A 72,089-nucleotide genomic window follows, 5' to 3' on the forward strand; every position below is an offset into this window, starting at 1 on the left:
GAGTGAATTCTTTTTTCAAGATTTAAAATCCAAGAGATGTATTTAGGTTATGCCTTTTCACTATAAGAAACCTAGTAATGAATATGTGCTTTGGAGAGTCACTATTGGCCATGGTGAGTCATCTATTGGTGAAAAGACACATTGTAGAGTCACCATTGACTCTATATAAACCCATCTCTTAGTGTTGTTTTGTATGGTCTTTACAAGTTTTGAACAACATTTGTAAGAGTCATTTAAGAGCACGGTAATTATCAACATTCGCCGGACGTGTAATATAGTAGTGCTACTTGTTACAGGGCGTGATCGTTGTGTCTTGTGAGACGACATCATAGAACTGTGAGCACCGTATACAGAGATGAATTGTCTTTAAGGAAAGAAGATTACCTCGCCTCCGATAAGTTTCCTAACTCTCTATTGTTAGTATTTTATTTGTCGTGTGAACATGATTTCTGAGAAACTGAAGCCGCATATATTTGCCAACAAGCACTATGTACAATTAAAAGTTGTATAATGTTCATGATCCAATGTTCAGTGACAAACAAAAATAAAAATAGGAACAAGCCCGAACATATGAGATAAAGTAAATATATGTATTTCTCGAATATAGTTTCGATTTTCTTAGTAATATTGGTAGACCAAGACATTTTTAAGGGGATTCGTTTGATAAAACAACAACCGGGGGAAAGCTGAAAAAAATATTTATCAGTTGGTAGAATCAGTGGCGAATCCAGAGCAAAAGTTATATGGGGAATAACTTATTTTCGAAGATCTATATAACTAAAAATGTAATCGAAAAAAATCTCTAACGCAACGTTATGGTCTAATCTTATGAACTATTCAAACTTTTATGCCTCTTCTGTATCTGTAAATGTATTCTGAAAACAGAGAAAAATTACGAAATAATTTAAGTATGCCACATGTACATCTCAATGTATATAACATTGGTCCCGTACTGTATTGTAGATTGTGGCTTAAATTATAACAATTAGGCATTGCAGTGCTAAGGAATATTTTCAAAATACAAACACTTATTCAACATGAAAGGCCATATCACTTGCCTCATACAACCACATAAACACTTATGTATGAAATTTTACCAAAGTATAATTAGTTTTGCTTTACTACACGTCAACAGTTATGTGTTGTAGTTACGGTTGGTTGCCCACATCTATTTTTTGATCTGTGGTTGGTTGTTTATATCTAAACTTTAAAACTAAAAATAGGAAATCAATTTGTTTGAGTAAAATAAGGATTGTATTTGTAAGAAATCTTTAATTTTAGGGAAGTTTTGGGGTTCGTGGAGTAGATATAGGAAAGCGCTGAAGTTAGTTTCAGAAAACTATGGGGTCACAAAGCGACTTTCAACGGAAATTATACGGCAATTTTTGTTTTTCATAAAACTAATGGGGCCAGTGACCCCACTGGCCTCAGTGTGAATTCGCCACTGGGTAGAACTACGTGCATGATAACTAAAAAAATATCCATCAATTGGTAGAATTATGTGCATGATAACGTGTTGTGAATAAAGAAACCTGCACAAAATAGAGGAGATGAAGAGAGAGCTTTCTTATTCATGTGTAAGACAACACATTGAAGCATGTATTTACAGGGCTAGACACAAGGACATCCCAACAATAAACGAGATTTAACGTTAGACACTATGTCATCCCAATAGTAATAAAAACGAAATTTACCCCATATATCCTAACATAATTACATGTTTATAACATTCATGTTTTTTTTTTGTTTTTCGATACTAATAGAAAATTTCATTAAGAGTTTAATGAAAGAGTTACATTTGTTTTATCTTTCATTAATTTTGCCAATAGAATAGCTTGAGGATTAGAGTTCCAAATATATATTTTTTCTTGTTTTTATTTTCTTTTTCGAAGTAATATTTCTTCGTGTTTATTTGACTTGTATACTTGTATGATTTCTTTACTTTCTTTCTTTTTTGTCTTTTGGTAAGATGTATGTATTGAGCAAAAACTAAACAAACCTACGATCTTGGGGAAGCCTTTCCCATTATATCACTGAACAAAACATGTACCAAAAAATCTAGTGGAGTTTTAATCCACATATTAGTAACCTCGCTAAATTGGGGCTTATGCCTATTAATTTGGGCCTACACTACAGGACAATTTTTTTTATTAAGAGATGAAACTACCAAATTACCCTTTATCAAATACTAATACTACAAATGTGTCCCCATTAAATCCTAATCTTAAAATTAAAAATTAAAATTAAAATCATAAAACTAAAAACCAAAATCAAAATCATAAACATAAAATCACAAAATTAAAAACTAAAATCAAAATCAAAATCAAATTTATTTTCATCTCCACTTCAACTGATTCGTCTTCTCAATCTAAACTAGGTTTTAGTAACATGCAATCGCTCAAAAATTGAAAATTTTGAAATAGAAAAATTTCGGGTTTACCATAATCGGTTAATGTTAATGTGCGTACATGTGATCCAATTGCAAATAGAAACGGTTTATGTTCATGCCCACAAAGACCGATTGTCATGGATATGTTTTGTGGTTCGAGAAATTTGAACCAGAATCGGTTTATGTTAATGTCCATATAACCTGATTATCTACCATTTGAATTCATAACTGCTTAGCCCATAATCAGATTACATTAGCACTTATAAAAACCGGTTATTGATGTATAATGCTAGAATCGGATTTTATACGTGAGTCGAGTAAACGGATTGTTGTAAGAAAAAATTCACAATCTTTCTGTATCTTTTTTTTTTGTTAGAATCGGATTATATGAACACTTTTATAAACTGATTCCTGTTGTGCAATGTCAATAATCGGTTTTATGTGTGTATCGTGTAAACCGATTCTGGTTATACCCAAATTGAAAATGAGTATGACTATGATTTTACACAATTTCAAAACGAGGATTTCATACTCGATCTCAAAATGAGTATATGAATTTATACGCGAACTGAAATCGAGTATGAAATCATACTCATTTTCAGATCGAGTATGATTTAAATTATGTTTGATTTTTTTTCTTTCCCATAATTGGGTTTTTGTGTATATTTGTAAAAACCGATTCTGGTTTTTCTTTTTGTGAGTTGAAAAAATCAATCCAGAATCGGTTTATGAGAGCAGGAAGATATACCGATTCTGATTTGGTGTTTTTCAGAAAAAGGAAAAAAAAATCATTTTTCGATGAAGAACCAAGATTAGTTAATTTTTAGTTTAATTTAATTAAACATCAATTAATCACCCGAACGCTAGTTAATCAAAAGGTAAATTAGCCATTTTCTCACGTTTATCAGGAACTTGTATATTATATTCTTTAATTAGAGTCTGGTGATATTCCTCACGTTTTTCCGCTTGCCATCTTTCTGCCGCTTCATAATCACTACATGATTCTGAGCTGCTGCAATCAGATTCACCAGGATATCTATGTTCCTCTGGATGACTGTCGCTGAGAGAAGACAACGAGAAGGTATCTTCTTCTTCTTCGACAAAGAACTTCTGTTTATTGACATCTTACACAATTTTCTTTGTTCTTTTTATTTTGTTTTCTTGGGTTGTATTGTAGAGCATATATAATATAATTAAGACGGGTGAACCCTGAAAGCTACTACTATTTATAATAAATATTGAAATAGAGTTTTACATGGACTTGGAAAACAAATTAGTACCAAAAAAAAGGAAGGAGTTCTCCGAATAAAACCTGTCGCTGTAGTACAGTTGGGAAAGTCACGGGGTGATGATATCAATTGACCTGAGTTTACCAACACTAAATTCTTTACCCATCAGAAAAATAAATAAATCCCGATCGGTGGGTGAGCTTTGGCTAAACACGCTTCTGTGATGTCGGTTTATACATACAATCTTTTAATTCTGAAGGAAGGTTCCTATGGCACAAGCAGTCTAGAAAAGCCAAAAAGGAATTTGGCTGGATTATCATTACCATTACAAACTCAAATCAAATCTTGAAACGAAAATAATACATGATCTAAAGATTGGATTTCAACTCTTTTTCCACCAAATAAATCCAACAATTAATAAGTAAAATACAAATACAGATGAAGCCTAAACATCAGGTGCATCATCCCCAGTTTCAACAGTATCAATGTGTCCAAAACGAGGGAAGTAGATTTTGGACGAGCTGCAGCTTCCCTTTGGTAGCACCGGACACTTGATGAACTTCTTGGCAAACTTGTCAACACAAACGTAGACTTTGGAGAGCTGACTGTTCCCAGATGCATCATCATTGCAAATAATGAACGGCGTAACCTCGATTTCATCTTCGATAGCTTTCATAATTTGGTATGAACTGTAAAATCCACCATCTGGTTTGATTCCTTCTTTATGAAGAATGTGCAGGAGTTTGATTTTCTTCTTCAGCTTTAAGGCCTTTTCGAAATATTCTTCTTGGTCTAGAATGGATTCTGAACATGTCCCGTGTTTATCCCATTCGTGCCCCCAGAATTTTAGCCCGTCGTTGTTTGGGCAGTCGAGTACTGGCCAATTCTTTTGCAACTTCTTTTCAATGTCTGAGATCTACACAAACACATATATAAAGAACTGAAGTTAGATCACCGGTTTGCGAAGCGTTGACTTCGTAATTTTATAAGAATTATTACTGGGCGTCTTCTACATTTGTGATGCGCAAAATTTACTTAGTTTCAGGGAATGATGAAGTACTTACAGAAGTTGGGTTGAAAGGATTTTCGGAATCACAGTAGGTAGGGTAAGTGCCATCTACGTAGTTTGGCCACAGTCCATGGATACCAAAATCTGATTTTTCCTGGTTTTGACGAACAACCTTGAACGGTATCTTGATGAGATCCTGGCCACTACAACAAAAGATCACGAAGAAAAAAAGATAAACGGTCGTTAAACTGCAGTAATCGATCAAGGGAGCTCAGCAGCAAATGGGTGATTTTAGAATTCCCGTAAGGACTGTGTGATGTCTTTGATGCTAGAGCAGATATGACATCACCAAGGGCACAGGGAAAATGAGTAATGAACTGCAACTCCTTCACCGTTTTACCCTCAACTTCGGTTCATCCATCACGCACGCTACCTGACAACTCTACAAGCTAGAGGTGACTCCTAGGCCTCTGTCCATCCACCCAAAAAAGAAAAAACTTATTCTTCAACAAAACCTCTCAACTTACTGTCCAAACTGACGGGGTCCACTTGAACAAAACTTTCACCAGGATGAGTACTGACAAGATAATCAGCTCCCTGTTTGTCTCCTATCATATAACCTTAAATGAACTATCCTTCTCCAGACACTCATCACACCCGAGCAGGAATAAACTGACGAGTGCAACTTGTACACAATCATAGAATCCTCATAAATGTGCAGTCTCTTAAATCTCTTGAACTTAGCCAATTTTAGCTCTAACTCCACACTGTGCAACCCATGAGCCACCACAAGCAGCTTCAAGAGGAGTACCAAGGTGATCTCTTATAATAGCTTCACCGCCCCCAGAATCATTCTTTCAAGACCCATCAATATTAATCATTACTTCATCCTCTTTAGGAAATAACCAGGTACAATCCCACCACACAATCAATACTTTAATGTGTAAAAATATCCCCCCTGAAAACAAGCTTCCAGAACTGCCACCCTAAAATGAAATATAAGGATAACACCCTTTTGGGGTTTTATAGACATTTATACCCTTATTTAGAAAAGGTCTGGACCCTCTTGATTGAGTCATCTACCACCTCAGGAAAAAATTTGGCTGAGTCAGCTACCACCTCAGCATAGATTTCACGGAGACGAATCTCTCGTTAATTCCGTCCTCTTGTTATTTCCGTCACTTCCATCTCCTTCCCTGTCAACTCTTCCCTCATTCTTCCTCTTCAGTTCTCTCTCAGAAAATAAAATTCTATGCAAGATTGAATTTCATTGATTTCATCCTTAACCCTAGCTCTCCAACCGTTCCCTCACTTTATCTTACTTTTCTCTCAGTTTCATCTCAGATTTAATCCGCTGCAAGATTGAATGTTTCATTGATATGCAGGACAAACAATGAACGATTCACAACAAAACACCAATACCCTATAACAGAAAAAACCCTATATTTTTACATACACAATTCGCCATCTATGAAGAACTAATAAATACGGATTAAAAGTAGGTATTTGAAAGAAGAGATTAGGGAAGAAGATTTGGATAAATGGAGAGCAAAGAGAGTGCAGGATAGAAAGATATAACCCCAACTTCAAAACCAGCAGAAGAAGAAAAAAAGGTATGATTTAGGGTTTAAAATTATTTGTCATCAATCTGATATTAGGATTAAATTTTGTTGGATATCAAATGAAAGTCAGCAATGTTTAGTTAGGTGTTTAAGATTTGGAATGATATGTGGTTTTCTGAAATTTTATTTGGTTAATTGAAGATGAGATTTTGTCTTTATATTTTTGGGGTTTGTGAAACTGAATCTTAGTTCGTTTATTTTTATGTTAGTTTCTGGTATTACCATAGATTATCATTTTGGTATTCTGTGGCTACAACATTCTTACAATTATCATTTTCGGGTTTTGTGATAAGATGTGTAAATGATGCTTCAGTTGTGCTTATTGTAGGATGTTTGTGTTATTTATGAGTTTGTCTAATTCGCACTTTGCACTTTGTAAATATTCACTTGTTGTTTATTATTTGGGCAAAGTCATAGAATGGATGTTTTTATAGTTATGAACAATCAGACGGACTTTATGACATTTCGCTGCAGATATGAGTGGAATTTACTATATTGCAGAGAAATGGAAATGAAATAGTTTTTTTTTTTTGTATCTGGATTTGGTACTTGCGATTTTGGTTCTTGTAAGTCTGAGAATAAACTAGTAAACCATCATCTAATGAGAAAAATGATCCATAAAATTCATGTCTGTGAAATGGATCTTCTGTTGTTGCTTAGAGTGAGGTTGCGGGAAAATCCGACTAGATAGTGTAAGTACTTATGCTGGATAGCTTGCACAGGAATCTGACTAGATCATACTTGCATATCAACAACATTTTTCCCATGTTAAACTATTTTAGTAGAAACTTCAACATAAAGAATCAGAAAAATGAGACAACGAATGTATACTGAATGTATACATATATCTGTCAGATGTGATGCAAAGAATTTGTAATTTATGAATATATGGTATGCAAGTCTTCCTACATATATGACTTTAATGTGTAAAAATACCCCCCTGGAAACAAGCTTCCAAAACTACCACCCTTAGTTGAAATATACAAATAACACCCTTTTGGGGTTTTATAGACATTTATACCCTTATTTAGAAGAGGTCCAGACCCTCTGGACTGAGTCAACTTCCACCTCAGCAAAAAAAATCCGACAGAGTCAGCTACCAACTCAGCAGATTTTCGTTATCTCCGTCCTCTTGTTAATTCCGTCAAAAAAAAATTGACTTTGTTATCTCCGACCGCTTATTCTCGTAGTTCCTCTTTTCATTTTTTCTTCGTCAAAAAATTTTCTTCTTTCTCAGCAGTATCTCCGTCCAGAATACAAATTAGTTGAAGAAAAGATTAGGGAAGAAGAGATCAGGGAATAAGATTTTGATAAAGGGAGATCCTAGAGAGTGCAGGATGCAAACATATCAACCCAACTTCAAAACGCGAACGAGCAGCAGAAAAAAAGAAGAAAAAAAAGAGGTATGATTTAAGGTTTAGAATTATTTGTTATCAATTTGAATTGAGGATTCAATTTTGGGTATGTATGAAATGAAAGTTTAATCGATTTCGTTATTTTAGGTAGATAAGAACTTAGTGCGGTTTGTAGAAGAGAAAAGAAGAGCAGAGTAATGGATTGAGAAATTTTAATGTTTACTAGATTATGAAACAGGTATTTTCATCAACTTCACTTACGATTTAGGGTAACTGAGCACAAAAAAAAGTATGATTTAGGTTTTAAAATCTCATTTTTTCTGTTCGTCGTTAGAGTATTTAGAACTAAGACAAATGAAAAATTTGCGATTTATTCCATGGAAAATAGTATTTAGCTTCAGTTTTGATTTCTTAGGTTTTTCAGAATAGATTTTTTTTTTGTTAAATTAGGGTTCATACTTTCATCACTGTAGCTTGTGAATGAGAAATTTTTATTTATTTATTTTAAAATTGGGTGTATTATGTTGGGTTTCTCTCTAATTCTTGTTTATTGGATACTAAAGATTTTGTAATACTTGTGGATCCTGTGCTCAGAGATTGTTGGAGTTGTTACTTGAATCCTAGTTCAGAGCATTGACATGGTCCACCTAAGTTGAAGTGCAGGTAAAACTCGTCATTCATTACATAATTAGTACTCTTCTTTGTTTTCCTATGCTTTGTCATGGCCACCAGCTTCATTGTTTTAGATTCAACAATAGCTCTAAATCATAAATTTGTGGATAGTTGTAACATGTTGTATGAGTAACTATTTAACCACTGCTAGCTCTAAATATGGACATTTCTCGGCTTAAATTACAAAATATATTAACCCAATCAACATATAATTAAGATAGAACCAAAATCCCAATTAAGTTACACTAGACTACTGAGTAGTGTATTCCTTTTACCTGCATATTCTCATCCCAACCTGCTAACAAGAGATCGACTTTGTTCCCATTGTTTTGTAAATTAGATTTGATGTATGATTCCAACTTCATCGAATCGATTGGTTTTCTTAGTATAATTGGTGGCCTTTTTCTTTCACTTGTTATTACCTTTTTCTTTGATAAATTTATCATCTACGTCAACCTAAAAACATTGGAGATATATATATATATATCATGTACTTTTCTGAAAATTCTTATTGAGTCAAGAATTTATCAGACAATAAGAATCATATATAGTTAAAATTAAATGTATACCAGCTCAGATAAGTAATCCACTGTAAATTTTCATTGGTGCTGTAATTGCTTTTCCTGCAATCTGTGGTATCAATAAGTAAGGGAACTTCCAGTAAGGCTTTCCCCGGTTACATGATAGTGGTAAAATTTACACGGATGGTATGATGGTGTTTGTTTGATACAACTTCATTCATGGGTGTACCATTTTAGGTTTTGCTATCAAATGGTACTTGATATATTGTTTCAAAAAAACTCTCATACGTATTATTGTACACTGCCAATGGATGATATTCATTCAATGTATGATGGCAGTTTTGGAAGCTTTTTTTTGCACAAGTTGTAGTTTCAAACTAATCTAATAACCTCACTTGCGAATTGTTTATAATGTCATAATAATGTCATGATGAGCATGTAGTTTTAGGTAGATAAAACTTAGTTTTCTTAATCACTATAACTTTGTGTGCGGAGTGTACTTTGAGTAACTAAAGAATATGAATTACTACTATTATTACTAATCCTGACTATATTATTTTTGTAGGTTCCAAGTTATGGGTGTAGGAGGGAAGAAAAGAAGAAGTGTTCTCGAAAAGTGAAATCTGCGATTCATGTGGATGAAACAGTGTTGGATGCCACTGTTGAGGACAAAAGAGTGGTATCTACAGATGGTGTTGAAAGGTAGATAGGTGACATTTAGCCTGTTAAGGCTAACCATTCATTTTATGTTGTGTCTGGTCACTTCTTTTTTATTGCTGGAGATTCACATAAGATATTTCCTGAGTAATAATCAGTAAAGATCGAAGAGATGAATACTTACTTTTAGATATAGTTTTGAATCTACTTCTTCTAATAGATGATTGTATGGTATAGTGTAATCGTGCCACCGTTGAGCATTCCCTGTCAAATGCTGAAATTATGCATTAATAGCCTAAAACCCAAGCTACTGCCTATCTGCTCACTATTTTAAGAAGTTAAATTTGAACATAACAATAGTTTATTTATTATTATAAAAGAAAGTTAGATGCCTCTATGCGAATCCTATTTTTTCCATGTTGCTGCATTGTTCTTTCTAGGTGTATTTGGTATAAGCCACTTGTAAACGGAAACTAGACCGGTCATTCGTTGAGTCACTTTTACAACTTGAATACAGGTGGTTATTGGATTAGTTGGAATGTACGACTATTTATATTTTTTCAATGTTGCTGCTTTCCGCTCTCAAATACTTAATTCTAAGAACTTGTATGTTGTAATTGGTGTAACTATTTATTTCTATGTTATAGGATGTTTGTTCACCCTGCCAGGTACCGGGCTTATACGTGCAAGGTAACAACATACTCGAGCCCGAAGGTTTTGAAGTGGGGTGCGTAACCTGCTGTCTCCTGCCGAGCAAGAGAAATTTATGTCAACTACAATTGGTCCCTTACTGCACCTGCCAATGAAAACGTGGTCTAGTGCCTTGTTTCATTTTTTATTGGCTAGTCAGATCTCCACGGGTGATGAAGGTGATAAGGGTAACCGTTAAGAAATGCGCGTAATGGTTTGTGGAAAGGAACTCTCCTTCGGAAAGAAAGAGTTCGCATTGATTTCGGGGCTTAGTTTTAGGAAGTCGGACCATAATTTTTCTCGTCCCGCCACGAAGCCCTGCCTTAAGATAAAGCATTTCCCCGACGAAGGAAAACCAGTAACTGGAAAACGTTTGAAATTATTACTTTTTGGCAAAGTGGAGGAGGAGGAGGACGACGACGAAAAAAAATCGAAGAAATGTAGCAAAAAGGAGGACAAAAAAAATCGAGGAAATGTCACCGATCAAGCAAAAAGGAGGAGGAGGAAAAAATATCGCGTGAATGTCACCAATAAAGCAACTCTAATGCTGAATGTGAAATTGTCAAAGTCCCACTGGAATCTGATGACAAGGTGAAATTGTCGTTAATATATGTTGTCCACAGGTATGTCCTGGGAAAGGGAGATGAAAAAGTAGTTGAGCATGATCACTGGTACCTGGTGGATAACCTCGTCGACGTCAACTCTTATCCTTGGGCTGAAATAGCGTTCAGCAGAACTATTGATAATAGCAATTCTACCTTAGATTCTCAGATTAACGCTAACAAGCCTGTTGGAAGTGAGGTGACTTACAAGAGTCAAGGAATGGCCCATGTCTTGGTGGTAAGAATTAGTTGGGTTGATATTTTCTAGTTGTATAATTTTTTGTGATTGTTGTTTTAAAGGCTTTCCTTTTTTCACCAAGGTTTGGGGTCTGGAAGTGTTGCCGAAAGTGCTTGATAAGTTTGGAAGCAAGACTATTTTTGCAAATTGGCGCCCCCATATGCATAGTGTTACATGCGATTTAGTAATACACCATGAGCCTCTACTTACGATTTTGGAGGAGTCAAAGGTATGAAGTAATAACTACCTTAGTTACTTTATTTTTTTGTTTGCTACATTGTTAATTTGGTCGAGTGACTTTATAAAATTACAGGGTGAAGTGTGTGATGACATTATGTGGCATAAAGAAGATGCAAAGCGTTTGGTAATGTTGGGGTTATGTGAAGGTCCCTTGGTAGATGACGAAGAAGAAGTTTCGTTAAAGAATGAAAATGTGGTGGAGAACGAAGATATGTTTGAGAACGGTGAGGAAGAAAATATGTTAGAGTCTGAAAATGTTTTTGTGGATGAACAGGTTCCAGAGGAGAGCAGCATGGATGATGAAGAGGACGAAGAAGATCTGTTAGGGAATGAAAATGTGGTGGAGGAAAAAGATCTGTTTGAGAAGGATGAGGAAGAAGCACGTGTGGCACATCCTCGCTCCCAACTTGATGTTCTTTGTTCTAGGACATCAACTTCAGTCATTGCTTCTTTCGAGTATTTTGTGAAAAATGCAATGATTGGTCATACGGAGGATTTGAAAATGACAGTGATTGGTGAAATGGAGGTATTTAAAAGTGCAGTGAAGGGTCAGTTGGAGGAGTTAAGTGTCCAGGTAAGTAATAGCCATAAAACAATGTTGAATCATGTAGAGTGTTTAACTGCCGAGATCAAATCAATAAAGGATAAGATTGGTGGAACCAAGACGTACAATGCATTCTCAAAGACAAAAACGGTGAGTTAATTGGAAATTCATTGTATTAAGATAGATAGAATGTCACATCTATTCTGATATTGAAGTTTTATTGAACTGATATTTATATTGTTTGAACAGGGGACTCCACCTGGAGGACATAACGAAGAAGGAGATTTTGATGGTGCGGCAATACAGAAGCCAGATGTGATTCCTGGCAATGGATCCAACAGTATTGAATTAAATCCACCATATCCGTACAATCCTCCAAATAAGGAAGTTGATGTGAGTCGAGCTGTTGTAAGTATTTGTTGCATCTCTAGTTTTGTTGCTACATTAGCACGTATATATTTTGTACTTTTTTCACAAACCTATCGTGGTATGACTTTTTGACCGTGTCGGATATGTAGGTAAAAAATATTTGTAACAGCTCAACGGGGAAAAAAAGAAAGCATCAGAAAAATAAACCCTGCACTGGCCCTTCTGCACCCATTATTGTTCTTTCTGATGATGTTACAAAAGGTCAGGGAAGGGCTAGGAGGAAAATAAACCCTGCACCTTCCCTGTTGCCCCCGTATACTCCTTCAAGGAAAGTGGCGAAAAATAACGCAAAAAAGGTTCCGACAAGCGAAGAGCCTGTTATCATGAATTATTTTGAAGAAGACACATTGGATCAACAAATAACGAAGCAGGATATAGATGATGTGAACAGATTCATAAACCTCGGGTTAGCCTCATCCCTAGTATACCCTTTTGTTTCTGTATCTTGTTGTTTCTCCTCCCTAGTATACCTTTTTGTTTCTCTGTGTTGTTGTATATGTGAAAACTAACAATCATGGTGTTGCCTTATAATGGATCTTAATTTACCACAGTATCAAGGAACATGGCGATAACTATAATGGTGATGGTACATCATTATTGTCTTGCTCTGAGTATAAACTACTACTACGTTCAACTGGTTGGTTATGCGGTAATGTGAGTCATATTGCATCATTTGATATTGACGATTAAATATAATAATGAGAACATCATTTGGGTTGTGAGAAGTTTTATGTTTATTGGTCTTCCTGCAGATTATTGACAGTCATTGGTGCTTTTGCACAAGTCTTATCCTTCTAACAAATCCACTGGTACCTGGTCATACTTTGAAAGTCACTTACCGGTAAGTTTTTGTGCATAATAGATTGGATATTTTCTACTTATTTATATTATTGCATGAATACATTGTGACTGAGCTGCCTTGCTCGTGAAACAACAACATTTTGCGAATGGTGATTTTTCCCAAGTTGACAGATTCAGACTAGGGTTAGCAGGACGCCGTGGTTCACCACCTAGTGAGCATTTACCCTCTTGGGATAAGGTTGATGTCGTATATGGTGTAGTTTGTATTGAAAATATTCACTGGGTCACAGTATCCATTCAAGTAAAGGAGAAGATGATTATAATTTATGATTCTCTTAGACCGAATCGTAATAATCGCTCAAGCAAAATTCACCCGGGAGTCGGTCAAATTCGTGATTATTTGGAGAAAGCATACAACCGCGTTCCATGGTGGTGTAGATATGACTTAGAAACCCCTAAGAAAAATGATATGTGAGTCTTACTTGAAATCTATTTTTAACCTTGAATTTTTAACCTTATATTTGGAGAATTGATCCATATACTATCTATGCAGTAACTCTTGTGCGGTGTTTGCTTTCAAGTTTATCGAGCATATGGTCAGGAAGATTCCTGTTTGTGAAGTCGAACCTGCTTTCGCTACTCGTTATCGATGCGAACTTGCTGTGCAGCTATTCAAGAAACAATTTATATAGGTGAATGGCACAAGTGGTGAATAGTAACCTGTAATCATATGATCTTGTAGTATAATTCCTGGCTAGCATGTTGGTCCCTGTTTTTTGGATGTGTATAGTTGAAAAAGATGTCAGATGTAGTTCTAAATCTAAGTTAGTGGCGATGGACTCTTATACCCTGGATATATCTGTTTATATTTTGTTGATCATGTTATGCTCCTTCAGTTATGTATGTATAGCGGCTTGTCTCTGCTTCTAAAAATTGATGCTTAGATATTTTATCTACTCCATGTTCTTTGAAGGGAGTTAGCAGCTTAGTTTCAGCTAAAGATCACTGGTTTAGGTGACTTGAAATTTAAAAACTAAGAATACACAGGTAGCAAAAATGTGTATAAAAAATCCACTAAAGTTTAAAAACAATATAGAATACATAGGTAGTAAAAATATACAACATAACCTAGTTAGTAATTCTGCGAATCATTCCCGAATAGTAAATCATATTTTCATCATGCATATCCTATAATCTCTTTTTCTTTTCAACATGCTTAGTTCGTCTCTATCTCTATCCTGAGAGAGATCATCTCAAGATCCTATAATCTTTTTTTGCTGATTTGTCTCCTTCTTTTGCTGTCTGAGTTTCCTCTACCTCTTCTTAGTCTCTCAGTCTTAATTAACCTAGGACGTGCGGAAGAATGATATGTTTTGCATGCAACCTAGTTCTGTCTTGATTTGTCAAAATTAATTGTGGCTTTCTATCCCTTCCCTGGTGGTCTTTTCAAAAAAAAAAAAAACACAAAACCAAGCTTATGTGGTTCCCATGACTACTGTTGAAGTCGGATCCGGGTCGGACTCTCCAGACCCGGTACCAAATACTGATTCCCCATCTTTATCTGATAATAATATCTCTATTGCAAGAAGACTATCTTTCTCTTCGCATTTTTGGGGGGATTCTCTTGAATCCCTAATTTCACCTTCTGTTCTAGTGAGCCCTGAAAGATTCTTATCGAGGAACACCTCTATTTATACATAAAACAAAAATAAAATTGTTTGAAAGAATAGTAGAAAAAATGGAACACAAAGAAACTCTGCTTTTAGAGATAAAATCCCTTCCTCTAGCTCTTGGATGTGGAAATGTATCTACAAAGGAATAATTTTAGTTGAACAAAACAGTATTTAGGAAATGGGTGATGGAATGAAAGTCAATATATGGGAGGATAAATGGATTTCTGTTTGTGTATTTTCAAGAATATAAGAACCCGCGATGATAAGAACTCGTATAATCCATCCTCAGTTCATCCGAGTGAGAGACTGATGCAGAACAAGGATAGTCACACCTGACAGTTACAACTTTCAGAAAATATTTTATAGTTATTTTCAGTTTCTAGTTTCAGTTTCTTATCTTGTGTGTCTAATGTGTGTGTTAACTTCCTATAACTACCTACTAGTATTTAATCTTAGGATCCTGATTTGTAAAACGTTATTGATGATTCAAAACACAAATCTCTTGAGATTATACCTTGTGTGCAGGATTCAGAACAGTGTTTTGTGGATTCAAAACACACCTTGTGGATTCAAGGCTATTTCTTATCATTACCGCTGCGTCAATTGGATTCAGAGAAAGGTTTGATCCTTGTTTCATGGCTTCTAACAATGATGGAGATGGTGGCAACCGCTCGACTGGAGATGTTCGGGAGAGTGCTGCGACGTTAGGGCAGATTGCTAACACTCAAGCAAAAATGATAAGGTCCGTAGATTTCATATTCAGTTCATCGAAATGAGAACCTATGTTTTAACTCTAGTAAACTTTGAACCCGAGATGTTGAAATATGATATATTTCATCTCTATTAATTCGAAATCTGACAATATGAAATATGATCCATATCTAGACGTGGTCTAAAATATACACGACATTTATTAATATACTTGGTCATAATGAAGGTTGTTAATACCCCGAAAACACGAATTGAGTTTAGCAAAGAAACACAATTTAGCAAAGAAACACAAACTTCATGATCTGTATGAACAAAATAGGTTTATGTGAACCATTGGATTCTTAATCCGTATGAGACACAATAGATGGTTATTGGCCATCGATTTAGGGAGAAACCCTAAATGTCGCGAATTTTCCCTAAAGATTCACAGTAATTACAACCGTTTCCACCAATATAAGCAAACCATAACCCTAATTATCACTTTTACCTGATGTATCCCCTCTCTCTTCATCAGTTCATTTGCAAACGAGAACCAGACCAGCCAAAATATCTCCTCCTCTCTTTGAACTCCACCATTACCAACCATTTAAGCCCTATATGACAAAACCTCATTATGATTATTAACCTTCAACATCTCTCAATTGTGCAGCAGTTATGTTTGATTTTACAAATTCAGCAGGTACAGTTAGGGTTTTTATCAAAAAAAAATTTTCTCTTCTTGATTTCTTACTGATCGATTTTCTTAATGGGGGTTTAACAATTATTTTTTCTGGTTGGTTTCCGGTAGATCGAACAGCTTAAGTTGCAGTTCAGATCTTCTACATGTAGATCTCAACATCTTTAGTCGCAGTTCATATCGGGTATACTTGATTTTATTCGATTTAGGTGATTTTTACCTTTTGTATAATACTGATGTTAGGTTTGGCTTGTTGATTTTAACCAATTTTTTTTGTTTTTGGTATTTTTATGCAGATGCATGGAGTTAGGTTTTAATATGGGATTTATCTGTTTGTTTTTAGGTTAGTTACTTAAATTGAATGACTTGAACTTTAATTTGATATGAAAGTTATGTTTTGGTGTGATTTTTTTTTTTGTTGATTTTGCAGGTTGAGAACCTAAAGAAAGAAAATGAAAAAGAAAATGAATTTGAAGATGAATAGAGAACTAAGTTAGGAACATGGAAACACGCCCAACTGAAGCTGAGAAGAAATTGAAGGACTCCAATTTGAAGCTAGTGAATGTAAGGACTTCAACTGAAGCTGAGAAATTGATATGGAAGTTGTGGATTGGTGTTGATGATATATAGTTTTTTGTTTGTTTGTTGTTTTTGCAGGTTGAGAATGTAAGGAAAGAAGTCGAAATCCTGAAGAGTTCTTTATGTGACTCTTTATAATAGCGATTTAATGCCTGGTGATCCTGAACTCCACTTAAGGGTTAAATGACCCCATCAGTGTCTCAACCCGCTGAGTATGTAGATGCTTACGTAGAAAAAAGTGGCAGTTGCTAGGACTGTGTAATCCTCTTGTTACCTTATTGGAAGGAACTTTGTAACTACTAACTAGTGGCCAGTTTCCTGTTAGACCTGCATATGTATATACTTCCTTATTGGAAGTATATATACCTTATTGCTATATATACTTATTGTGTGATGATTGTTGAGTGCCCAGCATATAGTTACGCGTTGACCAATATATGAATTATAGAAAAGATACTATGGTTTTTCTGCTAACAAAGGGATATCTAAATATAATTTTGATGGGTGTTTGACCCCCTTTGAGATGGTAACATTTTGAAAATTATGTATGCATTAGTTTTCTTAGAAAACTATGTTGAAGAAGTTGAATTATGGTAGATAAATACCTTTCTATATTTTATGAAAATGTATGTTCGTCTGATTCGGGATGTATTTTGATAGTTTAGTTCTGGATCAAACCTAAGCTGATGGTTTTGTTTGTCGCAGTTTTGCAGTATGAAGCTCGCTGAATACAAAGGGAGAGCAACAAAGTAGCAATGGATATTAAAGTTTGTTAATGGTGTTAGATATTAAACTGATAACTATCGTCGTAATCTAATGGGTTGTTTGGAGAACTGCGATATTGTTCGTAAATTTATACTCTGAAGTACTATCCTGCTGCATTGCACTTGCCCAACAACTTCAGTTACTACCAAGTAAACTGAACAGAAAATAAAAGGTATACTAAATTACCACTCATACACATTGCTCTAAATAAACTTTTTTTTACCATAATACTGCAAGAGAAAATGATTGATTTTACTACCACTCCAATTACATATTAGTCCCATGTAGAGCAGAATACTTCTTCCGATTAATCAATCTCCTATTAAGTGTGTTATTCTCAGCTCTTATAGAATTAACACATTTGACCAGACCATTGTATGTATGGTGTAATAGATCTCCAAGAGGTGGCAACGGCGTAACTGGAAGACCCAACTCAGCTGTTTCCTTTCTTAATTTACGACCTTCTTCAATCGCGTCATACCATTCCTCACAGGACATAACTCCATTGGCAGAAGTATCCAGATTTGTTAAAGACATACTTGAAGAACCCTCATCCGCTGGTTTTGGTAGGTTGTTGGTTTGTTGGTTGCTTTGACGTCTTCTTTTTGAAGGAATTTTAGAAGAAAAAAAATCCAAACATGATTTGCTCTCTGATCTTGAACCCATGTGATCGAAGTGGGTAGTTTAAATTGTAAGGAATCACTCCTAAGGGTTGGATGTCATATATATATATATATATATATATATATATGTATGTATAGAATTGTAGACTGAGAAAGCATCTTCCTACCTCACTCATATCTAAGTTGTTTGATTTTCCTTTTGTTTATAATTTTTTTTTCTTTGTTATGTTAAATGACTCACCCATTTGCTTTGAAATTTGAATAAGCATTTACTTCCCAACTCCCACACCCCCACCTGCTTTGAATTAAAATAAAATAAAGGCCGCCACAATAATTTGTCCCTTATTGGACCATTTTTATGCACAATTTTTAATAGTGGTAGAGGTAACGGTTTGTCCCCTTATGGCATGGAGGTGTTGTGGCTAATGTGATGAAAAGAAATTGGTTTTCACTTTTCAGGTACAGATGAGAGGATTTGAAGGGAATGTTGTCAATGTGTGTAAACATTACCCAAGAATGGGACAAGCTTTAAATTTGCTTTTTTTTTCTTCCTTATCTCTTTTGTTTTTGAAAGGTAACACAACCCATAAGCTGCCAGCAGAAGACTAATTGGGAAACGTGAAAAAAAGAAACAAAAAAAAAATTTGACTAATTATAATTAGTCAAAAACAGCTTGCTTTTTTCTTTTCAGTTACACAAGAGAGGCGCCAGCTATATTTAGTTGGCATTAAATTCTACATGTTTGCCAACATAAGTATAAATGGACATCATTCAGATTCGTTTGTGCTTAATAATCTCTAGGGTAAATAAAATCACTGTTATTTGGTACATTTGTTTACAAGTTTTTATCTCAAATCATCTGAAAACAATGGCAGGATCCTCTCAACAGTCTGACGTAACCTCACTTAATTCAACTGCCCGAACAAGAAATCAATATACTACCATATATGGGAGGAATGGTGTTGCGTCGGATGGTGATGAGTTTGTTGACTCTAAAAAACCTATTGCTAAGCGTGTAGTAACTAATTTCTACACAACAAAAAACGGTAGCCAATTATGTAAGGAGTGGTTTGAGTTAGTAAAGGAGGATCGCCAGTTACGTGAAGAATGCAACAGGTTAAGGATCTCAGTCCCGGAGTCATGTATCATTCGTTATCATGGAAGCGGCGTATGGATCAAGGAAGAGAATTTTGGACAGAGTTTGTTTCAAGATCTTGCGCTTGTTGAGCTGATGAATGGTGCAATGAAGAGCGATATCCGAAGGCACAAGAACGCAGAACTTGAAAAGAAAAGTGATGAAGAATGGTTTAAGATAATGTCTGATAAGTTTATTTTATATTTGAAGTCCTTTTTATTAGGTACGATGGAACTCTTTTTACTTCTAGGTTGTCCTAGTTATGGCTATATAATTTTCGTTGTTTCAATAAGAAAAGTAAATGAAAATTAGCACGTTTAAAAGAGTGCATCACCTAGCTACCAATCACTAAAACAACATGGTAGTAAATGATTTTTGATTCTTGTAATCAGTTCACATGAAACATGCCAGTAGAACTTACAATTAATAAACATAAGATAACTAAGGAATTCCTTTTCAAAGGGTAATTCCCAAATTCAATTACAAAAGACCTACTTTCCGAAATTTAAGGTTTAATATCAAGTCTGAGAAAAACTAATTTACCCTGAGGATGAAAATATGACTAAATCCACTCTACTAATGATGTCGCCTAAACTATTTCAAACAAACATAACAAGGTAAACAATGTCAGCAACCAAAACCACTCCAGTTCTAAGCCTTGGGACAACGTTTGTTTTTAGCATAATTCCCTTTCTGGTGACACCTTGAACAAGCTCTTTTCTTTCTAGGTTTTTCAATGGCAGACCTTTTCCTCTTGATGCTCCGACGACCAACTTCCGGTGTAGTTTTTGGAGGAAGCACCACCCGTTCTGCCACCTCCGCTGGGACATCCCAAGTTTCTGTGCTCAGCACACCATATATTTTAGGTTCATACATAGATCTCCAAACTGATGTTTTATAATATTCCCCACAAAGGCCTTCTTCTTTTATCTTATATGTCTCACACACTGCAAGTACGTGGGGACACGGAAGATGTTGATAGTCAAACACTTTGCACGTGGAAGACCTTCGGTCAAGATAGACGGTGTGCTGCTCTTCATAGTCACCCTCGTCCACTTCATATTCGTCCCCATCGACATGGCAAGCCACAAACCTTTTTGCCACAGCCCACCGTTCTTTGATTATATCCCGTGCATGTTGACTCAAAGGATCTTGCCGATCACGAGCTAGTTGTCTACGTTCGCAGAACCATTCCATAAGGAACCTGCGAATGTAATCGACTAAATAAAAGATTGGAAGACCTTTAACATCAGTTATTCTTGAATTGAAAGTTTCACAGGCGTTTGTAGTCATGAGAGTAAAACGACCTGTTCTAGCCTTCACCCTGGCCCAAATTTCCGGTCCAAGATCCACTACAGATTTTAAAGAAGCGGGGCTCACTAAACCTAGGTCTCTCATAGCAAGTTCATAATCATCATTGCTAAACGCTTTTGCAGCTCTTGTAAATGCCACCGAAGCCCTGGCGTTGTGGTAGGTCTGTTTGATATTTTCTGCAAGGTCAAACATTACAGGATTGACCTATAAGTACAACATGAAGCATGCATATATATATATATATATGTCTGAAATGTATCATACAACAGGGTGGACAACAAAACTTGTTTGGACTGTACATATATGCAATATGATGTTATTGATGCTACAAAACTTGTTCTCCCACCTCCGCTGGGACGTTATATGCAATATGATGCTATTGTCATTGACTTCATAACTCTATCTAGATACGCACACATAAAGACCTACAGTCTGATAAGTTATACTAAACACAAATCAAGGTTAACGTTGTATCCATTCAGATAACTAACATAAAATCTATTTAAACACAAAACTCGTGTGTTTATAGTATATAAAGTCTTGTTAAATACCTGAAAGATGGTGGATGCAGTATACTTGATTAGCACAAGGAAATGCCAACCTTATGGCTCTACCGATCGAAGGGTGCCTGTCTGTTGCCATAACAACATCTTCATTCACAGCATACTTATCGCCAAGTACTCCGACTAACCTTCTCATAAACCATTCCCAAGATTCATTATTCTCTGAATCAACAACAACAAAAGCAATAGGATAGATCGACTCGTCGGGATCCATTCCAACGGCTGACAGTAGAACTCCTTGGCGTGGCCCTGTAAGATGTGTACCATCAACCAAAAATGCGGGTCTGAAACAGTTTTTGAATCCTTCAATACATACTCCAAAAGCAAAGAAATAATATAGAAAAGAATCATCTGAATCAGTTACAATCTCGGTAACAGTACCCTTGTTACGAGCACCAAGCATGTGACTATAACCAACGAGGTGTTGGTACGATTCATCAGGGCTACATTTGATCATCTCAGTACCATGCTTGCAAGCGATGTATCCCTGTCGGTAATTGATAACCACTCCATAATCCCTTTTTATGTCCATAACCAGTTGTTTGGGCGTAAATGCCGCATCTAGTTCTTTGAATTTGTGCTTGAAAAGCTCTGCAATTCCAGTAGCGGCCGCTTTGGTTCTTAATTCAGGGTCAATCCTTTTGTTGCTTTCACAAGTCTGCACATCATTTGCAACTGTGAGTTTCCACAATCCACAAGAATCTAAGGGAACTCCTCGCAGACGCCACTCGCATGTCTTGTCTTTGCATTTGGCAATAAACCTCTGGCTGTCGGATTTAAAAGCTTTGTACTCAAAATTTCTTTCTACTTTGGCTATTGCAAGTATAAGTTTCAGCTCCCCCTTGCTTTTGAAAGTGTTACCCGCACATAGATCATTGTACTTCATATCCTTCGGGGTTTAGGAATATCCAGAACCGGCGCTGGAGTTGTTGTCGCATCATGAAGACATCGGAGTTTCTTGGCTGATGGAGTCATTACTGGTTCAAGACATGTCCTAGCCTTTGGACCACTAGTACTCGCTGAAAAAATAAAACATTCAACATTAGTGTGACTATTTGGTCAGGAAAAACATAATAAAAGAGTACAATAATAAGAGGGACAAATAAACGTACCTTTAACACCACCATCTCCCTTGATGGTTTCATTCTTGGACTGATAATCCTCACTGGAACACGACGTGAGATTGTTAAGAGGGGTCAAGGGAGTGTGGGGAAGCATCTTGGATCCGCTGTAATCTTCAGTAGTTGTTTTGGGAGTCACGGGAGGAATATCTACTTTTACTTCTTCTCCATATTTGATTGTGTAAAATCTTGGGACTCCATATGTATGGCCAACATAAAAAATCAACATTTCTTCACTAACAATCTTAATCCTTTGCTTAAATGAGGTTCCCGGGACATCTATGAGGCCATACACATCAAAACAAGGTTTGTGCACGAAACCTAAAACATCCATTGCTCTCTTCTTCACATCCTCAAAAGTGTACTTATCAGGTACCCCCTCAAGATGTGTCATACCTTTGTAGTCATCATTACCTTTTTTGTGCACCCATTCACCATTGCAGTGGATGAGAACAACTTTGCTCATCATTATGGCGACGACAATTTAGGGTTCTAAAAGCAACTGCATTTCACAAAACATACTATCAGGTATATACAATATAAGCTTCTTAAGCAAAAAGTGAATTACCAATCAATTCCTAACAATCTTAATCCTTTGCTTAAATGCGGTTTCTGGGACATCTATGAGGCCGTACACATCAAAACAAGGTTGGTGCAAGAAACCTAGAACATCCATTGCTGCCTTCTTCACATCCTCAAAAGTGTACTTATCAGGTACCCCTGCAAGATGTGTCATACCTTTGTAGTTATCATTACCTTCTTTGAGCACCTATTCTCCATCGTAGTGGATGAGAACAGCTTTGCTTATCATTATGGCGACGACAAATTAACAACTGCATTTCACAAAACATAACATACTATCAGTTATAAGATCATCCTGTATCATGAACCCTACATAAATTAAGTAACCAAACCACAAAATTGAAGATAACCCATACCTCATTTCACTGTAAACTATATAAATAAACATGGATTCGAATCCCCAATACATATTTAAGAACCCTAACTTTGAATTTAAAAGTGAAATTAACCCAAATTTAATATCGAATTTGAAAAAGCTAAAAGTTAAGCTCACCTATAGATCATTCCTTCTCTATCTCAGTTGGATGATTTGCTTTCATCGTGTAGCAGCTGCCATGAAAAAGAAAAAAAAAAGATGAAAGAAGGAATAAGAAGAAGATGAACCGCTAAAAAAAAAGAATGAACTTGGGTGGGTTATGTAAGGAAAAGAGGGGTGTAACGGGGGTGTAAGAAAGGTGAAGCGTTAGGGTCCCGTCAAACAGTAGGGTCCCGGATTAGATGGTCTTGACCCTAGTAAAAATGTTATCACTTCGTTCATCCCCGTTGTCACCTACATGGCACCTACGTGGTCGAGTTGAGAAAGGTCTTTAGCGTAGGGTCCCGACTTATAATTATAAGGTCCTGACCCTGGTGGAAAAGGTCCTCACCTCGTTCGTTCTACTTGTCATCTACATGGCGCCTACATGGCGCCTAGGTGGTCAAGTTAAAAGGTCCTTAAACTAAGGTCCTGACCTACTTCCAAGAGTCCAGAACTTTCAAATCTTATTTAATTCCATTAACAAGATTATTTTATTAATAATCCAAGAATCCAGTATAGGGTCCAGTTAAAGGATCCTGGAACTTGACAACAAAATATTAACAAAAATTATCTTATTTTAATATTTTTCTCTATTAGAAAACTAGGGTGGGTCCAAAAATGTCATGTACGGAGTCCATACCCTGTCTAGGGACCCTAAACACTTAAATACCATTAAAAAAATGTGATTTCCAAATTTTCATTTCAAAAAATAAGATTTTTTAAAAATATGTTAGGGTCCAGTAGAGTGTCCAGACCTTTTCATCAGGACCTTTGCCCTGAAAACCACACAGAAAAACACTTACTTTAAGTTTTGAAAGTTGGAAATAATATTAAACAATTAAGGGTCCTCTAATATCAGGGGCAGAAATATCATATAGTGACACTTTTGATAGATTTGGGGTTAGGGTGGCACTTTTGGAAAAACATTTCCAAGAGTGGCATTTTTAAGAATTGAGCCATTATTACTGGGCGTCTTCTACATTTGTGATGCACAAACTTTACTTAGTTTCAGGGAATGATGAAGTACTTACAGAAGTTGGGTTGAAAGGATTTTCGGAATCACAGTAGGTAGGGTAAGTGCCATCTACGTAGTTTGGCCACAGTCCATGGATACCAAAATCTGATTTGATTTTTCCTGGTTTTGACGAACAACCTTGAACGGTATCTTGATGAGATCCTGGCCACTACAACAAAAGATCACGAAGAAAAACAGATAAACGGTCGTTAAACTGCAGTAATCGATCAAGGGAGCTCAACAGCAAATGGGTGATTTTGGAATTCCCGTAAGGACTGTGTGATGTCTTTGATGCTAGAGCAGATATGACATCACCAAGGGCACAGGGAAAATGAGTAATGAACTGCAACTCCTTCACCGTTTTTACCCTCAACTTCGGTTCATCCATCACGCACGCTACCTGACAACTCTACAACCTAGAGGTGACTTCTAGGCCTCTGTCCATCCATCCAAAAAAGAAAAAACTTATTCTTCAACAAAACCTCTCAACTTACTGTCCAAACTGACGGGGTCCACTTCAACAAAACTTTCACCAGGATGAGTACTGACAAGATAATCAGCTTCCTGTTTGTCTCCTATCATATAACCTTAAATGAACTATCCTTCTCCAGACACGCATCACACCCGAGCAGGAATAAACTGACGAGTGCAACTTGTACACAATCATAGAATCCTCATAAATGTGCAGTCTCTTAAATCTCTTGAACTTAGCCAATTTTAGCTCTAACTCCACACTGTGCAACCCATGAGCCACCACAAGCAGCTTCAAGAGGAGTACCAAGGTGATCTCTTATAATAGCTTCACCGCCCCCAGAATCATTCTTTCAAGACCCATCAATATTAATCATTACTTCATCCTCTTTAGGAAATAACCAGGTACAATCCCACCACACAATCAATCCCCTGCCATCGAGGAGCCTTCTAATATAAGGCTTGCCCACATCAGAGAGCTTCGTTGCAGCACATTTCAACCTGACATCATTCACAAAAATATAACTTACCCCATCAGCACTCATAATCTGAGAAGAAGAAAACACTCTCGTATTCCTCTTCTTCCAAAGTATCCCATTTTATTAAGACACGTAACATTGAGTCCGATATGGAAGGTACGTGTATAGTCACCAACGAAGTTGGTAGGAAATCTGAGATCGATATGGAAGGTACCACATATAGGAAAGTCTTACTTGGTCTCTATTCTTGAGTCCCGTATGGTAGGTCTCAGAGTTGTATTACGAAATAAGATATTTGAGTCTGGAGTCCAAAGTATTTGAGTCTTGTATAAATACTTAATTAATCAATGAGAAAGGGACCAAAAGATTGAGCAATTCTTGACATGGCATCAAGAGCCAGTTACGATACCTAAACCCTAAAAAAAAAAAAAAAAAAAAAAAAACGAAATTGTTCAAACCCTAAAGATGGTTGAAGAAGTAGAATCATCAAAACAAAAGATGAGATGTATTATCCAATGTACTAACAGTTTATGTCTTATACAGGACCGGTTGACGAGGGGGATGATTGGAGTGGCTGAGAGACAAGGTGGACTATATATTTTCTATGGTGTGCCTCAAGTGGAAGTTATGGCTGTAACTGAAGATACATATGAGCTGTGGCATCGACGTATGGGACATCCTTCAGAGAAAGTATTACAAAAGTTACAAGGAGTGAGTAGGTTAATAAAGAATAATAATGATGCTTGTGATATTTGTCCACGAGCAAAGCATCGTCGAAGTAGTTTTTCTAGTAGTTTGAGTAAATCCAATTGTATTTTTGAGTTAGTTCATATTGATTTATGGGGTCCTTATAAGATACATTCATCAAGTGGAGCTCAATATTTTCTGACAATAGTAGATGATTTTTCAAGAGGTGTGTGGATTTATTTACTTAAATACAAAACTGAGGTTGAATCAAAATTTCGTGATTTTGTTGCTTTAGTAAACCGGCAGTTTAACAAAGAAGTCAAAATTGTTAGAAGTGATAATGGAACTGAATTTAATGCATTACGTGGTTATTTTAAGACTAATGGGATAGTCTTTGAGACTTCGTGTGTAGGTACTCCTCAACAGAATGGAAGAGTTGAAAGAAAACACCAGCATATAATGAATGTGGCAAGGGCTTTGATATTTCAAGCAAGTTTACCAATACGATTTTGGGGAGAATGTGCACTGACTGCGGCATACTTAATTAATCGTACATCTACACCTATTCTAAACAATAAAACTCCTTATGAAATTTTGTTTGGAAAGCAACCACCATATAATCAGTTGAAGGTGTTTGGATGCTTGTGCTATGTGCATGATCAAAGCAGTAAAGGAGATAAATTTGCGAGTAGAGGAAGGAGATGTGTATTTCTTGGCTATCCTTTTGGTAAGAAGGCGTGGCAAGTTTACGATTTAGACACAAGACAATTTCTGGTGTCGAGAGATGTGAAGTTTCATGAAAATCAGTTTCCATATGAGCCGAACTTGAAACGTGGGTTGAATAAGGATGATACGACTGTGATGAATCAGTCTAATTTTAATAATTCCACTGAGACCGATAGTCTGGTGGTTTGATTAAAAACTCTGCTGAGAACGATACTTCTGGTCAGTCCAGTCCAATGGAGGTTGCTGTTGAAGTGTACAGCGACGATGAGGGAAGCACAGTCCCAGAAGAAGGTGTAACTGTGGAAGTACAAAGGGACATGCAGAAACAACCAGCTGAGGATGTTGTTGTAGAAGTGGATGTTGGTAATCACGATAATGTCATGGCTGAAGAAGAGATGGGTAAAGGGCAAGCGTCAGAAGATCCCTTCTAGTAGGCTAAAAGGATTTGTGACGCACACCATTCGAGAACATATTCCATCTCAGCTCGATTCCACACAATCATCATCCTCAGGTACACCTTATCCTTTGACATATTATGTTAGTTGTGATAGGTTTTCTGCGGTACATAAAACGTATCTTGCAGCACTAACTGCAAAGTCTGAGCCTAAAATTTTCAGAGAAGCAATGAAGCATCCAGGATGGAGGAAAGCTATGGCGGAAGAAATAAGAGCCTTGGAAGAACAAGGAACGTGGGATCTAACAAAATTACCACCCGGTAAGAAGGCACTGGGAAGCAAATGGATATATACAGAGAAGTATGATGAAAACGGGAAGTTGGTGCGATTAAAAGCGAGACTTGTAATCTTTGGAAATCATCAAGTTGAAGGATTAGATTACAATGAGACGTTTGCACAAGTGGCGAAGATGACAACTGTTCGCATGTTTTTAGCTGTTGCAGCGGCTAAGGAGTGGGATGTGCATCAGATGGATGTACATAATGCATTTCTTCATGGAGATTTGGAAGAGGAAGTGTATATGAAGATACCACCAGGATTTGCCAAGAGTAATCCTAATATGGTTTGTAAGATGAAGAAATCATTGTATGGCCTAAAACAAGCTCCACGGTGTTGGTTTGCAAAGTTGTCAACAGCGTTGAAAAATTATGGATTTCGTCAATCCTATTCAGATTATTCTCTTTTTACTATGATCAAGGGAAATATTCAACTTAATGTGCTGGTGTATGTTCATGATTTGATTATTGCAGGTAATGATCTAATTGCACTTACAAAGTTTAAGTCAAACCTGGGTCAATGTTTTAAGATGAAAGATTTGGGAAAATTAAAATACTTCTTAGGATTGGAAGTGGCTCGTAGTAAAAATGGTTTCTACATATGCCAGAGAAAATATGCGTTGGATATTATCATGGAGACAGGTTTATTGGGTGCAAAACCTGCAGAATTTCCAATGGAGACAAATCATCGTCTTGCTTTGGCAAAAGGAGATTTCCTCAAAGATGTGGAGAGATATAGAAGACTGGTTGGACGTCTAATCTATTTGTCAGTCACACGACCAGATCTTGTTTATTCAGTGCATACTTTGTCCCAGTTTATGCAACAACCAAGATTGGAGCATTGGGAAGCCACACTACGTGTGGTTAGATATTTGAAGAAGAATCCTGGACAAGGAATTCTGTTGCGTTCTGATAGTAATCTTAACTTGAAAGGTTGGTGTGATTCAGATTGGGCAAGTTGTCCTTTAACTAGGCGTTCACTAACAGGATGGTTTGTACTTCTTGGGGATTCGCCAGTGTCGTGGAAGACTAAGAAACAACATACTGTATCACGAAGTTCAGCTGAAGAAGAATACCGTTCAATGGCGGCTACTACGTGTGAGTTAAAGTGGTTAAAACAGTTACTTCGGGATTTGGGAGTTCGACATGCCCAAGGAATGAGTCTTCTTTGTGACAGTCAATCAACATTATATATTGCTAAGAATCCAGTTTTCCATGAGCGTACGAAGCATATAGAGGTGGATTGTCATCTGATCAGAGATGCAATAGTACAGAGAATTGTATCGCCATCTTACACTTCTACCACAGTGCAATTGGCGGATATTTTCACAAAATCATTAGGAAAAGCTCAGTTTCATGGTCTTCTATCCAAGATGGGCATTTGTGACCTGCATGCTCCGTCTTGAGGGAGGGTATTAAGACACGTAACATTGAGTCCGATATGGAAGGTACGTGTATAATCACCAACGAAGTTGGTAGGAAATATGAGACCGATATGGAAAGTACCACATATAGGAAAGTCTTACTTGGTCTCTATTCTTGAGTCCCGTATGGTAGGTCTCAAAGTTGTATTAGGAAATAAGATATTTGAGTCTTGAGTCCCAAGTATTTGAGTCTTGTATAAATACTTAATTAATCAATGAGAAAGGGACCGAAAGATTGAGCAATTCTTGACACATTTTAATTAGCAGACCTTTCCAAACCGAATTTGAAAAAGAGCATCCTAAAAGCAGATGGTCTTGGTCTTCAGAGCCATTGTCACACAACAAACAATTAGCATACTCAATCAAACCCCAGCTCTACAATTTAGCTCTAGTCTTAAGACCTCTCAAGCTAAGTGTTAAGCCATCTCAAACTAGCCAACCAAAATGTAAAAGAATGTCTTCGAATGTGCGCCACAGTAACAAGTTAACATTAACTGAATATCCATTTCTGCTAAGATACTAAGATTTCCTCCCTCCCTTTTAACAAGGAGAATCATGAAACCTGTCGGATTAAGTGAAAACAAATTTTACCTTGATACCAGAAACTTAAAATCCAAAATTACAGTGCAAATCTTTGTTTAAATTTGGGAAAGTCACCCATAGATATTCATTTGTATTGCAACTGGAACATCATCAAAGATAAATGATATACAAATGAAAAAGATCACATTTTTTTCCCAGAAAAATAAAACCCAATTTTTAAGATTAACGAAGACCCAATCCTCATTTCATACCTGCTCAAAATTCTATTTTTTTGGTAAAACTGATAAAACCCAAAACCCGATCTTCTTCGAAATCCAGCTTCAAATCAACAAATGAGCTTTAACCCACACCATAATACAGTGTTTATGATGTTTCAATCTGTGTTTTTATACAATTCCTTTGATTTCAAGCCATCAGACGGAGATAGTGTGAGTTGTGTGACAAAAAAAAAAACATTAGCTAGTCTGAGATGGAAGTATGGAAATTTTAAGTGATCGAGAGAATACAAAAGGAACTCATGAATTTTAAGTGATCGAGATAATACGAGGATGTTTGAATAATGCCAGACTCGGAAGTTATGTACCGACACTACCTTCTAAATTTTTTTTCCTTATAAAAAATTGGAAAACAACTTCCTAGTAGAATAGTAGTTATGGACCACCGCGGTGCCGGTGACCAGCCGCGAATCTAAAACTAGACCAAGGGAAGCAAAGTCTTGTTAGGGGTAGCAAGAAAACAAGATCAGGCTTGGAGGAAGTTTTGGGTTTGAAAATTTAGGCTTGGCAAAAAGCAAAGTAGTATGACACATTTGTATATATATATCATTGATGAATATCTAAAACCAGTGAAGCACTGTATTGTGGGGGTGCTTGTTCCAGTGAGTATAAAGAAAAAGTTTTGCCTTCACGGTATATATGAGTGCACTCAAACTGAATAGAAGAAACAAAGTTTAAGCAATTGTTCCAGTGAGTATAAAGAGACCAAGGAACCAAATTTGGGTTTTCGATGGCTTGTAATACAAAAGTAGAGTCACATTCAAGACAGAGACGCGGTATTCTTTTGGTGCTGGCTATACGAATAGCATGAATCGCTCCCCAGAGTTCGGCGCAAGATCTGGGTTTTAACAATGATGCCTACAGCTTAGTCTAGCTAAGAAAAATATGGCGGGATACTTTCAAATAGGAGATCACCTATATGAGTTAGAAGTGGGGCCGCCTCTATGATAACTATAAGGCTAGGTTAATCTAGAGCACACATAGAATACCAAGAACGTCCAGGGTCGAAATGAACATAACCGAGAATTTGACAAATTTAAGGAAATATAATGTGTGAGAATTATTGTATCGATTTACATCAACAGCTGACAGTTCACGACATCGCGTTCACTGATTGGCTAGTAAACCCGGTAAATTTTAACTAGGTTTGATTCAAAGCTAAAAGCTACCATTTACTGATGCATAATATTTTATGCTTGCGCTTTTAAAAGTTTGTAAGTTTTGTTGAGTCCGTTTTTTCACTCGCGTGGGGGATTGTTGGAATTTTGAGTTAAAATTTATTTTACGAGTGAATTCTTTTTTCAAGATTTAAACTCCAAGAGATGTATTTAGGTTATGCCTTTTCACTATAAGAAACCTAGTCATGAATATGTGCTTTGGAGAGTCACTATTGGCAATGGTGAGTCATCTATTGGTGAAAAGACACATTGTAGAGTCGCCATTGACTCTATATAAACCCATCTCTTAGTGTTGTTTTGTATGGTCTTTACAAGTTTTGAACAACATTTGTAAGAGTCATTTAAGAGCACGGTAATTATCAACATTCGCCGGACGTGTAATATAGTAGTGCTACTTATTACAGGGCGTGATCGTTGTGTCTTGTGAGACGACATCATAGAAATGTGAGCACCGTATACAGAGATGAATTGTCTTTAAGGAAAGAAGATTACCTCGCCTCTGAAAAGTTTCCTAACTCTCTATTGTTAGTATTTTATTTTTCGTGTGAACATGATTTCTAAGAAACTGAAGCCGCATATATTTTCCAACAAGCACTATGTACAATTAAAAGTTATATAATGTTCATGATCCAATGTTCAGTGACAAACAAAAATAAAAATAGGAACAAGCCCGAACATATGAGATAAAGTAAATATGTGTATTTCTCGAATATAGTTTCGATTTCTTAGTAATATTGGTAGACCAAGAAATTTTTAAGAGGATTCGTTTGAGAAAACAACAACTGAGGGAAAGCTGAAAAAAATATTTATCAGTTGGTAGAATCAGTGGCGAATCCAGAGCAAAAGTTCAGTGGGGCTTAACTTATTTTCGATCTATATAACTAAAAATGTAATCGAAAAAAATCTCTAACGCAACGTTATGGTCTAATCTTATGAACTATTCAAACTTTTATGCCTCTTGTGTATCTGTAAATGTATTCTGAAAACAGAGCAAAATTACGAAATAATTTAAGTATGTCACATGTACATCTCAATGTATATAACATTGGTCCCATAGTGTATTGTATATTGTGGCTTAAATTATAACAATTAGGCATTGCAGTGCTAAGGAATATTTTCAAAATACAAACATTTATTCTACATGAAAGGCCATATCACTTGCCTCATACAACCACATAAACACTTATGTATGAAATTTTACCAAAGTATAATTAGTTTTGCTTTACTACACGTCAACAGTTATGTGTTGTAGTTACGGTTGGTTGCCCACATCTATTTTTTGATCTGTGGTTGGTTGTTTATATCTAAACTTTAAAACTAAAAATAGGAAATCAATTTGTTTGAGTAAAATAAGGATTGTATTTGTAAGAAATCTTTAATTTTAGGGAAGTTTTGGGGTTCGTGGAGTAGATATAGGAAAGCGCTGAAGTTAGTTTCAGAAAACTATGGGGTCACAAAGCGACTTTCAACGGAAATTATACGGCAATTTTTGTTTTTCATAAAACTAATGGGGCCAGTGACCCCACTGGCCTCAGTGTGAATTCGCCACTGGGTAGAACTACGTGCATGATAACTAAAAAAATATCCATCAATTGGTAGAATTATGTGCATGATAACGTGTTGTGAATAAAGAAACATGCAAAAAATAGAGGAAATGAAGAGAGAGCTTTCTTATTCATGTGTAAGACAAACATTGAAGCATGTATTTACAGGGCTAGACACAAGGACATCCCAACAATAAATGAGATTTAACGCTAGACACTATGTCATCCCAATAGTAATAAACGAAATTTACCCCATATATCCTAACATAATTACATGTTTATAACATTCATGTTTTTTTTTTATTTTTCGATACTAATAGAAAATTTCATTAAGAGTTTAATGAAAGAGTTACATCTGTTTTATCTTTCATTAATTTTTCCAATAGAATAGCTTGAGGATTAGAGTTCCAAATATGTATTTTTTCTTGTTTTTATTTTCTTTTTTGAAGTAATATTTCTTCGTGTTGATTTGACTTGTATACTTGTCTGATTTCTTTCCTTTCTTTCCTTTTTGTCTTTTGGTAAGATGTATGTATTGAGCAAAAACTAAGCAAACCTACGATCTTGGGGAAGCCTTTCCCATTATATCAACAAAACATGTACCGAAAAATATGGTGGAGTTTTAATCCACACATTAGTAACCTGGCTAAATTGGGGCTTATGCCCATTAATTTGGGCCTACACTACAGGACAAATTTTTTTATTAAGAGATGAAACTACCAATTTACCCTTTATCAAATACTAATACTACAAATGTGTCCCCATTAAATCCTAATCATAAAATTAAAAATTAAAATCAAAATCATAAAACTAAAAACCAAAATCAAAATCATAATTCTAAAATCACAAAATTAAAAACTAAAATCAAAATCAAGTTTATTTTCATCTCCACTTCAACTGATTCGTCTACTCAATCTAAACTAGGTTTTAGTAACATGCAATCGCCCAAAAATTGAAAATTTTGAAATAAAAAAATTTCGGGTTTACCAGAATCGGTTAACGTTAATGTGCGTACATGTGATCCAATTGCAAATAGAAACGGTTTATGTTCATGCCCACAAAGACCGATTGTCATGGATATGTTTTGTGGTTCGAGAAATTTGAACCAGAATCGGTTTATGTTAATGTCCATATAACCTGATTTTCTACCATTTGAATTCATAACTGCTTATCCCATAATCAGATTACATTAGCACTTATAAAAACCGATTATTGATGTATAATGCTAGAATCGGATTTTATATGTGTGTCGAGTAAACGGATTGTTGTAAGAAAAAATTCACAATCTTTCTGTATCTTTTTTTTTGTTAGAATCGGATTATATGAACACTTTTATAAACTGATTCCTGTTGTGCAATGTCAATAATCGGTTTTATGTGTGTATCGTGTAAACCGATTCTGGTTATACCCAAATTGAAAATGAGTATGACTATGGTTTTACACAATTTCAAAACGAGGATTTCATACTCGATCTCAAAATGAGTATATGAATTTATACGCGAACTGAAATCGAGTATGAAATCATACTCTTTTTCAGATCGAGTATGATTTAAATTATGTTTGATTTTTTTTCTTTCCCATAATTGGGTTTTTGTGTATATTTGTAAAAACCGATTCTGGTGTTTCTTTTTGTGAATTGAAAAAATCAACCCAAAATCGGTTTATGAGAGCAGTAAGATATACCGATTCTGATTTGGTGTTTTTCAAAAAAAGGAAAAAAAAATCACGTTTCGATGAAGAACCAAGATTAGTTAATTTTTAGTTTAATTTAATTAAACATCAATTAATCACCCGATTAACGCTAATTAATCAAGAGGTAAATTAGCCATTTTCTAAAATAATTGGATAAGGGGTGGTTTTTTTTACTTTTCAATGACCTTTTTGTCATGTAGTCGTAGGCCCAAATTAATGGCCATAGACCCCAATTTAGCCGGGATTAGTAATTGTATCATTTGCAGCTTTTTTTGAAAGAACATCTGACGCAAAATTTCCTTCCCTATACAAAAATTTCCTTCCTTTTCTTTGTTTACGTCCGTACTCGTTGCTTTGGTTATGGGATTTATTTTTGCAGAGTTGGTACATTCAACAATTTTGTGTTAGTAATGACCAATGATATATTTGTCCCTTAAATACACAAACAATATGCTTCAAAAGAAAAAAAAATACACAAACGATTTTGTGTCGATAACAATTTTGCTCTTCATCAGTCCCTCTAGCATGAATAAAATCTTTAATGTGAAGATAAACTTAACAACTTTGTGCCAAAATCACAAAACTATCAAGTAATTAACACCCACGACAATTGAATAAACTGGGACGAAAGAAAGAAAGAGCCGATATGACTTTGACAAAACTATACACTAATATAAAATTTGGGGTAAATATGTTTTGAGCAAACATGTAGTAGTATGTGTACAGATACTAATTTTTCTTTGTTAATTACCCTGTACTTTCCTCCCTAGACTTCCGATGGAATTGATTTATCCAACTACTTAGGGAATAAGTCATGTCTCCCTCGTAGGCGTCTTCCCAAATGATTTCTCTTAGCGCATGAGGAAATTCCTTAGGTTTTATCTCACGTTTGTTCTTAAAATGCTTTGCCAGAAAATAGGCAGCTTCCTTGTCTGTCCTGCGAGAGCACGCAGTCACAATGCTAAACAAGAAATCAGATTTGAACTCGTTAAACTTAAATCCCTCACTCATCTTGTGCACATCCTTGACGATTCTAGCTAATCGCCTGGATTCACTTGGTTCGACATCATAAAATACTTTCTTCTTAACACATTCATTGCAAATTTTCTGTGGGTAGCGAGGTGAACGATGTTTGTACCGATGGCGACAATACGACGAAGTATGAGCCACTTCAACAAAGATACGCGCAAGTCTTTCTGAATTACAACGAACAAGGACTCCATTGTCAAGTTCATAAGCTATAGCAAGCCTTAAACCCTTTCTCAGTCCCTTTAATTGGTAATAAAGCCATGAGCCTCCTTTAGAAGACCAAGCAGAAGCACTCACTGGTTTTCCACCGGGATCTCGAAATATAACTCCGTACCCGCCAACTCTTTGTTTCTTTTTGTAATAGCCATATACGTCCACCTGGTACGTATATGAAGCACGGGAAGCAACCCCATCTTTTTTTAATGTAGAACTCTTACGGGGAGCAACACTCGAGTTAGCATAATCTCCGGTTTCAAGCCAAGAAGCTATCCATTGTTGTTTATCAGGAACTTGTATATTATATTCTTTAATTAGAGTCTGGTGATATTCCTCACGTTTTGCCGCTTGCCATCTTTCTGCCGCTTCATAATCACTACATGATTCTGAGCTGCTGCAATCAGATTCACCAGGATATCTATGTTCCTCTGGATGACTGTCGCTGAGAGAAGACAATGAGAAGGTATCTTCTTCTTCTTCGACAAAGAACTTCTGTTTATTCGAACTAATACTTGACATCTTACACAATTTTCTTTGTTCTTTTTATTTTGTTTTCTTGGGTTGTATTGTAGAGCATATATAATATAATTAAGACGGGTGAACCCTAAAAGCTACTACTACCTCCGTTCTTTTTTAATATGCCAATTTTGTTTTTAGCGAAATTTAAGGAAATTAAGAGAACTAATCATTGAAAGTGGTCCTCATGACACTTGTCAATAAAAGAAGTGAAGTGAAATGGTCCCCATGACACTTGTTAGCAAAAGAAGTAAAGTGAAGTGGTCCACATGACACTTGTCATCAAAAGAAATTAAGAGAAAAGTGGTCCCAAAAAATTAAAATAACATTTGACTTTCCCAATTAGGAAACTGGCCTATTTTTTTGAAACTTTTATTTACAGAAACTGGCCTATTAAAAAAGAACGGAGGGAGTACTATTTATAATAAACATTGAAATAGAGTTTTACATGGACTTGGAAAACAAATTAGTACCAAAAAAGGAAGGAGTTCTCCGAATAAAACCTGTCATTGTAGTACAGTTGGGAAAGTCACGGGGTAATGATATCAATTGACCTGAGTTTACCAACACCAAATTCTTTACCCATCAAAAAAATAAATAAATCCCGATCGGTGGGTGAGCTTTGGCTAAACACGCTTCTGTGATGTCGGTTTATACATACAATCTTTTAATTCTGAAGGAAGGTTCCTATAGCACAAGCAGTCTAGAAAAGCCAAAAAGGAATTTGGCTGGATTACCATTACCATTACAAACTCAAATCAAATCTTGAAACGAAAATAATACATGATCTAAAGATTGGATTTCAACTCTTTTTCCACCAAATAAATCCAACAATTAATAAGTAAAATACAAATACAGATGAAACCTAAACATCAGGTGCATCATCCCCAGTTTCAACAGTATCAATGTGTCCAAAACGAGGGAAGTAGATTTTGGACGAGCTGCAGCTTCCCTTTGGTAGCACCGGACACTTGATGAACTTCTTGGCAAACTTGTCAACACAAACGTAGACTTTGGAGAGCTGACTGTTCCCAGATGCATCATCATTGCAACTAATGAACGGCGTAACCTCGATTTCATCTTCGATAGCTTTCATAATTTGGTATGAACTGTAAAATCCACCATCTGGTTTGATTCCTTGTTTATGAAGAATGTGCAGGAGTTTGATTTTCTTCTTCAGCTTTAAGGCCTTTTCGAAATATTCTTCTTGGTCTAGAATGGATTCTGAACATGTCCCGTGTTTATCCCATTCGTGCCCCCAGAATTTTAGCCCGTCGTTGTTTGGGCAGTCGAGTACTGGCCAATTCTTTTGCAACTTCTTTTCAATGTCTGAGATCTACACAAACACATATATAAAGAACTGAAGTTAGATCACCGGTTTGCGAAGCCGTTGACTTCGTAATTTTATAAGAATTATTACTGGGCGTCTTCTACATTTATGATGCGCAAAATTTACTTAGTTTCAGGGAATGATGAAGTACTTACAGAAGTTGGGTTGAAAGGATTTTCGGAATCACAGTAGGTAGGGTAAGTGCCATCTACGTAGTTTGGCCACAGTCCATGGATACCAAAATCTGATTTGATTTTTCCTGGTTTTGACGAACAACCTTGAACGGTATCTTGATGAGATCCTGGCCACTACAACAAAAGATCACGAAGAAAAAAAGATAAACGGTCGTTAAACTGCAGTAATCGATCAAAGCTTTATTAATAGTATGGAAGACCTATACCTGTTGTACAAAGTAGAAGAAGTCGAAATCCTGTTGAACAGATAAAACTGCAACATGCTGCACGAGAAAGATCTCGACAAGGAGGAGCAAAATGGCTGATGGCTTCATTTTTACTGGAGAAGACTTTGGGTTCTGCGGCTTTGTTCCACTACTGCAAGAGCCACCTTTTATAGGATAAAGAATGGGGAGATTTCAATGCCAATGGGGCAATGAGTATATTTGAGAGCAAATTTCTTGTTTATTTTTTTTATATTAATCGAGCATATCTTTAGGATCATGCTACAGACTACATGGCCACCACTTCTCATCAAGATTGTGTAAATCCTGAACAACCTGGCAACCTCGCCCTAATATCTATGTGAGGGGAAGTTAATTATTGACTTGGGCACCCCAAAGCACGAGTCCCATTTTGTGCACAATTTTTACCTAGTGCGCAGGTGATATTTTAAATTCATTTTTTGAGTTTAAATTATATAATATAAATGATGAGATTTTTAACAACGCGTGATGACAAACTTTCTAGCAACTAGTTAGTCGATCAAATGAACATGTCATGTCAAATTAGTGGAAGATGTTAAGTCAAACACCCGGGGGGAAGAAAGCTTTGTTGCCCCTGTTGCATTCAGTCGATTACCACATGCCAGAACAATCCTACTGAACGTGAACAACTAAAATACAGCTGCACCATGTTTGTGGTTTTGGTCAGATAGTCGGATAATTGGGTGTTCAAGATATTAATGCCATGCTTTCTTATTACCGAAAGCACGCCTGCAACACTCGAGATTGGTTATTGTATAAAAATGGGTGATCATGTGGGTGATGTATGGGGTAATGTCACATTCAACTGCGGGCCTTCCTAGAAAAGATAGACTCTGAACTGAACGTGGACCCATTTATAATTGGTCTTCCTTTTGGAGTTACTCATTCGAGTTGTTCATCGGTTTTTTGTCTACATGCTCATGGTACTTTTTTTATCAAAAATTCTAAACAAACCCACAAATCAGACCACACCAAAACCGCTAGACACAACAAAATCTAAAAATGGGACCCCTGCTGTTCTCCGTGGGGCTCATCGGGACCACACCAAAATAAATTGTGAGGCAAAAAGAGATATGCGGTTTTGTGTGGTCTGGTTTCTCGGTTTGTTTAGATTCATCTTTTTTTATATCGATTTTTTCAGACTCTTTCTGATTCATTATTTTGGATAAAGGTGTCAGCAATCGGACACGGTCACATTAAGTTTCTTCTTCAACAAAAATATTATATTGAAACTTTTGGATTGTTTGTTGTTCATGAAAAGTTTCTTTTGACGAATTACTTTTCTCTTTGGGCATGTTCTTCGAATGAGAAAGATTCATGAAAAGGTTGAAGCAAAGACGCGGTTATATGATGGGTGCAATTGCTTAACATAGAAAACTCCTTATAAGATGTATTTTCATCCCATTCAAGTTTCAGTTATGTAGTGGTAAATAAGTGATAAATACAGGTGGAGCAATTCCAAGCCACGATTCACTGAAGAAGACATGAAGCAAAACACTAAATCATCTTCTATAACATCAACACAAGGAAGAGACATCCACCAAGCATTTGTGAGGCGAGTACGTGTAAAGAAAGAACTCAGATGTGATGGGGAGATGCCCGTCGGGAATCGAGGTAATAAGTACACTGACAGAGCAGGTGAGAAGAACAGAGGAATCTAGTCAAAGTGGGGGCCAGAGACCAAAAGTAACCAATTCGGGTCGGGAGAAAAGAGCGAGGTCGGGTCGAATATTAGGCCATCAACATAGGGAAGAGGCGCATCAGGAACTATACTTATCGGGATAACATGAGATCGGGCAACAGATATTGGGGAAGACATCATCCATCACTCGAGAAGAACATCGAATAGGATGGACTGTGACTCACATTGTAACTTTGTTGTATGGACATGTTAGCCTATAAATAGAGACCCTTGTCAAGAGAGAAAGGGCAAGCAATCTGTAAGTAAGTGTGAGAAAAGAGAGAGTGTTGTGCAGAGAATTCTATCTTGTATTCTTGTGTAAAGTAATAAGATCATCCTTTCACCCCCTGGACGTATGTAATCATGTCGAACCATGTAATCATGTGTTCTTATGAGTTTCTTACTTGCTTATGTTTGCTATAAGTTCTTGTGGATTGTTGGATGTAGATATAGGATTTTCTACGCCTACATTCTGGCCCGACTAAGGGTGTTAGAGCATAGATCGGTTGAACCCACCAAGCGTTGGTATGTCAAGCTTGGTTGTCATATTTTAGTGAATCAAAACTCATTTAAAGAGTTGCTTGATTATTTACTAGAGTCAACTTCGTATAGGTTAGCTAGAAAGTTACTAGGATATGAGACTTACAAGTATTACGTGAAGACTTGAAGAATGTGAAGAAGTAAAGAGTTGCATCGACGACATCATCCTTCCTCTTGAGGTTAGTGATATTTGACTTGAATTGTTTCATTCCTAACGTATCTTTCAAATCGTGCATATTGAAAACATAACTTCCAAGCTGTGAATGATTATACTCTAGTTAGACATAGTATTAAGGAATTACAATACGAAGTATAATGTCCATCTTTTGAACTTCGTATATAAGACATCGACATAATCGTATGAATGCTATTGTGATTATGTATGGGTATGGGTGAAGATTTTGTTCTAGGAAACAATGTGTTACATTTGTTTAAAGGAAGTACAATTCATAAACTTTTTTTGTGAATCGAAAGGGAAATCGCTAGGCTTATTGGTATTGTTATTCATTGCAAATCTTTGGATTACCAATATGTGTGTTTAGAATAACCGCTCATAACTTGTTTATCTATATTGGTAAAACTATTCACAATGCCTGAATTTTGTATTGGTATGACTTTCATTAGTGAAACCGATCTTAAGTAATCACCTGAGATGGTATGATCGATATATTGTAATTGGTATGACCAACTCTAGACATTGGGGAATCGATCCTAGTAAGAGGTGCAACCGATCACAAATATGTGGAATCGATCCTTGTAAGAGGTACAACAAGTCTTAGTAATTGGTAACCGATCCTATGACTTGTGCAACCGATTACAAGTAAATACCATAATAATGTGGTAACCGATCCTAGTACCTAGTCAAACAATTTTTGGAAAGCTAGTGTGACCGATCTTAGTATCCACATGGAGGTAGAACCGAAGCTTTGTGTTTTGGTAGAACCGTGAAACCCATTAATGGTGATTTAATAGGATAATCAATCACATAGTTCTTGGAAGTCAGATGAACCAATTCTAAACTCGTTTGGAAGTGTGGAAAATCGGTTCCAAGATTGTAAATATGAAAAAGAATTTACAAAGTAAAAATGTCGACATACTTTGAACATGTGCAGTAATTCTTATCTTTTATTGTTCAAAGATATTCCTTAATAACTAAAGGAGAATCCCGGATCGAAATAAATTGAAAACCTTTTAATTAAGGTTATTAGTTTTATATGCTTTTAACTTCCAGAAATTAAATGCATATCTTTAGAAAATAAAAATTGGTAATGTGCATTTACTAATTGGAGATTTTCTACTGAGATTTCGGTCAATATTTGGACAGTGCATTTCCAGGAATTATGAAAACCATTTTTGGCTTTATTGCCTATCTTTGAGAATATTCGGTTTTGGAAATTCCTTGGTGTCCAAACTTCCTTGGTCTTTAAATACTGAAGTTTGCATTTCGAGCAAACTAATCCACAGAGCCAGCAAAACTACCTAGATGTGTTTTTACTGGTGGAGCTGTCTATTCGAAGAGGAAAGTACCCTAATTAGGCGAAATCTCTTACGACAGCTCGTTTTAAAGACTTCTTTGGGATTGGGAAGCTCTACGAGTACCATTGGTGGGAAACTAGATAATTGCAGTTTATTATTAGTTTTTGATTGATTTGATTGACTAACGGTTGTTGAACTTTCATTGCACCTAGTTTATTTATGCTTGAGAATCTTCTCTTCTGATATAAGATTCACTCAAACTAGATTGAAGTGTCGGCGGGGATATTTAGAACTGTTTGTAGATCTAAAGACATCTTGTGATAATCCGTCATTAACAGACTCCGTTCTGTGCGTGATTGATCACAAGAGATTCAAGTTGTTTGTGTGCAGGTGTTTATTGAAGATCTAAGAATATTTGAAGACAAAGAAGATTTCTTATTTGATTTCATAATATTTGGTGTGCACAAAACTTGATCGGCTAGGGATCCAACTATAATCGGTTTATCTTTGTGATAACCTTGATTGATTAGTTGAGTAGATCGGCATCAATATATTTCTTTGTGATTAATAGTATTGATTGCATAGTATAGACAATTACTTTGGTAGTTGTTAAATAGATTGATCTAAGAACCTGACAAAGGAGTTTATTGGGATAAACGGGAGAGCCTTTTGTCAAACTCATATCACGTTGTTTGAAGAAAGTTGTTACCGAACAGATTTGTTGTTCCTTTACTGTTTGGAATACGAACCAAAGGAATTGTTCCAAGTGCGTGACTTATTACAAGTTGGAGGCGCAGGGATACTGAGGGAACTAGGTGAACTATAGGTTTAGTTGCTTGGTCTCAACTATACGAAGTTGGTTTAGATTTTGTATAGCGGCTTAATTCTGAGAGTATTCAATTCTGGACAAGGTCCCAGGGTTTTTCTGCATTTGCGGTTTCCTCGTTAACAAAATCTTGTTGTGTCTTTTACTTTTCTATTTCCGTAATTATAATTGTTTTTATTATAATTAGAAGTAAAATACACAAAAGTTAATTCCTAATTACTTGATAGCAATCCTATTGTGTTTGGTTAAGTCTGAACCTATTATCAAGTAATCACACTTCGTTGTTGTATTGTCTCGATCTTGTACCCATAGTCAATCACACAAGTTATCTTGTTGTCATATTTTCTTGACCTCGTATCCATAGACGATGACACGAAGTGTGAACCGATTAGTTGTATTGTCTCGACTCAGTCCATAGACAATCACTTTCGGAGAAAGGACTTATAGGTGGAAAAGTTTTAGATTGAGGTATATTTGGGTACCCTCGTCTTTTCAATTGGTATCAGAGCATGCAAACACGAAAAGATCTAACAATCTTTGTTTGGTGCGATCCAACCTATAAGAAATTGAATCTATGTCTGATTCAGTTAACGTTATGCAAGAGTATGAATACTCAATAGTTGAAGATGTTACCAATTCGTTGACCCATGATCCAGGAGTTACGAAAATCAAGAGTACATCTGAGTCGTTCTTTGATGGAAAAGAAGATGTTGATAAAGAGTTGGTAAAACTCCTAAAACCTATAAAATCTCTGTCTACAAAAGTATTAATATTAAAGACAAAGTCAAATCTTCTTAAGAATGAGATCAGAGATAAAGACATTCAATTGAATATTCTATCCAAAGAGAATATGGATCTCACTGTCAAATTAGAAGCTCTTGGTAAAACTCTTACTCAAGATAAAGATAAACATCCTATGACTTTGACTAATGATGTTGTTGTAATTTCTTATGATATTGAGGAAACTAAAAGTCCTTGATCGACTTTTACAGACTGTGATAAAACTGGGTTAGTCACATCTGAAACAAATCAAGATGATGGTAGTTTGCCTAACTACATCAAGTCAGAAGAGGATGAGAAATCAGCTTCTACATCTACTGATGATCAAACGAAATCTTGTCCAAAGGAAACTTTGAATCTATTCCATGAACGTGATATTAGGGAATACAACTTTCAGTCACTTGACATGAAACTTATACTTCTTCAGAATACGATGGTAAAAATATTGAAAGAAGTTTCTTGTCTTAAAAAACTGAAAGATCATTCCTCAGTAGAAAGACATAATATACCACAACCCGACAAGGTCAACTCAAAAGAATCATAAATAAGAGTTGATAATCGCTTCTAGAAAAAGGTTCCTCCTCACCCATATCGAAACAATTCTTGTTTTGATGAAGAACGATTCCAGAAGAAAGGGAAAGAGAGAATCTCTGCCAAAGGAAACAATCAGGAATTCCCGATAATTGTTTCAGATAATCATGGTGATGTGAATTATAAGAAAATCCTTAGAATGATAAAATAATATGAAAATCTCATTAATAGAATTAAGAGAGATTTATCCATCTCTGAGATTCTCACGTCAGTACAGTGTCTCCTAATGATCATGTTTTTAGATCAAGGAATGACCATCTTCTTGGGAGAAACTATTTTGGGAAGAAATTCCCAAAGAGAAGCATGAACTATGTTTCTGATACTCGATGTGAGCTAGAAAAAGCTTACTCCGATACAACTTAGTTGTATCGAAATTGTGCACTATCATCCTCTTTTGTGCTCTTAATTATGGATGAGAAAAACACAGTAAAACTAGAGCACATTTTTTTTTGTATGTTTGTTTATCAGAAAAATTTTGTGACATTTTATGGATGACTGTGAATCCGTGTCTGTCTAAAATTTATTCATGTTTAACATGATCGTCCAAAAATAGGTTTTATTTAGAATCTTCGAATTTTAATAAGCCTTCTAGCATGAGAAGTTCGGACAAAGGAAACTGAATATATTCTCTTAATATTTTCGGAATTTCCGGATATTTTCGGTCCAAGAGGTGTCTCTTCTTAAAGAGAAACCATCTCTTACTTTTTCTAAAACCCTGATCAATCCCTATTTAAATAACCTAGCATGCCTCCAATAACTCGCAGTGTCACAAAGGCTAATAAGGAGGAAGCTCAGAAGGTTAAGGATTGTCAAGGAAGGAATACAGAAAGGAAGAATAAAAACATATAAAAAATCATGTTTGATTATGATTCAGATAGTTCGAATGGATCTCAAGATGAGTCATGTCTGATGGCTTACAACTTTCAAGATCCAACTGAAACCAAGTGGATTTGTTCTGATAGTTTGATTCACTATATCCAAGGTTTTGAAGAACTTGAAAAAAAAGAAGTGGTTGCAGATAAGTCTCTTGAGACATGCTTTAAAAGTTTGAGTACTGATGAAATCTCAGTAAACAATAAGAGCACCACTAGAGATTAAGTTATTTGCTGTAATACTTAATCCAGAAAAATAGACATCAGTTTTTGATTTCCTTCAATAATGGTATAAGGTTTATTTTAAATAAAATTATCTATATTTGTGAATAAAATTATTACTTTATAATTTTTCTTGTGATAATTTTCAATTACATAGCATGTGCCTGAATGCTTTATATTATTGCTATGTATGTTTATGGGATATTTGATTTGGGTTTTCATAACCTTAATATTCGATCTCTAATGGTGTCAACCCTTATGGTTTGGGTGACTTTTTGGTTTAATAGGATTAAGTTCTAGCCCATGTTGGTAGGCTTTATCAAAGGATTATAAGGGGTTCCGATTGAAACTCGTGTGTGAAAAAGTCACAATATGTTGAATCGTTTTTGGTTTAGCATAAAATCATATGTGTTTCAGGTTTTCAACTTTTGCATCGCATTAGTTAAAACCGATTTCCAACCTTTCTCTGGTAAAGGTTGGTGATTGTTGTTGTTCTTTTGTCTTGCAAGAGGATGACAGCACAATGATATTCCTCCCCAGAATGATGCGAAGAAAGGTGAAGAGGATGCGGAATTTGAGGTAACGAATTTGTTAGCTAATCGTTTTCCTGTTTAAGAAAATGAGTAATTTGCGTTACCTCCCCTGGCGAAGATCATAATTTGAGTTACCTCCCCTACAGAACAAATATTAGTAAAACCTCCTCTCGTCACTTTTTCCATCCAAACCCGGTTAGCTGAGTCAGCTGCTTCGTACAACTGGACAATTTCTTACACGTGGATTTTATACTTTCCTATAATACCCTCATGTATGATCAGAACACCTAGACACGTGTTATGGTAGGATTTTCTAAGATTCGACCGTTCAACGGTCGAATTTGTGTGGTCACCTTCAACAGTCACCTGCAACGGTCATCTTCACCATCCAGTTCTATATAAAGCAAATATGAAAATAAAATATTTTGCACCTCTCCTTAAATCCATTACCACAGACCTGCTCTTTTCAAAGAAAACCAATCTCACCATCTGAAGTGCAGCCAGAACTGTGGGTGATTCATCTTCAAACTCAACCGATGTAAGTAAAACCACCATTAGAGGAGGTAACACTAATTTTTATATTTACAGTTAGGAGGTAAAACTAAAGAATTTTTCATGTTTTTGTAGTGTGTTGAACATCTGTGTAGGTGTCAAATTTGCAGGGGAACTACCCATTTATCCATGAAATGCCCTTACCTCTATTCCAAATGTAGAAAATGTGATGGCTTGCGTAGAGTTTGGGAAGAAAACACTCAAGCCAACAAAGGAAGGAGATTCTTGAGATGCCAAAACCAACCAAAGTGTAATGAATTCGATTGGTTGGATAAAGCTGATGTAACAGAAATACCAAAAACAGAAAAACAACAGTTAGGGGATGGGTGCTTCAAGTGTGGTAGTGATTCTCATTGGGTTTCACAATGCCCAGAAGCTTCACCTGCATTCAACAAAAAAATCACACCAATAGCTGGCCTTGATGGGTGTTTTATAAAAGGGAAATATTCAATTGAAATACATGACATGAAAATGGTCATTGATTCAGATGTTAGTGACAGTATGTTTGCAGAAATATGTGACAGGTTTAAAGGTGCAGTGACTGTGGAAAAGGGAGAACAAAAAGAAAACTAAGAGCATTCACAAAATTCTTATGTAGCATTCACAAAAAAGGCAGTTTCATCATCTGCTTCATCATTAGCTATTGTTATGTAATAGCATTCACAAAAAAAAGCAGTTCATCATCTGTTTCATTAGCTATTGTTCAATTGTTATGTAGTATTATGTAATAGCATAATTAGTAATGAAGTAAAAGTCTTTAAGTTCCAAAAAAATATGCTCATACTGTTAGTTAAATCCTCCATCTTGGTGGCTTGAATGTCTGAGAAGCTGGTCTATTTGGTTCCCTCATTCCATCTGGCATAGTCCCATATAGATTTTGATAATTTCCAATAGTGGTTGATCTTGATGCTGACATTGGGAAGACCTTCCTCTACCTTGTGCTGGTGTAGACCTTCCTCTGCCTGGTGATGGTTCAGCTGTTGTCCCAAAAAGCAGGTATTCAAAGCCTCTTACCCTTCCTTGTGCTCTGCCCCTTCCTTGTGTTGGTGGTGTAGAATCAGCTCCTCCCCTTCCTTGTGTTCAATCAGTCTAGGTAAGATACTATTATGTAAACATTGGAAAAAGGCATAAGACAGAAAGAAAACAGTACTGACCTTCCCACAGCAGGTGATACATTAGGTGTAGATGAGGATGTTGTGCCTCTACCTTTGCCCCTTCCTTTGCCACTGCCAGGTGACCTATGCGGAGTTGTAGTTTGGGTATGCTGAGCAGTCTGAGTTGGATGCTCTGTTATCACTGCAGTCTGACTTGGATCATCTTCAAACACTTGTGTCATATACTGACTTGGATCATCTTCAGACACTTGTGTCATATGCTGACTTGTTTCCTCATCTTCAATCAAACACCCAACAACATATGGCTTTGTCTGAGATTGTGTGACTGGCACAATATCTCCATCACCCACACCATAATTCACCTAAACTTCTTCATCCACACCATAATTCACCTCAACTTGTTCACCTGGTGGCACAACTTTTAGGGGTCCCTCATGAGTCATGAAAAAATGAACTGCATTAGGAACATCTTGATCTGATTCATTCCAAAACTTCAGCAAACCTTTATCATCCACAACATCACAAAGAAAGCCACTCTCCAAGTACTGAAAATCACAATGGTGGCCATCTATCCCATCAATATACTCATAAACATTGTGCAACAGATCCAGCATGTTCAGAGTGTCTCCATCATACTTAGGCCAATACACCTCCTTTCCATTCATATAATCAAGGAAACTGAATCCACAAACAGGTTGTTTCCTAGGCCATTCTCCATCATAGTGTAAATAGACATTTTTAGTATCATAAACAACACTTTCACTACAACATAATCAAAAATCTAAATTAATCACCACAATCAAAAACTTTAATAGACTGTACAATATACAAAAAACCCAAATCACATGAACAAAAAAAAAACAGAGCATCAATACTGAAACTATAAGAAATGAAATTAGGGTTACTTTGAAAAACCCAATTCCTACACTATATCAAATCAGAGACCCTTTTCTCAACTATCACCAACTCACACACAGGTAATTTCTACAATCGATTAAGCATATAACATCCATCCTAAATCATAGGATAATGATAAAGACCCAAGAACAACATGCATAACATCAAACCCATAATCACGTATCGAATCATTAAACAAAAACGGAATGGAAGAACATAAACCCTAGAAAAACACTCACAATCTTCGTCTCCGGTTATGATTCATCACGATCAAACCCTAGAAAACATATGAAACAGAAAGAAATAGGAAGCCAGTTCTTCTCTTCGATCAATTTCTTCTTCTCTTCGATGGAACCCTAAACTCTCATCTCACAGAAAAAAAATTGGGGTTTTTTTTTCTCTGCAACTGATAAACTTTTTTCTCTCTCTCTAATGTCTGTTCCCGCTCTATAGAGGGGTAGTTGTACAGACGAAGGGGTACGTGTTCAATTCTAATCGGCTACCCAAACGGTGCTGAATCGAAACCATCCATTGTATGACCTGATGCACAGCCGTTGGATGATCATAATGAGGGTATTATGGGAAAGTATAAAATCCACGTGTAAGAAATTGTCCAGCTGTACGAAGCAGCTGACTCAGCTAACCCGGTTTGGATGGAAAAAGTGACGAGAGGAGGTTTTACTAATATTTGTTCTGTAGGGGAGGTAACTCAAATTATGATCTTCGCCAGAGGAGGTAACGCAAATTACCCCTTAAGAAAACCTGATTTTATTGCAAATATTTATTGTTTTTGCTAAACAAAATTTCGGTGCAATTGATGTTTATTCCATTATTCGTGTATAGATGTGTGTGTGATTCAATTGTTTCTGGTTAAGAAAAACTATTGTTATCTTTCTTTATGGTTTGATATCAATTGTTTAGGCTTACGAAATTTCGGTGCAATTGCGGTACTATAATGTCTATGATTGTTTCAATTGCTTCCGGTTGAGATAAATAATTATACAAGTTGATTTATTTGGTTTGTATGAATTGTTTATGGCTTAACAAAAAGGTTTTCGGGATCAATTGTTTAGTCCAATTTGATTCCGGATAAGAGAAACTAAGTTAACTCTGATCATAGTAAGACTTATCAAAGTGGAAGTTTCGGTTATTCAAGTCTAATTGAATGCCTTAACAAGAAATGCTAGTTAACTAACCTAGTACTTGTCTTGTTTAAAAGTGAAAGGTATAAGTTACTATTTGAATAATTAGAACTTGATGAGAAAAATATAGTTAATTCTGATCCTTATTTTGGTCTTATTGAACAAGTGTTTGTATCTGTACAATCGGTTAAGCAAAAGAACTAAGGTGCTTAGCCAATTTTTGATTTTTTAAACTATTAGGGAAAATTGCTTCGGGAAATTGTTTCCTTGGTAACATATCAAAACAAAATTACGTAGTAGTTTCGGTTTTGATATTGGTTATCTAAAATGGTGTGTGGAACCCTCGTGCTTAACTCTTATAGGTTTTGCAAGTCTTTTAAGATTTGTAAGATCCCTTCGGTTTGTACTTTAGTTGCTCGCGCCTTTGTCATTTTATGACAAAAAGGGGAGAAATATATGGAGTATACAAGTGATTTGGTATGACTAAGGAAAGGACAATTGTGCTTAAACGTTATATCTAACAAAAGAGTAAAGCATAAACTAAGGGGGAGTAACATATCATATTGATACTTGTGGTTATCTTAACTACAAAGGGAATAACAAAGATGTGCGGATTGAAAATCTACCTATCTTACCTTTAGGGGGAGTATTAGCTTTGTTATTACAATGTCAACAACGGCATTTATGGATTGAATGTATACAGGTTATTGTGTTGTTGAAACTTGGAATCAAGCGTATGTATAATGAATTCTTGTAATTTGTTTATCCATATGATGTAAGAGTTTTGTCACTAAAATTGACAAAGGGGGAAATTGTTAGAGCATTGCTCGGTTGAACCCACCAAGCGTTGGTATGTCAAGTTTGGTTGTCATATTTTAGTGAATCAAAACTCATTTAAAGAGTCTCTTGATTATTTATGAAAATGCGGGGGGTCTAACTCACGCCCAATAATTCGTTTGGCAATCTGAGAGGACTTAGACAGTCAGACTCCATCTAGAGTAAAGTATATTCAAAGAGTTTAATATCTCTAACTCTTAATTCAATCTGCAATCAGCAAATAGAAATATGCGAGCCTGATTGAATATAAGAGGAGTAACTTGAACGGTACCAAAGACCAATGTTCAAGTGTCAATCAATTTAAATCAACAACCCAAGGATATTCTAATTGATTGAACTTAACGCAGAACCTGTGATATTTCAATTATATAACAAAATATAATGCGGAAAAGAAATAACACAGACACCAGAAGTTTTGTTAACGAGGAAACCGCAAATGCAGAAAAACCCCGGGACCTAGTCCAGTTTGAACACCACACTGTATTAAGCCGCTACAGACTCTAGCCTACTACCAATTAACTTCGGAATGTATTGTATTTGAAACCTAATCAATCTCACACTGATTCAAGGTAAAGTTGTGTTCCTTAAGTCTCTGATCCCAACAGGATACTACGCACTTGATTCCCTTAGTTGATCTCACCCACAACCAAGAGTTGCTACAACCCAAAATAAAAGACTTGATAAACAAATCTGTCTCACACAGAAATACCCAAGAGTTTTTGTTCTGTCTTTTGATAAATCAAGGAGAACATGAACCAATTGATAAACCGGACTTATATTCCCGAAGAACATCCTAGTATTATCAATCACCTCGCAATAATCTTAATTAACTAGCGAAACAAGATACGATGAGACTAGTATTTTTGTTATTACTTTTATCTTGCCTATCGGAGAAATTAATCTCGAGTCAATTATTTCAATTGAACTCAATAGGATAGAATCGGGCAAGATCAGAACACGCAACTATAAAGAAAATAGTTGGGTCTGGCTTCACAATCCCAATGAAGTCTTTGAAGTCATTAACCTACAAGTTATCGATAGAAACCTAAGGTTAAATGAGAATTGACTCTAGTTTATGCAACTAGTAACACACAGGAGGTGTGGGGATTAGGTTTCCCAGTTGCTAGAGTTCTCCTTTATATAGTTTTCAAATCAGGGTTTGCAATCCAAGTTACCTTGGTAACAAAGCATTCAATATTCATCGTTAGATGAAAAACCTGATTCAAACAAGCTAATATCTTTCAACCATTAGATCGAACTTAGCTTGTTACACATAAATGAAATGTAGCCTCATTTAGGTTTATGTAACCGTACCCAAACGTGTATGCCATGTTGGTTCACAAATAGTTAACCGAGGTTAGCCATATGAGTACTCTCATATCAACCTTATTAATATTAACCATAACTAGTTCAAATGACTCAAATGAAACTAGTTAAAGAGTTGTTCAATTGCTATATTCTCATAGAATTATACAAGAACACAACTGAAGCAAAATCGGTTTGATTCACTCGAATGAATCATGAACATTATAGCCGCAGTTTACAAAGATTGCATTCATTACTATATAAATGTTTATGTTCATGCTCATAACCGATTTTAGAACTTTAACCTTCAAGTATGCAAACAGGTATGCATACTTGAAATACCCGGACTAAGATTGGGTTTCGCCAGTACGCAAACGGGTACGTGAACTTTCAATCCCAGCAGAAATTCTCGGACATGAACTTGTACGCCAGTACGCAAACGGGTACGCATACTTAGGTTCCCGGATTTCTCAAACCAACAGGTACGCAAACGGGTGCGCATACTATGGTTCCCGGACATCGATTACATATGTGCAAGAGTACACAACATGACATGTACAATAATTGTTAAGTTTTCTGAACTCTTATTTCAATCATTGAAACTTTCTTAGAGTGCATCAAAGCGACTTTCAAGTTATTGAAATAATCATAACAAAAAATTCCAAGACAACACCAAATGACTGTATCACACAAACCATGTAAGATGTTACTCGACAATATCCACATGATATAAGATGAACTTGGTCGAAGAGAAATCTTGCAAACACATATTTCGAGAAGTATGTAAGCGAGATAAACTCAACTCGAAATCTCAAATGTGTATATAGAAAATTACATCGTAATACGACTTATGTCTCAATATAGGAGATAAAGTAGAAATAGACTTTCCAAGTGATAGATGAGTTTAAGTCTCCACATACCTTTTTTCAATGAAGTTCCACAAGATCCCCTTAGTAGTTCTTCGTCTTCAAATGATGAACGTCGTGAAGTCTAAGCTCAACTACACAGTCTATGTCATAGTCTGAGACATCTGTAAATAAGATATAAATCAAGACTTATAGTTTTGATCACCAACATTACAAACATGCTTGAGATAGAAACGCATGCGAGTTCGACCGAGCAGTGCTCTAACAATCTCCCCCTTTGTCAATTTTAATGACAAAACTATCAATACATATGGATTAAAAAATAAATAGAAATTGTAGCTTCTCATCCAAATGCTTGATCTCCTTGGCATCTTCAACACGACTCGAAAACTGCGTCACTTCCAAGTACTCCATGATTCTAAACGTGTTCAACTCCGCATAATAGTTGTTGAAGATCCTCAGCGATAACAAAGAGAAAACAAATGCTCTCAATCATTGTTATACAGTGTCATAGTATTATTACACAACATCAAAGTTCAATTTTATCACAACTTTGACAACAATACTATGGTGATATGTATCACTCCCCCTTAGTCAATACTTCATATCAACATGAAAACCACTCCCCCTTACATAATGATCTGTAAACCATATGTATTTGTAGTATGAAACTACACATTAATTCTCCCCCTTTTTGTCAATATAAATTGGCACAGGTACGAAAACTAATGAGATCCTCATGAAATTTTCATAGAGATACTTGATGACCAGAAACCGTGATCTTTGCTTCCATATTTCCAGCATTTCTGCAACAATTATTTCTGTGAGGTTTCTCTGTAACAGTGGGTTCTGTAACAATTATAACTGTTACAAACTCGCTGCTTTGTACGTTTTCTCTCTTTTTTTTTGAGCTATGAACCAATATTTTGAGCAAGTGATTAATATGAGGAGCTAAACCTCATTGCTGAGGCGACGGAGGAAGCTATTTTTCCAATTATTATGTGGTAAATTCTATTTAAATCAATTATTGCAATTCTTTATGATTATTTGTATTAAACTTAAATTGAATATATGATTCTGATTAAGTGGTTGTGATGTCAATTGATGGGTCACGCTTAGGTTAAGTCTTTTGATGGTCCATGCTTTCGATTTACAGCTATTGTTTTGAGAATCTACTTGTCTAGGCAATATTTATGAATCAAATCGAATGTATGAGTTGCATAATTATTGTTATTGATTAAATCACTGATAGTTGGTTAATGGTGGAATCCATAGTCTATGTTTTCTTTACAATCTTGAAATCGACTTTATTTGAGTTTCTATTTTGATTTAAGTCTAAAACGAATCTTCACAAGTTCGAGTTGAACGAATCTTTCTTACCACTTTACAACAACAATTTAAAATCACATCACGGGACATAAGACTTTCTCATATTCTTGACCCCAACAGCCTTGTGACATTCATTCCAACTAACTCCTCTAGATGTGAACCATCAAATCACCAACACCGTCTCAGTTCTTAGTTAATAACCAACAATCCAACAACAGACATATATGATACACATCAATTCCTCCACCATCTGTCAATGAACACCAGAGACACTGCAATTGAAGTCATACAACTTCCATCAGCATCACTTGCACTTCAAACCCATTTTCTCAACCACCAGATCCATCTTCTTGTTCCTGAATCCACCTCAAGTTCTTCATTTATTCGACCAGCCTCCGATCAATAGCAACAACACATCATTTCTTCATTGTTTTTACGAATTAACACAAACCCAATCTCTTAATTTCTCTATTCAACTCAAACACAACAAAACCCTAACCTGATGGTGAATGATGGTAGTGATTTCATATCTTCTTTCTCTGATTCTCTAATTCAAACTGAAACCAACTCTTCCCTAGAATTAGCAGTATCAATTCGGCACAAATCCTCACCTGAACATCATCAAAACTTTCTCTTTCTCTGATCGGACTCTCCATTAGTAATTCCCATTTGCAGCTCAAGAAGAAATGAAGGAATTGTTGTCTGAAACAAAAGAGTTCGACCTAGTTAGGTCTAATAGTATGGGACGGATATTATCACCCATGGGTGCTTTTAGCAATTCTCACTAGACTCCAAAGGGTTGTCCCTTATCTTTGATTGGGCTCCGGGTATCGCTTGCCAATGAAATGACCAAATTTTGCTCCTTGCTCAAAGTGCTTGATTTCTCTTCCTATTGCTCCTGACTCCAAAGTACCTATAAACTTAAAAGAAAACATAAGATACATAATTTACAAGAAAACTCGCAAAGAAATCATAAACGATGGATAAATATCAAGGTGTTTTAGACACCTATCAACATGTTACATCAGTTACCAGGATCGGTTACATCAATTACCACGGTTACTATATACACATGGTATTACTTGTGGTCAGTCAAACCAGTCACTAGGATCGACTACATCAATTATCAGGATAGGTTACACCAATTACTAGGACTGGTTACACCACTTACAAGGATCTATCACACAACTCTCTGTGATCGGTCACACCAATTACAGAAATCGATCATACCATCTCAGTTGATTACTTAGGATCGGTTACACTAATTAATCAAGTCATGCCAAATCATAAGTCAAGAATTTTGATTAGTTGTACAAAGATACATAAACAAATTGATGATCGTTTCTACCATCTCACACATATTGGTAATCCAAAGATTTGCAGTGAATAGTCGTACCAATAAGCCTAGAGATTTCCCTTTCGATTCATAAAACAAGTTCATGATTGTACTTCCTTTAAACAAATGTAAAACATTGATTCCTAGGATGAAATATTCACATTTACCCATTCACATAATCATAACAACATTCAAGAGATTATGCCGATGTCATATCTACGAAATTCAAAAGATAAGCGTTGCACTTCGTAGTCTAATTCCTTAATACTACGATCATATGATCATGTCTAACTACTAGAGTAAAATATATATACACAACTTTGCAGTTATGTTTTCAATATAGCACGACTTGAAAGATACGTTAGGAAACAATTCAAGTTAATATTACTAACCTAAAGAGGAAGGATGATGTCGTCGATGTAGCTCGTTACTTCTTCACGTTCTTCAGGTCTTCGAGTAATACTTGTATGTCTCAACTTTCCTAGATATTTTAGTCTAACCTAAACGAACTTGTCTCTACTACATAATCAAGCAACTCTTAGATGAGTTTTGACTCTATAAAATATGACAACCTAACTTGACATACCAACGCTTGGTGGGTTCAACCGAGTTACGCTTTAACTATAACTGATACTAATCAAAGGAAATAAATGTGTAGGATAACCGAACCTAAACGAATAAAGTTATTTTGGACGAAAGAAATATCAGAGGTGACAAACACGTTATGGATCCGTGAATTCCATTATAGAGATTAATTCATATATGTCCTATCACAAAAGTCTCATAAGACTCATACAAGGTAAGAAACACATAGCATTCTATACGGAAGATTTATCAATAAAAGGCTCAATTATTATTTTCATAAGATACTAGATAGTAACCTGTGCTCCGCACTGGGTGGTGATGTGTTTTGTTTACATGTGAGTTCTTTTTTTTAAACGATTTAATGTGTCTTTGGGCCACTCGGTAACTATTTACCTGGATCGAATTCAAGTAAGCATAATCATACTAAATTGTACTGTAATTAATATGAACGCGCGAAGATATGATTCAGTTAAGATACAAATCAATCAAATTATAGAAATAAAGTACTGTAAGATAAATATGTGAACGAACAATAAAATTTCATCTGACTCAAAGATATTACTTGGCATGGGCATTATATACTTGGAACTGTATTACAAAGAACTCGCATGTTAACTCTTAGTGAACTCAAAAATCTGCAGCATATATTCAGTTGCAAATCTTCAGTTGGGTCTACACATATGTGTTTCAATTTCTTATAAAAACATCTTTGAATAATACCTTAACTTTTGGCAACATAGAGTGTGAATTTGATTAGGGAATTCAACGTACATGAAGAGATGACAAAATAGTATCAAAGGCCTGCACATGAGATTGTAATGTATTAATATTAGCAGTGCCATGAAGGAATTTATGAAATGATCAGAATTCTACTCAAAGATTAGTAAATAATAATGCAAACCATTGTCATTTCCATAATCCACCTTCGACATTTGTGAACCCTGAACCTACCCAAAGTATCTCAAGTAAATACATATAGACATTAATAAAAAAGAAAAATAAGATTGCATTATATTGTTATAGATTAACACCCCTTCGCAATTCTAATCGTATATTGGTTGCTAGTTGAGAATTTTTATGAGATCAGTTTACACCCCTTCGCAATTTTAATCGCAAATTTTAGATGCCCTTGTCTCTGTTCCTCCACCAAATAATTCTTGTAAAGACCGAGAGATGTAAATTGATGTTAAATATTTAGTTTATGAATCGAAAAATATTAACAACAAATTGTAGATGCCTATCCAGAGAATATTCAAAAAAATTAATAACACTAACAATCATTTGTGTAAATATAATTGGTAAGTATGTGATAGACGCATTTATGTGTCTAATTTGTCCTCAATGTTTCGTATTGTTAGTACTCATTTTCGTCCTTATTATGGTGTTTTGTGTGTTTGAAGGTATTTTTTGGAAAATAAAATTTGGTGGAAAAATCGGCTCGAAAAGTTGTCTAAAGCACGCGGAGGACACATGTTATTCGGACTCGCATTGCTGGATAAGGGGCACCCAAATGATAAGGGGTACCCAAAGGATATTGACACCCAAGCAGCTGACCAAAGGCGCCCCTCATGGAATTTGCTATTCGCACCCCTACTCTGGATAGGGGGAGACCATCATCTTCCCCATTTGAATCTGGTTTTTGGCGGGAAAAGAGTTCTTCAGATAACAGAATTTAGGGTTTGAGAATTGGACGTGTTGTAGGGAGATTCAAGGGCCAAAACTTGTTGGGTTTGTATATATCGACACAACAGAGATGGTAATGGTCGTAGTTTAGACCATAATTGGCTAGAAAGATGGATTCAGGGATTGAACCGATTCTAGGGTTTTCTTCCTGTGGAAACCCTGTTAAGAGATTGGGAAAGTTTGAGTGAGACTCGATCAATGATTTTTGTTTCTTTGGGCCTGTTTGGACCACACAGGGATGGTATGGTCCACGGTTCAGTTAGAATTGGTTGCAATTGTCCAGATGAAGAAAACAGGGGCGTGAGGTTTCATGGGACCGTTTTTTATTCTTTCCCGAGTTTCTCTGTGGTTAGCATGTGATGGAAGAAGACGTGACTCATTATGCATTGTGTTTGGAGTGAGTAAGCACGAATTGACAAGCTGAAGACGTGTGCAGGTGAAGAAAATGGAAACAAAATATTCCCGAGAATATTTTTTCTTCAATGCCGAGTAATGGAAGATTATATGCAGTTATGATGGGAGATTTGGGGGGAGTGAAGCTATATAAGTCGTTGAGGGTCAGTAGAGTGGGGACGGAGAGGTCGAGAGGATAGCTCAGGAGCAAGAAATCACGAGTTGATCAAACTTTGTTTCTGCTGCTGCTGCTGATGAAGAACACCAAGAACACGAAGAACAGACTTACCAGGACAGTCGTTTTCCAACAGTGAAAACGACACTTAGCCGAGGGTCGTACATCAGAGGCAGACTTATTTGCTACAGTATCAGTGACACATACTGTGGGTCGTTCTGGATTGTAACACATATAACTGTTACAAACCCGGTTTTCATTATATTTCTCCCTTTTCATCATTTGTAAACCATTTTTGAGCAATAATAATGAATTTCGACCGTGTTTCCAACATGATGATGTGCTAATTCTCTCACAACCAAGGCAATGAGGAAGTTATTTACGCATGAATAATTTGGTAACTATTTATATTTTCTCTAATATTTAATTATAATTCACTCAATCACTGCTTTTACAGAGTTTTTAATTGTTTGCATAATTTTCTTCATTAGTTGTGATTCAATTAGATAGGTTATGCTTTGATTAGATAATCTATGCTTAGGGGATACAATTAATTTTTGAGAATTTTCCTGATTATTTGTGAGTTAAGAAAATAAGGGACTTAAAGATAATTAGAGTTTTGGGTTATTTACCATCATTTATTCATGTTTAATAGTGGAATCAGTGTCTTGGTTATTTTCTCATATCTTGAAATCAAATTTTGAGTTAAGTTTTCTTTAATTTTTAAGTCTAAATTCTTTTACTTTCACAAGTCTCAACGAACCTTTTTACTACAACATTATTGAGTCACATCAGTATGCATAGATAAAATTGATCTTACCACTACCAAGGCATTGATCTTTTGGTCGTGGATATGAAAATTGAGCTTTATTCGTCCATGTTTGATCCTAATAGTTAAGATAGTGATCAGGATCACATTTTCATTCTCCAAAGGTGTTATTTGCTTTCCGACATATCCAAAGTACAACAAATAGAAGGAAGATTCCGCCAAGAATTAAAAATCAAAGTAATAAAAACTCTATGTATTACGTCAGAAAATATTGATGGTAATCATGGATGCATTCAGGCTGCCAAATTATTTCTGATATCAAAGACAATTCTCAAGGGATTAACAGTATCTTGATTCATTGAGCATCACCCATCAAATACTCAGCATCAGTAAACACAATCCAAAATTGGGGTAAAGTAACAGAATTGTAGGTAAGTTGGCACAAAATCCATATAAAGAATGTGCACCAGAATAAAGAACTTGAAAATCCAATTAAATCCAAATGAGATCTAAATTTATTTTACCACTTAATCTTTTAAATCTACGACATTTATCATCATCAATATGTCTGTGTTGTTTGTCATGTTTCATCCAGGAAGGAAACCTTTGTGACATAACCAAAACTGGGAAGGGCTATACCCGTGGTGAATACATAACTAAGTTCAACTCCATCAAGATCCTAGTTCCAAAATTCCCTAGTTTAGAGTTTTATATCCCGTATTTATCCTCATTTTATGTCTTTAAATTTAAAGACAAAAGGGTTCAAATTTGGATAACAAACCTTACATGTGTTAACCTTTTGAATGCAGGTTCTCTTTGATGTTTTAACTCGACAATTGCAGCATCATTTTCATTATTATTCTCAGACTCCTCTCCTTTTCCTTCCTGCCAATATCACAATCACAACCAAAATCACAATCACAACCAATATTATAACTAAAACTCATTCTATTAACAATCCAACAAAAGCTTTGATTATTTCATCTAATATCTATATCATCCTTAATCGGTTTACCCCCGTATCTATTAAATAAAGTTCATTGAAGAAATCAGTTCAGAAGGTCAATACTGAGAAAAAAAATAATCATCATAACATAAACACCAAAATGCTAGGTAGGAAATTCAAATCATATCAATTAATAGACAATGGGAAACGAAAATTAGGGGTTCCACAACAAATAAAAATCCAAAGAAAAAAGAAAAAAATGGCATACCAATAAGTAGGATTTCCACAAAGGATTTGGTTTGCATGTTTTTAAATACACAAACTTATTATTGGAACAAAAGTTTCACACTTGGAGCAGTTGTGGTCGAAGAGTAGATCTGGAGCAGTTGTCTGTGACTTGATAATAAGTAGGTTTAGTCAATTCGTGAATGAATAGTGGGGAGGTTGGTCGTGAAGGAATAGAACAACATTTCTAATAGGGGTACTTAATTAAGTGGGGGTGTACCAAAACTATAATAAGACAAAATAGATTTTCATATAGGACAAAACTGTTTTTGCCTTGGCTTGGTACACCCACGCTAATCCTGGCACCCCCATTAGCAGCCTTGGAATAGAAGTGGGGAGGTGATCGTGAATGAATAGAAGTGGGAGGTGTAAGCAAAGTGTAATAAAAGATTTTTTAAAAATTGTGTGGGGCCAGAGTGAATGAGAGTGCTCTATTCCCTAATACTATCACCATAACAATCCACATCATCAAAAAGTGGGGTCAGAATGAATGAGAATGGAGTATTCGGTTTCAATTATGATCTTGTTAGATGTTTGGTCTCACCCTAAAAATATCTGAAGCGTTAAATATACGTGGCATAAATATTCAAGGAATTATAATAACAAATGATTGGTAGAATGTATTTGTTTAGTATCGAACTATGACTTATAAGTGGCATAAATCACGAAAGAGTTATAAATCAAAACCACCGATTGACACACTCAAACATTATTAAGCACTAAAAATTAAATTGTTTTAGAACACAAAATAAAATAACATCTACAAGTTCATTTTTCGCAATAACATAGAAAACTAGCAAGCCATCACAATAAACTCTACTCCAGGCTTTATAGCCGCGCCTCCCTGCTTCTCTATATTTGTTCAAAAATATATTGAACCGTTTTTCGGGCACCACCCTTTTTTGGTGGGGGAACATTATGTGATAAGAATATCTACCCTATAGAGGTATCCTAAAAAGTGGAAATGTCTAAGCTACCCTAACTTAATTTAATTTATAACTAACCTAATAACCACAATATATATATAATACAAAACAAAGCTTGTCTAAGTTAGGCTAGATAAAGAGCGGCTGAGATTTGTCTAGGAGGGATAAATCTACGGCAGTGGTTTTTCCAACTAACCATTATAAATACTTTATTAATTAGTGTCCTATTAATTGCTCATAATTATTTTTTCATGATAAATGTTCATTTAATGAATCTAATAAATACATAATTTTATTAATAAATAAGTTTTTTAAAACTATATATACATATATATATATATATATGTATATATATATATATTGATCGGCAAAGAATTTGGTGCTGACGAGTTTCGAACTCAGGTAACTGGTATCATCACCCAATGACTTTACCACTGTACTACAATGACCCGGGTTAAAAATTATATTAATAATTTTTAATGGTGGTAATGAAAAAAGCATTGGGTAGTGGAAACAGTGGTGGCGGTGGTAACATTAAATGTTCATTTAATGAATCTAATAAATACATATTTTTATTAATAACTATATATATATTAATCGGTAAATAATTTGGTGATGGCGAGTTTCGAACTCATGTAACTGGTATCATCACCCTATGACTTTACTACTGTACTACAGTGACCCCCGTTAAAATTATATTAATAATTTTTAATCGTGGTAGTGAAATAAGCAGTATTGGGTGGTGGAAACTATTAGAGCATTGCTCGGTCGAACTCGCATGCGTTGCTATCTCATGCATGTTTGTCAATGTTAGTGATCAAAACTATAAGTCTTGATTTCTAGTCTACTATAGCTAAGTCTCGAACTAGGATAGAAAGAGTAGTTGAGCTCAAGGACTTCATGGCGATTCATCATACAAGAAGAAGAACTACTCAAGGAACCGGCGGAACTTCTCGACAAAAAGGTATGTGAAGACTTGAACTTATTTATCACTCAAAGCTCTATGTATTCTATCTCCTACTTCTTGAGATAAAAAGTCGTATGCTATATATAGACTTTGATTATACACAGTTGGTATTTCGATCCGAGTATACCTCGCCTATCTATATCTCGAAATATGTGTTAGTAAGCTTTTCGCTTGGACCAAGTTTGTCTTTACCTAGTGACGAAAGTCATGATATGTTTCAATCACTTTGAAATTGCTTTGGCAAAGAATGTTTCAATGATTGGAATGAGAGTTTAGATTACATAATCAATGGTGGACATAAGCATTGTTGTGGAAACACATTTATATATAAGTCCTATTCCTTGAACCAAAGTTTGCGAATTTTGTTGATCAAGAGAACCGGAAGAATGGTGTGAGCCAAGTCCGCGAACTGCCGAGGTTCTCAAACCCGAGAATTTCTGCTGGAGTTGACAAACTAGTGCGTGAAGCTAAGTACGCGAACTCAGTCCGCAAACCCAGTCCACGAACCGGCGAAGTTCTCATCCCGATAATTTTTGCTGGAGTTTGTAAACTCTGCCCGGTAACTTAAGTCCGCGAACCAAGTCTGCGAGCTTAAGAAGGTTATATATCTGAAGATGAAATCTGAACTTTAACTTAAAAAGACTAAGGAATGCAGTTTGCAAACCGTGACTATAAAAGTTCATGAACCAATTCGAGTGAATCAAATCATCCTTGCTTCAATTGTGTCTTGTGTAGTTACATAAGAATTCGTTACAATTGAACAACTCTCTAACTAGTTCATTTGAGTCATGTGAACTAGTTATGGTGAAGAAGAACATGGTTGATATGAAATGCTCATATGGATAACCTTTTGGTTAACTATTATTGAACCAACAAGTGCATACGTTTGGGTACGGTTAACAAACCTAGAAGCGTGCATTTCAATTGTGTGTAACAAATTAAGATTTCGATATAACGGTTGAGAAATATTAGCTTGAATCTAAATCAGGTTTTCATCTAACGGTGGATATTGATTGCTTTGTTACCAAGGTAACTTAATGGCAAACCCTGATTTGAAAGACTATATAAGGGGACATCTAGCACCAATGCAAAACTAATCCCGACACCTTACGTGTGATACTAGTTTGCGTGCTAGAGTCGGTTCTCCTTTAACCTTTGGTTTTCTTCTTCTAAAATTAGGTTAACGACTTAAAGACTTCATTGGGATTATGAAGCCAGACCGATACTACTTTATCGTAGTTGTGTGATCTGACCTTGCATCTTCTATCGTACGAGTAAAATCATATTGATTGGCTTGAGATTGATATCTCCGATAGGTAAGATATAAAAAGTAATCACAAACATCTTCGTCTCATCGCTTGTGATTCCGCAATATCTTGTTTCGCTACCATACGATTAAGATTGTTGTGAGGTGATTGATAACTCTAGGCTGTTCTTCGGGAATATAAGACCGGATTATCAATTGGTTCCTGTTCACCTTGATTACTATCAAAAGACGAACAAAACCTTTTAGGGTTTATCTGTGGGAGACGGATTAATCCTTCGATAGACTTGTCTGTGTGACATAGATTTGTTTGTCATCAAGTCTTCGACTTTGGGTCGTAGCAACTCTTAGTTGTGGGTGAGATCATCTAAGGCAATCAAGTGCGCAGTATCATCCTGGGATCAGAGGCGTAGGGAGTACAACTGTACCTTGGATCAGTGGGAGACTGATTGGGGTTCAACTACAGTCTAGTATGAAGTTAGCTTGGAGTAGGCTAGTGTCTGTAGCGGCTTAATACAGTTTGTGTTCAATCTGGACTAGGTGCCGGGGTTTTTCTGCATTTGCGGTTTCCTCGTTAACAAAATTTCTGGTGTATGTGTTATTTCAGTTTCCGCATTATATTGTTTTATCTTTATAATTGAAATAATACAGGTTGTGTGTTAGATCATCAATTAGATAATCCAACCTTTGGTTGTTGATTGTCATTGATTGATCCTTGGATGTTGGTCTTTGGTACCATCCGAGTTATTTCTTGTATTTGATTAGGACTAGCTGATTTCTATTAGCTTGAGTAAATCAAAACAAGAGAGAGATATTAACTCCTTGAGATACTTTTACCTAGATTGAGTCTGACTGTCTAGTTGATTCTCTAAAAATTATTTCGGAGTTAGTCCATACAGATTGCTAAGCGAAATATTGGGTGGTGTTGTTGGACCCCCGTTTTTTCAATTGGTATCAGAGGAGGCAAACACCTTCAAGACCTTACGAGTTTGTGCTTGTAGCAATCTGAGTTTGAGGACATAATCTCTTATGCATACCAAAATGCCTCCTAAAGCTTTCAACTATGTCAACTGTCTCGGAAATACCTCAAAGGATTATTCCTTAGTTGATTCTTCTGAATCCCGAGGTAGGAAGACCGTCTCATCTTGTGTTGACCACTCTTCTTCCAATGAGACATTGGACACAATGGAAAAAGCTGAAATAGAGCTCACCATAATTTCAAAAAATTCTACTGAGTTTGTTGATCTTCAGAATCATGAACAACTCATCGATGATATTGAAAAGTCTATTGATCGAGAACGTGTACTCTATAACATCATAGAGTCATTCTCTAAGGATATTGAGAAACTTCTTCAAGAAAATAATCTACAGTGTGAAAAGATTTTTGATCTTGAAAAGATTATCAAAGAAGGCTCAATTAGAGAAAAACGTTTGATCAAGACGCATTCATCTGATCTTGACAGATTTAATGTTGAGAAAGAGAAGCTAGAAGCATCACTCTCACTAGCCCATGAACAGTGTATGACCTTGGAAAAGGAAAACTTTGTCTTGAGGAAAAATTCTTTTGTTCCAACTGTTCCTCTTGACATACAGTACACGAATAAATATCCTCCAAAAGAAGATTGTGTCGAGGAAAGTTTATATAACTTGCAATCCTCTCACAGGGATGAAAAGTTAAAACAGATGCCAACTGCTGCGTCTTCTCCACGAACCTGTACTTTCTGTGGAAAAGGAAATCACTATGTTATCCATTGTTTTTCCAGGAAGAAACAAATTTCTAAACTTCACAATTTTCTTCTTTCCACTGTCAATGGAATAAATAGTCAAACGACTAATGCAGTGAACCTCTTGCTCACAGGAAACCATACATCTTATAAAAATGATCTCTTTCCTAGAAATCATTAGAGGACTTTGGTGTGTTCCAGTGGTATAAATTCTTGTGCTAATAATAAAAGCATGTCATGTGCTTATAATAGCAACTCTGGTAAATCTAAGTCTAGAATATGGAGACCCATTTCGGGAAATCCCCTAGAACCAATCTCTATAGGTCCTAGACTTTGTAATCAGAAAGGTTCTTCTCATGTGCTTCCAGGGAGGGATGTGAAATATTTCCCTAAATTTGGAAACTTCCAAGGGAAGACAAGAAATGCTGAGATCAGATATCCTGGTGGAAATCGCAACTATTCTCTCAGAACCTATGGTGAGACTATGTCTCCCTCTGCTAACTAGTAGCAGAAAGTTCCATTCTTGTATCTAACTTGAGAGATACAAGGATGATGTTTAAGAGATGCTCAAGTACTTAAATGACTTTCATCAGTTTGTATGTTGATATCTTATGTAAGTTTATAGTATTTCTTTCTTTCATCATTGTGATTTCTTGGGGATGGAGACTTTTTGAAATCAACACAGTGTGAAGTGTTCCTAGTTGGGTCCATTTATTTGGCGCTGGTTTTGTCCACGAGCGTCCATATCTCCTCAAGTAACTCTAGGGTTTCTCTCTAGGGTATAAACGTGTACATATATACCTTATGTATGCGTTCATTATTCTTCAGAAATGAACTCGATGGAAACTGTTCCCAAAGAAGAAGTTAACCCTATTGTAGAGGATGACCTAAAAGGAAGTGATTTTGGTCAAGAGTTTATTCTAAAGAAGATGCTTGAAAGGAAAGAGTACAACTCTTGGATTGGAAAATCTGTCAAGGATTTAATTCTCGTTCAGAATGAAGTAAAGAACGAACTTGCTAACCTTCAACTGCAGATTAACCAACTTATTGATGGATAGGCAAAGATCCTTGGTACTCAGAATATCTTGATCTGGAATCAGAAGAAAGTTATTCTTGACTGCGCTAAAGCTCGACATTTTGCTGGCATTGTTGATCGAAAAACTAACGTTCTAACTCATGAACATGGTGTCTCTACGTTCAAAAAGATAAAGGATATCAGTGATTCCTATTTCGATGGACCATTCCAAAGGTATGAGATCATCAAGGAAAACTGGGGTTATTTTTGTTTTGCCTAGTATGTCTTCTTTTCGGTTTAGTTGGAAGAATAACTAGTGCTTGAATAGAAACGATTGTGACTACACATAGCTATTATTTTTTCATCTTCTTGTTCTTTTTTAGTTTTTTTTTTGTTTAAAAAATTCTAAAAATATTTGTAGGATGATGTTTTTGCAGTATTTAATCTTTATGATTTGTTATATTGTAACTTGTTATGGGATATTGGTGTTTACGTCCGTGAACTATGTTTGTGCCATACTTTGTCAAAAGTAGAGTCGTTTATGATCGATATTCATGTATTGGTTAAAGAATGAATGGACTTTTGACAATTACAAAAGTTAAGCCTATATTGTCAATCTTTGACGGAAGATAGGTTAAAATCTTTTGTTTACAAGGATTATATATATTGAATGTCGTTATGCGAATAGTGATGGAAGATAGAATGAATCCTTGTGTATTCCACAGTATTGATCTTTACTGATCCATATTTTATGTAATACTATGAGGCTCCGTAATGTGTCTTATGTTGAGCACTAAAAAACCAAGTTGATTATTTTTTATTGGCTTTGTTGTTGCTCCGTAAGGTACTATATGTCGAGCATTGTGAACTTAATTAATTATCTTGTTTGGTTATTTAGTTATTACTCCATAAGTTTTTCTTGTGTTGAATATATGAACGGTTAAGCTAATCATTCCTTATGGTTAAACTTAGTCGTAGCTCCGTAAGTTTACTTATGTTGAGCATAATCAATTAAATTGATCACTTTTTGTGTTTAATTTGGTTGCGTATTCCGATTAAATTAATCATGGGTTTACTTGTGATTAATTTGATTGAGTTTTTGGATATAAAAATCATTCTTACGGTTTTAGTGTCCGAATAAAAATCCTTCTTTTCTTTTGAAATTAAGGTCGCTCGTTGTTGTTCTCTCGGGAATGACATCAAATGGGGGAGAGTTATTTTGAACTTGTGCTTAATGGTCATATCTTGAGGGGTGTGCGGCTGTGGAATTTTAGAGAGGTTATCTTGTATCTTTAAACTCCTTGATGAATGCATTTAGTTTCGGCTTTATGATTGCATCTAAATTAGTTGGTATGTATTTTTTTATTTTAGTCATGAAATGTCTCTTACATAAATTTCATTATGATCTCGTTCTTGTACCTTTGCCAATTTTATTGACAAAATGGGGGAGAATTAATAGGTAGTTCACACTACAAATACATATGGTTTTCGGATCATTGTGTAAGGGGGAGTGGTTTCCATGTGAGATGGAGTATTGACTAAGGGGGAGTGATACATGTCACCATAGTATTATTGTTGAAGTTGTGATACAATTGAACTTTGACACTGTGTAATAATACTATGACACTGTATAACAATGATCGAGAATTATATTTTCTCATTATTATAGCTACGGATCTTCAACAACGGTGATGCTAAACTTACAACCTTTGGGATCATTGGAGTACTTGGAAATGACGAAGATTTCTAGAAACGTTGAAGATTAGACATGTGGAATAGGAGCTACTAAAGTTTTCATTATCTTTCCATATGTATTGATAGTTTTGTCACTAAAATTGACAAAGGGGGAGATTGTTAAAGTGTTGCTCGGTCGAACTCGCATGCGTTGTTATCTCAAGCATATTTGTCAATGTTAGTGATCAAAACTATAAGTCTTTATTTCTAGTAGCTAAGTCTCGTACTAGGATAGAAAGTGTAGTTGAGCTCAAGGACTTCATGGCGATTCATCATACAAGAAGAAAAACTACTCAAGGAACCGATGGAACTTCTCGAAAAAAAGGTATGTGAAGACTTGAACTTATCTATCACTCAAAAGTCTATCTATTCTATCTCCTACTTCTTGAGACAAAAAGTCGTATGCTATATATAGACTTTGATTATACACAGTTGGTATTTCGATCCGAGTATACCTCGCCTATCTATATCTCGAAATATGTGTTGGTAAGCTTTTCGCTTCGACCAAGTTTGTCTTTACCTAGTGACGAAAGTCATGATATGTTTCAATCACTTTGGAAATTCCTTTGACAAAGAATGTTTCAATGATTAGAATAAGAGTTTAGATTACATAACCAATGGTGTACATAAGCATTGTTGTGGAAACACATTTATGTATAAGTCCTATTCCTTGAACCAAAGTTTGCGAACTTTGTTGATCAAGAGAACCGGAAGAATGACGTGAGTCAAGTCCGCGAACTCAGTCCGCGAATTGCCAAAGTTCTCAAACCCGAGAATTTCTGCTGGAGTTGACAAACTAGAGCGTGAAGCTAAGTCCGCGAACTCAGTCCGCGAACCGGCTAAGTTCTCATCCCGAGAATTTCTGCTGGAGTTTGTAAACTCTTCCCAGTAACTTAAGTCCGCGAACCAAGTCTGCGAACTTAAGAAGGTTATATACATTAAGATGATTTCCGAACTTAAACTTAAAAATAATAAGGAATGCAGTTTGCAAACCGTGGCTATAAAAGTTCATGAACCGATTCGAGTGAATCAAATCATCTTTGCTTCAGTTGTGTCTTGTGTAGTTACAAAAGAATTCGTTACAATTGAACAACTCTCTAACTAGTTCATTTGAGTCATGTGAACTAGTTATGGTGAAGAAGAACATGGTTGATATGAAATGCTCATATGGCTATGATGAGTGCCAAATATTATATATATTTGCACCTTTTTATTGGCATTTAACTCATCATTTGTGCACTAACGCTCCATTTTATCCCATATTCCGTGTTTTTGTTGTTTTCAAGAATAAATATTTTTCTCAATTAATTTTGCATTCTTAGGTACTAAATAAAGCCTGGTTAACTCACGGAGCGAAAAGAGCAAAGAAACGGCAAAGACTCCCGCAGAAAGGCAGCGAAGAATGATGTTTGCAAGAGCCGGATCAACTAGAAGTGGGCTTGAAGAGGAAGAATTGTCCTTAAAGAAAATATGGGCTTGGCATACCCAAGGCACAAAACCCTTACCCAAATCTATTTCCAATATCCATACCCATTTCCATGAGAGCCGTCAGATTGGATCCATCACATCATCCAACGTTCGCCTCATCACCGAGCATCAAATCTTGAAGCTCTTGTCAAATATCATAGTACCTAACTCCAATCTAAGCCATCAGAATTGTTGTATCACGCATCCAATGGTCGTTGCAAGCTTGTTCCATCTTAGCCGTTCGATTCAATCCAGATGTGATCATCCAACGTATCATCTTCGCTGGACATCGAATTTGCTACAACCGCTCAACACTACAACACCTAACACCTATACCCGCAAAACAAATGCACCCTTCTCCAATTCTATCGACACCATCTTCTCCCTCACGGTCTGCAGAGAAAACTCTGCCATCACCACCACGTTACGCCACCTCGAGCTCAACCACCACCTTCCTCAACCACTCCATTCAAAAAACTACCAAAACCCATCATCACCATCACTTCCACCAACCCTCTAGCCAGCTATTTTATTTCCTTATCCTCTATACAGAAAACCCTAGGTGAGGAGTTGATAAGATAGATCGAGCTAGAGACGCACATGGAGCAAGACAGGGAGCAGGAAAAGAAGAAAAAGCATGGGTCGAAGTGATAGAGCAGTTATCTAGCATGGGTGGTACGAATTGGTTAGGTAATTTTCGAAACCCTAGTTTTGGAAATTAGGGATTTTTTTTAGAACTCATTGTAACTATAAATTGAGTGTGTGGGTGTGAGTAGGATTAATGCCCGGGCTAGCCGGAGCACCAAGCTCTTAGTATTCTGTAATTTCACTATTTCATCTGTTTCATCCAGTAGTATAATTTGATCATGTTTTAGTTCACTAAGCTAAGGTTGATATGAAACCATAGCTTTGTACTATGTTATTTATGTTGTTTGTGTGATTCTTGAATGCTTAAATTGTTCTAGAAAAATTTCAATCTTGGTTTGTCACATTTTGCTCTCACAGTGCATGCCATGTATGCATTTTAGTTAGGATAAAACTATGTGATTATACCACAACTCATGCCTTAGAGACTGTTATGAATCCTCTGACTAGTTGTGCTTTAGTTAGACAGTTAGTGCTTAGGATTGATATCTTAGTTGTGATTGAATCATCCATTGGTGAAATACCTTAGGTAAGTAATAGACTTGACACCTCTACCTTATCTGTTAAAAGGACAAGAGTATCATAATCAGTTGAATACATAGTATGAGTTAATGATGGATTCGACAATCTTAGTACCTTCATTCCAAGTGTTTACTCCCTGTGTTATTTGCATATTTTACTTTTATTTATTTTCTGTTGTAATCCTCACCAACACCTTGTCGTTTCGACACATCAAAACAACTCACATTTTGGTTACTCTTTCTTGTTTAGAATCAGTTTAAGTGAGACCATAGTTTCAGCTTTACACCCACCTTGTCCCTGAGGATCGTCCTGTGCTTTCCCTATGTTGTATATCGACACTGTGCACTTGCAGTTAGACATAGTCGTAGGCTTCTTTCAAGTCCTACCAAGTTTTTGGCGCCGCTGCCGGGGACTTGGCTGCTGTGTAGTTGAACTGTTGTCTTAACTGTTTTCTGGGCTAATTTCTGTTATAGCTGTGTAGTTTTGTTGTGCATCTTAGTCCCTGTATCTTAGTTCCCGTGCATCTTAGTTCCTGCATCTTGTTGTGCATCTTAGTTTCACTTGGCATAACTTAGTTCTGTAAGCATTTAGCTCACTTGATGTGCATTTAGTGTAAACATACTTGTTGTTCTTCTTACTTGTTGTGCATTTAGTGTAAGCTCACTTGCTGTCTTGTTCTTTGAATCTTTTAGCTTAGTGCTATTCTTGCATCTTTTAACTAAGTGTTGTTCATGATTCTTGCATATTCATCTTACTTGCATCATCTTTGTTGTTCTGCATACTTAGTTCTCTGTTCTTGCATCCTACTGTTCTGCATACTAACTTGTCTGCACATTGTTTTGCATTAACATGTTCATCTTAGCTTGTTCATGTTCATTGCTTTTCTGAGATAGTTCTTAGCTAGTTTTTGCTGTGTAACTGCATATTAGTGTAACTTGCATATCTTTCATAGCATATGTAGCTTAAACCCATGTAGTAGCTGTAACTTTTCTGATAAGCATCTTAGCGTAGTAGTTTTCTGTAGATTTGTAAGCATCTTAGTGTAATTTTGCTTGTTTCTTTTTCCTACACACAACTGAACTTCCCTGTGTGAAGGTTCTGACAAGCTTCTTTGAGCCACTAGGTACCTGTGGTGCTGCTGAGGAAGAAGCTTGTGCTGATGTGCTGCTGCCTGTTATTGCTGCCAGCTGCTGCTGCTGAGTGCTGTGTAGCCCTGTTGCTGCTGGTGCTGCTGTGGCTCTTGCTGCTGTTGAGTTGCTGCTGAACAGGCCTGCAACATTGCTGCTGCCAAGGCTGAGAGAAAAGGGAAAGGAGAAGGAGCTTGTGAACTGTGAGTTGCTGCTACAGCAACCAAAGCATACAACCCAGTTTATTGGGTTTGGTGTTACAAGCTGTTGCTGGGCTGCTGTTGGAAGAGCTAAGAAGAAGTGGGCTAGCTAGTTCTGTTGCTGGGTTGTGCTTAGTTCTGTTGTTGGGATGTGCTGTAAAGATTAAGAACAAATCCCAACTAGGCTTGTGCAAAATTCAGGAAGATCAAATCCCAACTGGGCTTGTGCAACAAAAAAGGGATAAAAATCCCAACTGGGCTTCCCTCCAAAAATCAGGTAAGCCTAAACCCAGTAGGAAAGCCCAATTGTCTGTTGGGTTTATATTTTTGAATTCTGGGCTTGTAATATTAAACCCAACAGTTGGGCTTGTATTTTCTTTGGGCTTGTAACTTTGATTATTTGTGGGCTTGTTTGTTTTTAACATTTCTGTTTGGGCTTGTATTTAAATGTTTATGGGCTTGTAAGTTTTAAACAGAATTGTGGGCTTGTAAAAACTTTTGTTTCAAAACTTGAATAGTTTTTAAAGCCCCAAATGGGCTTCACTTCACACACTTTTTAAAACCCACTTCTCAAAACCCAACAGTGGGCTTCAAAACCAGGGCTTCTTTCCAACTCCCAACAGTGGGCTTCAAAGTACAAACTTTTAAAGACCCAATAGTTCAAAGTTTTCAAAAACGATTTTTGGCTTCTTTTCAAAACCAAAAGTGGGCCTTGCTCAAATTTCTCCCATTTTAAAACCAAAAGTTTCAAAACCCAACAAAACAAAAAATTTCTCCCATATTCAAATCAAAGTTTTGCTCCTAATTCAAAACCAAAGCTTTGCTCCACCAATGTGGGCTTGCTCCCAAAATTAAAACCAAAAGTTTTCTCCCATTCAAAAACCAAAATTTTGCTCCCATTCTTAAAACAAATTTTCTTTTCAAAACCCTTTCAAACCAAATTTCAAAACCCATTAAAACCAAATTTTTTGAAAAAAAATGGGCGAGTGTGTGAATAAACCCCGTAGTCTCCATGAATACATGTAACCTAACAGAATAAGTCAGTTATCATGTATCGTTCTTACCCCAGACTGATGGCCCATTTGAACTAAACGCAAGCATGATACAAATACTTCCTATATTTCGAGGGTTCGATTCTGAGAATCCCTATAATCATGTAAGAGAGTTTGAACAAATTGTCCGGGCTTTACAACCTGACCACATATCCGAAG

The 72,089-nt window shown here is 36.0% G+C and overlaps 2 protein-coding genes across 2 annotated transcripts; both read right to left on the minus strand.

Moving 5' to 3' along the window:
• Nucleotides 1-3,903: 3,903 nt before the first annotated feature.
• Nucleotides 3,904-25,288, minus strand: LOC113333867 (ribonuclease 1-like). Its single transcript, XM_026580238.1, has 3 exons — nt 25,124-25,288; nt 24,289-24,441; nt 3,904-4,534 (listed from the first exon to the last, which is right to left on the minus strand). Exons 1-3 carry the CDS (start codon nt 25,286-25,288, stop codon nt 4,064-4,066), a joined length of 789 nt encoding a protein of 262 aa, XP_026436023.1. The 3' UTR covers nt 3,904-4,063.
• An 11,198-nt stretch (nt 25,289-36,486) lies between these two features.
• Nucleotides 36,487-37,680, minus strand: LOC113334250 (ribonuclease 1-like). The gene is made up of 3 exons (XM_026580591.1): nt 37,513-37,680; nt 37,268-37,420; nt 36,487-37,118 (listed from the first exon to the last, which is right to left on the minus strand). Exons 1-3 carry the CDS (start codon nt 37,618-37,620, stop codon nt 36,648-36,650), a joined length of 732 nt encoding a protein of 243 aa, XP_026436376.1. The 5' UTR covers nt 37,621-37,680; the 3' UTR covers nt 36,487-36,647.
• Between the last annotated feature and the right edge of the window lie 34,409 nt (nt 37,681-72,089).

The sequence above is a fragment of the Papaver somniferum genome, unplaced genomic scaffold (genome assembly GCF_003573695.1).
Source record: "Papaver somniferum cultivar HN1 unplaced genomic scaffold, ASM357369v1 unplaced-scaffold_135, whole genome shotgun sequence".
NCBI classification, from domain to species: domain Eukaryota; kingdom Viridiplantae; phylum Streptophyta; class Magnoliopsida; order Ranunculales; family Papaveraceae; genus Papaver; species Papaver somniferum.

What these genes read in the sequence shown, in the direction of transcription:
- LOC113333867 (XM_026580238.1), bottom strand. Translation starts at nt 25,288, where the DNA reads ATGAGTGCTGATGGGGTAAGTTATATTTTTGTGAATGATGTCAGGTTG. An exon ending in TATTTCCTAAAGAGGATGAA is followed by an intron (nt 24,442 to 25,123) that starts GTAATGATTAAT and finishes CTTTTGTTGTAG; the next exon opens with TGGCCAGGATCTCATCAAGA. An exon ending in ATCCTTTCAACCCAACTTCT is followed by an intron (nt 4,535 to 24,288) that starts GTAAGTACTTCA and finishes GTGTTTGTGTAG; the next exon opens with ATCTCAGACATTGAAAAGAA.
- LOC113334250 (XM_026580591.1), bottom strand. Translation starts at nt 37,620, where the DNA reads ATGAAGCCATCAGCCATTTTGCTCCTCCTTGTCGAGATCTTTCTCGTG. An exon ending in TCTTCTACTTTGTACAACAG is followed by an intron (nt 37,421 to 37,512) that starts GTATAGGTCTTC and finishes CTTTTGTTGTAG; the next exon opens with TGGCCAGGATCTCATCAAGA. An exon ending in ATCCTTTCAACCCAACTTCT is followed by an intron (nt 37,119 to 37,267) that starts GTAAGTACTTCA and finishes GTGTTTGTGTAG; the next exon opens with ATCTCAGACATTGAAAAGAA.